Genomic DNA, 70,690 nt, shown 5'->3' with positions numbered 1-70,690 from the left:
GTCCTATATCCAAAGATTTACAAGGAATTTTAGATACATGCCCAAAAGATAGCTTATTTTAGTTGAAACATAGAAAGAAGAGTAATTATCCTATGCTTTGTAATCACCTCAACCAAACTAGGTCAAAAAGATTCACAAAACACAATAGACAATTAAACTTAGTCCTAAGAATCAACCACCGAGAAGATTAAAACAAGGGAGCAAAATCTGCTCTGATGTCCATGAGTGGACAGCAACCCTAACCGGGGTCCTTCGCTCAATCTTCAACCAATTCAATCCAAACTTTGGGCATTACTTCTAGATAGGTAATGTAGCATCTCTACCGAAGGAATTCCAAAACCATGCCCTAACCGCTTAGATCAGATGAGGTCCGGGATTAGGGTCCTTGTGAGAGTGAATGAAGATACGATTGGAAATCCAAGTCTTGGAGTCTTCAATCTTGATGCAAATCTCCTCTGATCCAATCTCCCTCTCTTCCTTTTCACAGTGGAATCACTCGATCGCAATATGGTGGAACAGAGGTGGCGGAGTCAGCTTGGAGGAGAGAAAAAAGAGATAGCGGATCAGGGCCAAAGGGGTACCGGCCATTTTTATAGCCCGCTCATACCGGACATGTCTGGTAAGCATACTGGACACGTCCGGTATTTGTGGGCTGACTGATCTTTTTCCAAATTTCATTTACTTAATTCTAATCCACTTGTATATCATTTCTTGATCCAAAAACATGTATGTCCTTGATCCAAACAAGGTGTAAATACTTTTCTTATCCAAATACCATGAGTAGCACTTCTCTTTTCCAAATATTTGGCATATAGATTTTTATCACTTGATAGAGATATTGTGAGACATAGTAGATTGTGGACTTAAGAAAGCTATGTCATGTGTAATTAGCCAATCAAACAATCAAGGAGAACTATAATTATCACATGACAAGGCTAGGTCACAAAGACCAATATTCAAATAGTTTTTTAAATTCACACCACCTACACATGCTAGTTATGGGTTTTGAAAAACATCTCTCCTATGTCACACAAATGCACATTCTAACATATAAAGGGCCTTAGATGCACTTACAATGCATGTATGTAAAGACATACCTTTGCATTGAGCCCATAAGAATACCACTAAGAAGATACATAGCATGATAATCTTTATGTTGACCTTAATTGCCAAATAATCATGCTAGATACATTTTCATTCAAAGGACTACAAATAATGCTAGATAAATGTAGTTAGTCCACAAAGGTACAAAATAGAAACTAAGCTCTCCCTAAATAAGTGCTTTTAAGTAATTTGAATGACTTTCAACTGGCACTTTATTCTATTAAGAATATGGGAGACAATTTTAGATTTTGAACCGCAACCAAATAATTTGCCATATTTAAATTTGAGTTCAAGAGATGCTCATAATTCACTTAGATTTGGTAAACCACAAGCTTCTGAGTAAATGATATATGAAAATATATGGATTAAAGACTCAGTTGTAATCCAATTAGTGTTCTAGGTTCCTACAATACCGGACACTGTCCGGTAGGTATACCGAACACGTCCAGAATACGCAGAACAGAAACACTTGCTTTCTATCCCTGTCCATACCGGACATGTCCGATAGTAATACCGAACATGTCCGATAGGTGCAGGACAGAAGCAAATAACACGCTGCTTGTGATTCTTTGTTTTAGCGATAGTATTTATTTTATGCCCTGCATCTCAACAAATAAATTGCTCCACTAGAGAGCCATTAAAAGCATCATATGGCAAAATAAAATACTTTTCAATTAAACTATTAGCCACTTTCAATTTTCACAAATAGACTATTGTGAGCCATTGTGCACAAAAATACAAAGTGGCTATGCTATAGGGTTTAGGTACTTGTTACCAATGGTGAGGATAAAGTAAATGATATATTCATTAAATTATCTTTGAGTCAACCATATAGGAGATTATGAGAATTGATTGATAGATTGAGTGAATATTTTCAATTTATTTGCTCAACCACCCCCGAGTCCTTCATCTTATCACCAAGTACCTATATCATTAACCTAAGCACACTTTGGTACCCAACTCTTGTTGGGTCCTTTTGAGTTAGTCAACAAGTGCTTAGGCACCCAAATGGCTTTAGCACAAGTTTGTGGTGAACATATCACCTTGCTAGTGCTAACTCCATTCGTGGTCTTCCTAAGCATATCATTATAAACAAATGTGTTCGGCTTAGATGTGTTACCATTTGGGCATTCATAGGTTAAATGCCCATTTCTTCTACAAGCATAGCATATACGACCTTTGTTTGCTCTATGCTTGCTTTGCTTGTATGGACATCTATCAACCTTGTGGCCCATCTCATTGCATCCATGGCATCTTCTTGTTGTAACTTGGGCTTCTTTTCTTGCCTCTTTGTACATTGGGTATTTCTTGGTAGGATGCCCTAATTTCTTGCTCATGAGACAAGTGCTTTGTCCATCACTTTTCTTTTGGTTGGCCAACTTGTTTGAGGCCTTTTGTTCGGACCACTTCACACTTGTCGGCCCAACTCTTATGTGGACACATGGCCCACTCATGTTCATATAATCCACAACCATAGCATAACCTTTTTTTCATGTTTCTTACTCTTGGTTGTGTTGGCCTTGCTTGAGATGTGATTCTTTTGTTGGGTTTTAGAGGAAGCAAGGTTTGAACCATTCTCAAGCTTCTTCACCATGTTATTACGGTTATCTTGAGAAGGTTGTGCTTTCTCCTTACCCTTCAACCTGAATCACATCTTTCTTTAATCTTTCCACCTCTTCTTTGAGCTCTACGTTTTCTATGAGATTTAGCTCAATCGAAGATTGGCTTGCTTGAGGAGCATATTCATTAGTATAAGAAATATTTAATTGAGATGGTGTACTAGTGAGTGAATGTGTGAGAGGTTGAGAAAATTTTATCAATGTGATCACAACCTCATGAGCCACCTCAAGCATGATGCTTGATTCTACTACTTCATCATGAGAGCACTTTAGATGAACATAGTTTGCTTGTAGCACATTATACTTGCTTGATAGTTCATCTAGCCTTGCTTTGAGCTCAAAGTTTTCCTTCTCTAGTTGTGAAACACTAGAAGAGGAGTTAGTAACTAAAGCATGCTCAATTGAACAATTTTTCATACATTTTACTTAGAGCCTTTAGTTCTTCCATCTTAGAGATGAGAAATAATTCTTGCTTTTGAAGCGATTGCTCTTGCTTCTCAATCTCTTCTTCAAGCTCATCATTCTTTTCAACTATCTTCATGATGATGAACTTGTCCTTGCGGTTGAGATGATCAAGGTTGTAGTTGTCTTCAACTTCAACATCACTCTTATCTTGATCATCTACTTGTGCTTTCTCCTTTTCTTGATCTTCCTTGTTACTCTTCTTCTTACTTTTCTTGGCCATGAGACACAAGTGATGAGTATCATGAGATACTGAGGTTGACTCATCACTTGGTCGCCACCGGGTTGAGCCTCATCATCATAGACAACTTGCTGTCCTGCTGCCACGGCCATATCAGACACATTCGGTAGGCATACCTGACACTGTCTGGTATGTGCAGGCAGACAACATGTCATGCGTTGCTTGCACTTCTTGCTCTGGCTCGGCGCTCTTGAGGTCTTGTGAGGCTTCTTCACTTCATAAAGGCACAATGGACATACTTTCCGTTGACTCGATCTCAAGTGCATCATCACATTTGGATTTTCCACATAAATCAAAAAGTCTAGTCCAAATGAGATGAGCACTCTCCGGAGGTGGTTATCCATTGAAGATTGCCTCATCTTGAACCTCTACACTTAATGTACTCAAAATGACATTAATAGCTTGAGCATTGAGTTGCACACATATCTCTTCCTCTTTTGATAAATTTTTGTACTTGCTCCAATCAACTACAGGAAGAGGTATGCTTACATCCACAATATGCTCAACAAGAGGACTAATATCCCTAAAAGCATTGAGTACATGAATTGACCAAAGTAGAAAGTTTGAACCATCATTTTGGAGAAGCAACGGCTTCAACTCGATAGGCGTCGATATCTTTTTCTCATGGCGGTGAAGCTTTAGGTGAGAACCTAGCTTCGATACCAATTGAAAGGACCTAGGATGCCTCGTAGAGGGGGGTGAATAGGCATTTATGAAAATTGACACCTTTAAATGCGGAAACAATTAGAAAAGGGAGTTTCCAAAATGGGAACTCTAAATTAAGAGTAATACCACACCTCACAAGTTAGCCACAGAGTAAACAAGATATAATGAATATATCTAGAAGCCACAACACTACAACATAAAGTTAGAACAGAGATCAAATAATATTCAGCCCTGAGCTTTAATACCGGATGTGTCCGGTATGAATACCGGACGTGTCCGGTATACACGATTTCTGCAGATCAGCCACAAACTTGCTCTTTTCGATTTCTATCTTCAAACCAAACTACAGGCACCTACAGACATGACAATATACATAGAGAACCAGCATAAGAGCTGGAGCAACACAAATATCAAATGAAATGCGAATTGAGACATGATATTTGTTTTACCGAAGTTCGGGCTCGTTCGAGTCCTACTCTCCATTGAGGGGGCTGCAGGTGACCCAGTGAAAGTCAGCCCTAGAGGGTACCACAAAGGTCACTCTAGCCAGAGTCTTTTCCAACTCATTTTCCTCTTTCCACTAGTTGATTCCGAGGACGGCGGAATCGACCGTTACAAACTTTCTGAGGCACACCACAATCTTTCGGGTGCTCTTCGGCGATGCCTAACCATCTAGGACCGAAGGGTCCAAGAGTAATAAATGTGAATCATGAGATTGACAATATGTACAAGTGTTCAAGTGGTTGGATTGCTCTCTTTTTGAATTTCACTCAACCCACAATTTGATTTGAAAATTTTGATCAAACACTCACTAAGAGAGGGTTGAGAGAGTTGGCAAAGCTCAAAAACGTGCTAGAAGATCAGCAGAATCAGCAGCCTCTAAAGGTAGAGGCTTGGGGGTATTTATAGCTCCCTTGGAAAAACTAGCCATTTTATAGTTGTTGCCATACCGGACACGTCAGGTATGACTTACACTGCACCAACGGTAACTAAGTTATAGTGACAATGTGAGGCGTCGAAACTCCTGACTCACATCGGAACTCCTGACCCTCAGCATATTTTGAAAACTAGGTAACTCAGTTGAAGTTTGTGAGGTGTCAGAACTACCGACGCATGCCAAAACTTCTGACCGTTGGAACTCCCGACTCACGTCGAAACTCCCGACCCTCAAGGCATTTTGAAAACTAGCCGTTGGCCTCTGGTCGTACCGGACACGTCCGGTATGACCAGGACAACGAACCTCTAAGTTAGTTAAGCGCGAAACGTTAGAACTCCTGACCTATGTCGGAACTCCTGACTGTCGAAACTTCTAGCCCACATCGGCACTCCCGACGAACCAACCCGAGAACAATAAAATTTTTATCCTGGCAGACCAGCAAAAACAGATTAGGTCTTTTGTCTCTCAAACACTCAAAACTCATATGTGTTGGCTTGAGCACTTATGAAATATTATCTATCAACATGATGCATCTCTCTTAATAGTACGACATTCCTATTAACTCAAATTTAAAAGTATAACGGATTTAAACCTTTTGACTTATCTCTTTCAATCGAAGCCGTGTATTCCAATCTTCATCAAGTGAGGGTGCCAACATATTAATATTGATCTTTTCACTTGAGCATAGCCATCTTGAGCACGTGACTTGATTCTATTCATCAAATTTGAGTAATCCCAAATGTATCAAGTCACTTCTATCAAACACTCCAATAGTGATTTGATCCTCCACATTAACATGACCATCATAGCTTGATTAGTACCTCAATTAAATGCAAGTACTTTCTTCTTCACCCTAGCTAGGTTCTTCAGCCACCAAGCCGTTGCTTGCCCTTCACCCTTGCTTAGTATCTTGAAGCCTTTCCTTGCTATCTTCACTATCTCAAGCCATCAAGTCACATCTTGTGTTGAATCAACCATTCATTTATATTGTTATCTTTTTTATTTCAATTTAGCAAGCTTTAAATATGAGACCATTCTATATGCAATCCCTCATGTCTCATTAACTAATTCTTACAAGCTTGCTTTCACACAGTACTTGGAAATCCCACAATAAATAAGCCTTTGCATGAATTCCATTTGCATTGTTGTCTTGTGCTTGAACTAGATTGTTTATACAACAACACATTATTTTGGCTTTCATTAAGTACCTATGAGATAACCTATTACCTGTCCATACTTAGAAAATGGGTTAGACCTTTAATCACGTTGTCATTCAATCATCCAAAACCCACTCAAGGGCTAGATGCACTTTCACACCTCCTAAATTTTAGTCCCTCGATCTAAACAGCTCCTTACAGTAAGCTCCATTCACACTATAGCTACACGAGATTCACAACTGTTGGTCTTGGCAGTATTTCTATATATCAAAGCAGGAAGGTTTAGCCGCCAACCAGGCCATCCACGTCGCCCCGAAATTTCCCCCATCGTCCGATCTCGCGTTCGAAGGCCCAGATCACTCGAAGCGGATTCTGTTACTTTGGCCGCCTCTCGCAGCATCCACGTCATCCACAATTGTTCTAAGCCGTCGGTTCCGCCATTGTGTGGCCCTGACTGCTTGTAGCCGCTTCCTTTAGAATCTGTTTCTTCTACCTCCTTGTCACTTTATATTGATTTTGCTAGCTTCTACGGCTTCTTATGAAAATTCGGTGGAGCAAATATATACTCCAGCTCCTGATTCTTCTTCAGGAAACTTCTCATCCCCTCCTCTCCCTCTCTCCTGTATGCTCCCTCCCTCGCTCCCGACTCGCGACGCGGCTCAGGCGACGGTGCGGGACGACCTCGGTGGTGGTCGGCCCTCCGCACGGCAGTGGCCTCCCTCCTCCTTCTCCTCCTCCACCACCACCACCATGCCACTTCCTCCTCGCAACGCAAGGCAGCGGGTCACGCGGCCTAGGGTTTCGCCCCTCCATCACCGGTCATCCCCACGGGTGCGCGGGCAGCCAGCGGAGGCCATGACGCGCCGAAGGGCTCTGGCAGCGTAGGAACCTTCGTGGTGGGCGTGGATGATGACGGGGAGGTCACGTCAGCAACCTCGGCGGTGGATCTGGAGCAGCCGCTCGTAGGGCCCCTCCCAGCGGCGGATCTAAAGCTGGAGCACGGCGTGGACCTCGCACAGGCAACGGAGGTGGTGGATCTACGGTGAGCAGGCGGATCCAGCGCGAGACCTCCTCGTCTCCACTAGATTCGGCTGCATGGGCTCCACCGATGGCTAGTGCGTGGGCGGCACGGTGGCACACGTGCATGAGCTGGCCCCCGCTGGCCCTCGCAAGTGGCCGGGATGCAGCTCCTTCGATCTCGCCTCGCACCCGGACCTCAAGCTCGCCCGCCACATCGGGAGCGGCCCGCCTGGGCCCACTGGGCAGGAGGTGTGGGCCGACACGCCATCTCGTGGCGACGGTGGCGGCGGGGTCAAGCGGTGCAAGCACCGGGTGGCAGTGAAGAGGGTGCCCCTGGCCATAGGGGACGGGCTCGAGGTTGTTCAAGAGGTGAAGTGGCTGAGGCGCGCCTCCACATGGTGTCGGAACATGTGCACATTCCATGGTGCTGTGAGGGGCGGCGGCCGCCTCTGTTTCGTCATGGATCGCTATGTCGGCTTTGTGCAGGCGGAGATGTGGCACAATGGTGGATGCTTCACGCTGGAGCAGATTCTCAGGTCTGGCATTGCATCTAAATGTCAGTACTTAGTAATATTGAGTAGCTATTCTTTATGCTTTTGTCGTGCCAATTATCGCTGCAAACATATCACATTACAACATAGCGCTCACTTTTATTGTTACTCAGTAGTCAGTAAGAACTAAGAAGCATGCCTAGCTAGAACCTTCACTAAATGTGGCAGATTGTGTAGTATGACAGCTTGCTTTGAGAGGTGTGAAGTGATTGCCTTGTTAATAGCGTTATGCATTTTGATTTTGTTGGTGCTGCTAGCTGTTTTGTTTGCTTATCTTCTATTGTTGTAAGGAAGGTAAAATTGGTCACAATTAATGCTCATCATGTCGCTTGCCATTTCGGCGCAATGCCGTGATATATTTTGTGAATATCATAACTTTGGCTTGCAGTTTACTCGCTGAGTGAATTACCATCAAGTTATCAAGCTGTGGAGCTTCATTTTTTTTTATCTATTATTAGCTCACAGTGTGGCTAACACTAATATACATATATGCTGAAATCATTAAAGTTCCTATGACATGCATATGTGTGAGTAAAATTTCTACGAGAATTAATATTACTGCAGGAAATTTATGAAGTGCTGTGATTTTCCTAGCAGTGTTAGGCACTAACACATTTAACATTTCTCTGTAAGACCCATGTGGTATTTAGAATATAGGTATCTTCTTTTCTATCTTACCGGCGTGCGCGAGAGCGCTTATGATGAACTAGTATAGTACACTCTTAAACCCATCCATGCTGCTGAATGCGTTCACTCTCCCGTATGAACAGAAGGAAAGAGTGTGGACAAGACAGTAGAGATGCACCTGTGCGTGGAAGCACGAGTGGGTTCCGTCAGATTCCATGTGCATGTGGCCCGTGTCGTGGCGTGTTGAGGAGTTCAAGTGTCATCCACTGCGCGTGCACGCGGGTAAGCACTCAGCAACGTCCCCGTAGAAGACACGGGCACCACACCACCGTCGCATCCGTTTCAGACCTCGTCGCCCGGGCAACGGGCACCCACCTTGCCACGATTCCACTCCTTTCCGGCGTCCTCCTTGTCCCGTGCACAGCGCGGCACCAACCTACTCCCTCCGTCCTATCTGTCTTGGTCGCTGGCTAAGAAACAACTTTAATTAAATATATATTAAAGAATATTAAAATTTATGATACATAATTACTATCGTTGATAGATATTTTAATCTAGTTTTTAATAAATTTATTTAAAGATAGAAATATTATATGTATTTTTTATAAATCGAGTTAAAATTATTAACACGTAATTCATGACGATAAATATTTAGGCACAGACAAAGTAGATAGCAGGGATAAAGACACGGAGTAGATAGCAGGGATAAAGAAACATTCCGCGCGAATCCAATTCTTGACCCCAGCACGTCCTACGAGCTAGTCCAGTTTCGCGTGGACTCTCTCGTCCTCTCGACGGTGTTGTTTGGTCACCGTGTACATTCCCTAGAGCTGAATCAGATCAAAGTGCAGCCGTTCACAACGGAACCCTCCTTTTTGTATGCACCGTTGCGTACCTATTAAGGGGAAAAAAACATTGTTAGGACTAGAGGATAACCAATCATTTGTCGGCAGAGCATGGTTCCAGACTCCTGGATGATTCCACCCAAATTTTAAATCATGCACGGCGTAAACTTTCAGTGTACCATATAAGCTAGCTTTAGACGATACATAAGTTATATGTATTCCTTGGTTTAGTTAGTTTTATCGATATATGCGAGCATATTTCTGGCCAAAGTATTCCTTCCATGTCAACACCGAATCCACGAAGTGTCTGCCCATCACATGCCCACACCAGCTAGCACCACTAAACATTGGTTTAATCAGTCGCGCGGTAGGGTGTAGAGTGTAGACTATCAGCCCGGCAGAAATCCACTTCATTTGAAGAATTCCTGATGATACTACTTGTTAAATCCAGTTACACCTATCCGTATATATGGCCATCGGGCCGGCCCGGCTCGCCACGGCCCGGGCACGGGCCAGGCACGGCCCGTTGGTGTCGGGCCGGCACGGCACGCCGTGCCTTATCGGGCCTCATGCCCCGTTGACAGCCCAAGCACGGCCCCTTGGGCTGAAATTCGGGCCGTGCCGCCCGCACAGCCCGGCCAAAACTTGCGGGCCGTGCCAGCCCACAACCCGAATTGTAGAAAACCGCTCATCAGATTCTTAATCAACAGCACATTCATAATTTTGACAAGTCATTCACAGAATCACAAAAACAACTTAACTATTTAACAACTTAACAGCAAGACTCAAACACAACAAAAGACAGAGATTTAAAGATAGAAATGAGCTGTGTGCAATGCTGCCTCATTAAAAACCTTTTTGGGTAAAACTCACCCTTGTGAGAAACCCCAGAAAGGGAAAAAGAGTGCAGCACAGCTCTTATAATGTTCACAATACAAATACCAGATACAAGCATCATGTCTCAACTCTCAAGCCTCACAGGTCTCAATCTCAACTCTCTCAAACTGAACTCTCAACTCTCAGCTCTTAGGTAGCAGCAGAAGCAGAAGCAACAGAAGCACTTGCAGATGTGCTAGCAGAAGGAGGCCCAGATCCATCTTTAGGAACATCAAGATACAGATTCTCAAATGACTTTGCCAGCTCTTGGTTGTCAGCAGAATATTGAAGTCTTCTATCACCTAGCTCTCAGTCCTTGATGTAAGCAAGCATCTCCACATGTTCAGGCAGAAGTTTTCGGCGCCGCTCCTCAATAATCCTTCCTGTTAAACTAAAACATGATTCTGAAGAGACAGTAGAAACAGGAACAACCATAATATCTCTTGCCATTATAGAAAGAATAGGATAGGTTAGTTTGTGGTCACGCCACCATAGAAGCAAATCACATAATGAGCAACTACACTAATGTAGTCCTCCTTAGTGTAGTCCTCCTTAGCATTTCCAATCTACACTAATACCCAATCTGCACTCACATAATGAGCAACTACACTAATGTAGTACTCCTTAGTATTTCCAGACCATATGTCAGATGTCAAAGCAACAGATGATGCACCAGACAAAACATGATTATTAAGCATATTACGATGTTCAGTAAATAGAGCACGAAGGTCTCTAGTGGTGGACTGTCTAGACACCCTACGAAACCTAGGGTTATGAGCACGTTGAATGTACTCCTCAAATGCATCTGTATCACCAATACCCAAAGGCAAATCAAGCCTAGCAATCAATCTGCAGAGTTCAGTTCTAGCTACCTCAGGTTTATAATCCCAGTTATGCACAGAACCATCAGGATTGTAAGATAGCCTAGATTGAACCCTATCACGTTGATCAGTTTTCTACCTACAAGAGTTCTGGTGCCTCTTCAAGTGACCAGTGCCAGCACTAGATCTAGCAGACAAGGTTGACTTACACATTTTACATTTAGCTTTAGTGCAAATCTGTACTCCATTCACAGTCTCAAATATCTCTTCAAAACCATCCCAGACAGGAGATTTGCGCTTACCAACCTTACCATTACCAGCAGCAGCAATAGATGGAACAGAGTCGTTGGAGTTGGAGCCGACCGGGTTCGCAGACGCCGTCGCCCCTTCACCACCGTCGCCGTCTCTAAGATCGACACCGAACAACGCAGCAGCGTCATCACGAATGTCGTCATCGTTCTCGCCCTCAGGGGCCATGCCAGGCGAAAGCTCGCCATCGTCTTCAGCCATGGCCGCCTCTCTAGCACCGTACCTCAACGGTGCAGGTGGCCGCCTTGCTCCTCGCTCTATGCCGCAGCTAGAGCTTGAAGCATCGGCTACCGACCTGCGAAGGAGGAAGGAATAGATCAGTTAGAGATCTCATCAAAAAAAGAAGAAAGATGGGGATTAGGGTTAGCCGGTTAGGGTTAGGGTTAGGTGCTTACCTTCGCAACCGGAGCCCGGTGCCGGAGAAGAAGACGACGATGGCCCCGCGGCCAGAGAAGATGACACAAGGTCAGCAAGGACGGCGAGCGGCGGAGGAGGGACAAACGGGGTCAACAAACTTACATAATCACCGAGATCTAGAGGGGAGAAAGGTAGAGGGAGAAGGGAGAGGTAGAGAGGGTGGGGAGCACGCCGGCGGCGGCGGTTCGAGGTCACCGGAGTCGGGGGCGACGACGGCACAGTAGATACGGCGAGGCGATGCGACTAGCTGTAGGCGAGAGTGCGAGCGGCGGCTGCGGAGCAGTGGACTGGAGAGTGGAGAGGAGTCAATCGAGTGATTTAGGTTAAGTGTTTGTGAGGGGCGCCGGCTGCCTCGCGCTTATATGGCAGGGGGAGGCCAAAGCGCCGTTGGCCGCTGGGCCGCTAGCAGGCCGCACAGGAGCTGCTGCCGGGCCGACCTCGGGCCGCCTGCTTATTACCGTGTCGGGCCGTGCCAGCCCGCGGGCTTGCGCGACGGCCCAAGCACGGCCTGTAGCTGCGTGTCGGGCCAGTCCCGGGCCCAGAGACCCTCGTGCCGGGCCGGACTCGTGTCGGGCCAAATTAGCGGGCCATGGGCTGGGCTACCGGGCCTCGGGCTGCATGGCCAAGTATACCTATCCGTAGGTAAGGAAGGAGACAACAACCGTCCGGTTCACTTGGGCTTATTTAGGTTATAAGTCGTATTTTTTTAAGCCAACGAATGATATTTTTTTCTTATACCAAATCAGCTAACAAGTACTTTCATACATAGCTTATCAGCCAAACAGGGCGGAACATCTATCAGCCTGTGTGACCTCATTTGACCTCCTCTGTTAGGAATCTGACCAACGCAGAAAAATACTTCCAAACCGAGTGGTTTTCTGACAGACAAATCTAGGCCTTGTTTAGATTGTAATTTTTTGCAATCCGGACACTGTAGCACGTTTCGTTTGTATTTGATAAACTTTGTCCGATTATGGACCCACTAGGCTCAAAAGATTCGTCTCGTGATTTACAACCAAACTGTACAATTAGTTATTTTTTTACCTACATTTAATGCTCTATGTATGCGTCCAAAAATTGATGTGATGGAGAGAGAGTGAAAAAACTTAGAATTTAGAGGTGATCTAAACCAGGCCCAGTGTGATCGTGTTTTACCGGTCAGCAGTAGTAGCATACTAGTATTACTCTTTGGAATGGTTGATGCCTAATCACATGACCCGTCTCTTTTGGTTTAATAAAAAAAAAGTAAACACATGACTGGAAAATATGGCTCTATAAGAAATTAAGAATTGTAAAGGGGACCCGCTTCAACAATAAAAAAGTAGATTCCTAAAATGGATCATTGCGATCTTTCAGAAGAAAGTTTCATGTTCAAAATAAAACAGGGTGTCCACTTTATATATATAATTATATAAATGGAATGGGTTTGCACGTTTGCGCAGAGATTTGTCTTCTGCGAGATTGCATCTTGGACTTTGATGCATCTGTTCTTTGAATGTTACAAGAGCAGCAACTAGGGTGTTTGGCCTTTTGAGGGTGTGAGGTGTAGTAGCTCCCAACCTTAACCTTCCACTAAACAGCACTATAATACTCGTAGCTAGTTGACGCATGCAGTTCTGGCCGACAGTTTGTTTGTTTTCGAGATCTTCTTGTGTTGACCGAGTTAGAGATAGATGTCAAATTTAAAAACAGTAATGGGCCGTTTGGATTCCTTCATTTTAAAAGAATTGAAATTTATATAATGGATTAGGCTATTTAGCTTAGAATTTGACATTCCATACCATTCCCAAGCTCACAAATAAGTGTATTTCAAATTTAATTCATAGGGTGGGAGATGAAAATGGATTCTATAGATCACTGTGTTATAGTTCTATTCTTCAACTTATAGCACACTCTTTAACTCACTTCTCTACAATAAAAAAACAAGTATGTCCCTGGTATGCATAATAATAAATATATAAATATATTCCATATATAACTATATTAGCTTAATTAATATATATATATATATATCTAAATTATAATTATTAGAATAAATTTAATTCTAATAATCTAAACGGATCCTAATGATTTTGGCAGTTCCACGTCAAATATCATGTCGAGTTTACTCGTACTCAGTGCACTAGTACTTTTTTGGACGGGGGGCAGTTGGGAAGTTGGCGATACGCCAATATACGAGTAGAGCAGAAGCTTGAATGCCACCAGCCCGTTGCCTGCTAAAGATGTTACAGCATCCACGTTCGCGGTGCAGAAACGGTGCCGAAATGTTCATTTTGCTTATAACGGATAATATTTTTTTCTCACAATAAATTAGTTAATAGTACTTTCAGTCAGTAAGTGGAGAGGACACATGGTCGTTTTGGCTGGACACAGTAGACGCAATTCTGCAGCAGTTGCACCTCTTTTGCTCGGTTCCTGGCCGGCGCTGCCTGCTCGAAATAGCTACAGCTCAGACTTCCGATTCTCAACATCAGCGGATGGGTCTGCTGCCTGGCTCAGATTCTAATTTGGATGTTTTTTTTTTTGAACGCCTTCTAATTTGGCGGAGACATTGGCCGCCCGTGAATGGACCGCGCGCTTTGGCTAAAAAAAATGAACGCAACGTGAGCACCGGAACCACTGAACCAGGGCAAATCTCGGCTCATATTGAAATGACATACTTGTCCACAGTCAACGACCAAAATTAGGCCGGGCTTCCTCGGGCAACAATCCAAACGAGCCCGGGGCATGCGTGGCGTCACCGATTTCCGGATACAACAAAAGAAGCCCAGAAAGGCAGCAGAAACTGGCGCCGCCGAGCCGACGCAGATCACTGCGTGCGCAGGCAGCATCGCCGCATGGGTGGCAGGCACTGGCACTTGGGCAGGCGCACGGGGACAAAGCGCTGCCGCTGCGCATGACGCGCGGTTTTTCCACGCCGAAATCAGTGAGCGCGCAACTGTATCTGTACCCCGCCGTGGACCGCCCGCCCGACCGAGGCCGTCCGCGTGTGGCGTGTGCAGCAGCACTGCAGCAGCCAGCACAGCAGCGCAGCGTCGCGGACGCGCCGGGCTTGGTTTGACTAGTTGGCCGCCGTTTACACGGCCCGGGCTCGGCCAGTCAGGCACCCGTCTCCCTCGCTCGCGTGCCGCACGGCGCGTCCCGTCCCCTTCACACCGCCGCGGCGCCCAGGCAGGCGGGGCGGGCGTGGGGGACGGAGACGCGGACTAGGATCCGTCGACCGTCTCGCCTCGTCACGGGCCCCGCCCGGCCGAGGAGAGGAGGCAGGCAGGCAGCACCCGGCCACCTGGCTCTGCTCGCCCTTCTTTTGCCGCGCCGCGAGAAAACAGAGGAGAAACGAGGAAAGCGACGGCGGCGGGGACCGTGAACCAGGTGGCGCAAAAGGAACGGGGAAACTGGGAAAACGGAGCGAGGAGCACGGGGCGTGTTCGAGACGCGAAGTGGGCTGGCTAACTCGCGCTGTCCCGGCGGCCCTCGACCGGCAGGAGGATCTGCTGTGCTGGTGGTACGCTTTTGGAAGGTCCACCACATCTTTAAGCGGCGCCATCCTCTTCGGTTTCAGCGGCTACGTGGTAGTAGTAGCAAATTTTGACATGAAATGAGAAACAGTTTGGTTTCAACGGAAATCGTGTGCGGGAGAGGCTGGCATTCAAACGGACAGGGCCCAGTCCGTATGGTGCTTGGTGCCTGTGTGGCCGCCCGGGAACCGCTACGTACCCACCAGGAGGTACAGGTACTGGATTATTACCAGTGCAGTGGCAACGCGAATTTGGCTGTACGCCCGGATACCTGGAAATTCCAGGGGGCCAACCTGAAAAGTTTCCGTATGAAATCAAAAGCTGGCAAGGAAGGGGTCCTACGCCCCCGCTAATCTCGCTACAAGAACAGCAGGGGCGCGGCGCCTTGCCTTGCCCGAGTCCCCACCGCTGCGCAAAGGCACTCGCGCTCATCAAAGGCTCAGCGGCGACTCCTCCCAAAAGAGAGAAGCGTGCGCGGAAAATCTCATCACTCCCGCGCCAGCGTCCCGTGGCGTGGACCTTTTAAGCCCCGCGCTCGATTCCCCACCCCACCTGCGACTGCGAGCGCGTCCACTCCCCTCTCCTGATCGAGCTCGCTCCCCACTTCCTGCCGTTTCTCCGGCCAATTTCGGCGCCTTCCTTTTTCAGTCCCGGCGGCGCGGCAGGGCGGTTTCGCCGTTCTTGGCTGCCGCGCCGTCGTTCTTGCCCCAAGTTCTGGGCTGGGCTTCGCCGCCGGTAATTCTGGCGGTTTCGTGATCCGTCCCCGCGCAGCGGCCGCGGTTGCGGAAACGGAAGGGCCGTGCCTTCTCCGCTCGCCGCAACGGGTGCTCCGTGCGTCCGTGCGCTCGATAACCCCTGCCTGCCTCTCCGCCCCGCCCGACCACGCCTCGCGATCACGAGGAAGCGTCGCCGTCGACGGACGACGGGGGTGCGCGGTCACCGGTCAGTGCTGTCAACAAAGTCTCGCCCTGCTTCTTTTTTTTTCGTGATGGCTCGCGTCGCGTCTTAATCGAATCATTAATTAGTCTTCCAGGTCAATCCCTCCGGGGCCTCCCGGCGTGTTCTTAGACTCGTGCCGTGTTCGACCCGTGACGCCTGTGGTTGGCGGGCGGAAGGGGTCAGTCAAGCTTTCTGTTCTTGATTCTTTACACCGCGGCCGCCGGCTCTCAGCCCAATACCGGCGTGAGGGAGAAGGACTTCTTTACACCGCGGCCGCCGGCTCTCAGCCCAATGCCGGTGTGAGGGAGAAGGACCTCGGGAGCGGAGAAGGAGCCAACTCGTGAAGATCACGCGCCGATCTTGGTCCGTGTCCGTGCGCGACCTCGGCGTATGGTTGGTGGTGCCTGGTGGTGCTCGTAGTGCGCCGCCGCCGCCGCCATGGGCTGCATCGCGTCCAAGAACGCCGTCTCGGTGACGCCAGCGGCCGACTCGTCCGGCGGGCTCAGGGACCGGAGCCAGCCGCGCGCCCAGGAGTCTGCTGCTCCGGTGCCGTTGCCGGTGCCCGTGTCTTCGCTGCGCAGGTCGTCGTCCGCGGCGAGGAGGTCGGAGAAGGTCAAGGACGAAGCGGAGGAGCCAGGGAAGGCCGTCGTGCCGGCCGCGTCCCGGAGCCTCCGGCTGCGGAGCCTGCGGAAGAGCCTTGAGGGTGAGCAGGTGGCTGCCGGGTGGCCGCCGTGGCTCAGCGCCGTCGCCGGGGAGGCCATCCAGGGGTGGATCCCGCTCAAGGCCGACTCCTTCGAGAAGCTGGAGAAGGTACTGTGGAGCTTTCGGCTGAGGTTTCGTTGGTGATTCATTTCGGTTCAGATTTCGTGACTGATTCAATTCAATAGCTCGTGGGTCATTTTCCATGACAAAATTTTGCTTGCATGTGGAATTTTAGAAGGATGGTGGTTGTTGGGACTGTAATTTGGTCTAACTGGTTGGTATCTTTCTGGTATCCTTTATCACGCGTTAGTTAGTAGTAATACTCTGTTGGGTGATGGATTATGACATGAAGAATAAACTAGTATAACAGCCACCTGTTGTGAAGGTAAAGGAGGTGACTTGGGTGATCTGGTGTTTCCTTCTATGAGGCATCACATGTTTTAGCCGTCTCCGTTGTTGGTATGCGCTGCTGATCGGGAATTTGATCTCTTACTGTTTCTTGTCTGTCGTCATACTCAAAAGGAAAAGTTGATTTTTTTTATTAAGAAGGGTAATCAAGCAAAGTAGTACTGCTATTGTGCTAGTTTTATGTCTGCAACAAGGGTAATGAAGCCCGTGCATTACTGCACATATGTTTGCTGCGTGACCCAGACTTGTTTCTTTGTTGCACCCTATATGTAGGTTGGGCAAGGCACATACAGCAGTGTATTCAGGGCAAGGGACCTTGAGACTGGAAAGATCGTTGCCTTGAAGAAGGTTCGATTTGACAATTTTGAGCCAGAGAGTATTAGATTCATGGCAAGGGAGATACAAATATTAAGAAGACTTGATCATCCAAATGTCATGAAACTGGAAGGCTTGATTACTTCCCGGTTATCATGCAGCCTTTATCTAGTATTTGAATACATGGAGCATGATCTTGCTGGACTTTGCTCCTCCCCGGACATCAAATTCACTGAAGCACAGGTATGTTCAACTACATTCGCTGCCTTCATTCAATTCAGCTTTGAATTTACACTGTGTCGGCCTGACTTTTTCCTCTGATTGTCACCTACTGCAGCTCAAGTGCTACATGAACCAGTTACTGTCAGGACTGGAGCATTGCCATTCGCGCCGTGTGGTTCATCGTGATATCAAGGGTGCTAATCTCCTCGTGAATAACGAGGGGGTTCTAAAGATAGCTGATTTTGGTCTTGCAAATTTCTTTGATCCCAGCAAAAACCATCCTCTGACCAGCCGTGTTGTTACTCTGTGGTACCGACCACCTGAACTGCTACTTGGTTCAACTCAATATGATGCAGCTGTTGATCTGTGGAGTGTTGGGTGTGTATTTGCCGAGATGTATCGTGGGAAACCTATCCTGCAGGGAAGAACCGAGGTAACTATTTGGTTACATCAATTAATAGTTAATTGCGGTGCATCTGCTGATCTGCCTGATTCTTCATATCTTTTGGGGTTCTGGTTAACAAACTGTTTAGATGCTGTGTTCCTCCAATCCCAATTCACTAGAAGCACACGTCTCATTTTCTTCTATTTTCTTTTGAACTTTCCCACTTTAGCCTGCCAGAAGGTCAAAATTCTCAAGGATTTGCTTGATGTATGTAATATGATATAGAATCCCTTTCATTTTTTCAGGTGGAACAACTACACAAGATTTTTAAGCTTTGTGGTTCACCAGCTGATGATTATTGGAAGAAGTCGAAGTTGCCTCATGCAACAATATTTAAACCACATCATCCATATCCTAGTACCCTACGAGATGTTTTTAAAGGGCTACCAGAAAATGCATTGAGTTTACTAGAAACTCTTCTGTCGGTGGAGTCCTACAAGCGTGGTACTCCATCAGGTGCTCTTTCTTCTGAGGTAAGATTGCATCATGTAATATCCTTTAATCCCATTTTGTATTGGATGGGGAGGTTTGGGAGAAAAAAATACTCTGTTCCAAATTATTAGTCGCTTTGGCTTTTGTAGGTACATTGTTTTCGCTATGCGTTTAGATATAGGTTAGATACGTAATAAAAGTTAAACTAGAAAAGCCAGAACGACTAATAATTTGGAATGGAGGGAGTAGTATATTTGACCTTTGGAAATTGGGATATTTAAGTTGTTAGTTTGTAAAAAATTGCTGATTCTGTTCTTCTGCCGCCCTTTCTTCTGTTTGCATCATTGAAATGATTATTCACTCATAGTTTGAAAAAAAATCAAGCACATGAACAGATATTCGAGCCATCAGGATATTGTAGATCGCTCGGATTGTATAATCATAAGCTAAATCTTCAAGGGCAGTGCAAAATATTAGTGTTAGTGCAACTTGTATTTAGCTTGGCGCTTCCGATTTTTTTTACATGGTATTAACATGGGGCAAGAAATCATTTGGTTTAGCACTGCCAAAATTAGTCCTCTTTGTCCATAGTGTAAATTATAAGAATCGCACCTGTCATGATAATGTGTGATCTATTCCCCTTTTTTGTGCAGTTTTTCAGGACAAAACCTTATGCGTGTGAACCTTCAAGCTTGCCTAAGTATGCGCCCAACAAGGAGATGGATGCAAAGTTACGAGAGGATGCACTCAGGTGGGAATTTTTAAATTTGGAGTCATTTTATTGCAGAAAAGGAAGCCAGAAACTTAGGTTCTGTCATTTATTCTTGCTTCTGAACGTGTGTTTCACAATTTGAAAAAACTCACCTTTTGCCGAGCAGCTCCCAGCACTGCTTAAGGCTTTAAACTGTTACCAGTACACAATTTGATGACTGGAAGTTGATTGTTTTTTTGTCCGACAACTGCCATAGTCAATAACAACGACATTAATTTCTCTCTTTTTCTTTTTTGTTTCAGAAGAAAAGCTAGTAGCAGAGGGCACGGGACAGAAGCATCCAAGAAGTCTTCAAGGCTCAGCAGAGCAGCAAGAGAACCTATTGCAGTCCGTAAGCAGATAATAAGTAGCACAGAGGTATCATTTTTTTAATAATGGCTGGATACCTTCACTGAATGTTATCAACAGAGAAATTTGGCCAAGCTATGTGATACTTGAGTTGATGATAACAATACTCACCAAATTTCTTATGCTTGTCTTCCGTCTTTCAGGAATCCAAAACTAATGTGAATGCAACCAAAGATGGTACAGTACAGGATCGTACGAAACTGAATGGTGATGCTAGGCTATTTGCGGACATACAACCAGTGTCAGCGGCTCAAGTTAAAGAGAGTGCTCGTCATGTTAAGAATGAATCACGAGAGGAAATACCTTTCTCCGGGCCATTGAGTGTTTCTTCATCTAGTGGCTTTGCATGGGCCAAAAGACCACAGGAGGATCGTTCTTTTGCTAGATCACGGACCAGATCTAGCTCAAGAGGCCAGTTCCCTGCTTTGGCCGATCAGGACTGTAAGACCCAAGCTAAAGAGAATGTTGGCCTTAGGGAGCTGCCTAGCAGAGACATACACATATCAATATCACACGTCAATTCCAAAGTCCGAGACCGGGAGCCTCATGATGCAGCAAAGCGTGCAGTCCTGAAGAAGTGGTCACAGCTAGAGCGTCCAGATTCATTTGATTCTTGCGACACTTACCACTCTCAGAACTTCTCAAACACCATGTTTCTTGGGGGTACTCTCTCATCAAAGAATAGCTTCAAGGTGCGTTGATGAGTCAATCATTTACTTGATAAGAGTTTCTACTTTTATATCAAAGTTGTTACTAATGTGCGATTCAAAACTCCAGGGCGATCATGGTCAAGAAGAGAAGGTTGAATACTCTGGCCCTTTGTTGTCCCAGTCGCACAAAGTTGATGAACTGTTACAGAAGAACGAGCGCCATATCCGGCAAGTTGTTCGAACATCATGGTTCAGGAGAGGTAATTGTGTTTCGGAATCAGTATATACCTTTCTTCCCTTTTCCATTGCTCCTGCTTGATCCATTAATCATGTGTGAATGTTTGTTTGATTGTATGGTCACAGGTAGAAAGGTGGACAAGTGAGGGGGTAGCATGTCATTAGCTTCTGATGGGCCTCTGCTGCCAGTCTGGGAAGTGGGCAATTGCTGCTGACGATTCCATTGTTGACTGAAAACGTCATGAACTTTGGTGATCCCAGCTTACAGCAAAGTTTTAGCTACTGTGCCACGCTGCTTCAGGCGTGTGTTGTAGATTCCCCGAAAACGCCAGAGCCATATCCATTTTTGGTGTACAAAGAAATATTAACGGCTGACGGGGCAGTGTGGTTGAATAGACGATTGTGTAGTTGGAACCAATAAGCAGCACAACATGGTGCGGTTGTAGTAAAGGTAGCCTCTGAAGAAAATGAAAACTAAAATTTAATAACTGTTTGTAGTTATCTTGCTCTTGCACTCTGCTGCAGATGCACAATCACGATGTGTTCTTGGTTTAGTTGGGCCTAAAGCCGAGCCTCCTCTGGCAGGCATCGCAGCTGCAAAGCCTCTTCTACTTTTTTTTTTTTTTTTTTTGAGCAAAAAGCCTCTTCTACGTTCTGCAACAGCCATGACGGCGTTGTGGCTCTGAGTTGAAAAGCGCGGACATGAGCCCGGGAACTGAAAAGGGCGCCGTATCAGGAGATGGGCTGATTCCTGCTGCAGGCGGCCCAGTCCCTCAGATCGATTCTGAGCGGAGCTGCTGAACGTCCAACAGACGGTGGACTTGAAACGACCCCGAAGGCCTGAACAGATGGGGGGAGCTTGGCCCAAAGGAGCGGGCGGGACCTCTAACCGGCCGAAGCCCAGGACGGAAGGAAGAATTGGTCACTCGCGGCTTGGATTGTCCAATTGTCCGGGCACCGGGAGGGAGAGCGGATGACGCTAACGAGCAGAGCAGGGGGCGTGCCGGCGGGCCGGCCGCGGTGGTTTGTGATGACTTTGTGACTGCGACAGCACGAGTTGCCGGGACGGACGGTCCCTGCCGCCTGCCGACCGCGGTAGAGGAGCAGAAAGCGACGGCCCTTTCTTTAGGTGAGTCGGGACTGCCGGACGGGAGCAGGCGGTCAGGCAGGTACCAGAGGGTTCTGAGTGCGCCGCGGTAGATCTCGGGCAACCGAACGTAACGAAAGTGATGGCGCTTCCCTTCCATCGCCGCGCCGCCCGCGGCGTACTTGCCGTCCTGGCAACTAGAGTCCGATGTCACGCAGATTTAACACCGGCCACCAATGCGCCGCCCCCGCACCGCATCGCAGTCAATAGCAAGGAACGGGGGGCCGGGGGGCCCGGGTGAGTGGTGACCGAAGGAAACACAAACACCCAGCAAGCAGAGGCGATGAAGAAGGGGAGCCCGGGCGCTGCACGGTGCGGCTGGGGCGTAAATGCGCTGCCGTGCCGATCCGGGGCGAGGAGAGGACGCGGCGCACATTCGCGCGCTGCCCCGCGGGGCATGGCATGGTCCTTGTCCTTGGGCACGAGCCATAGTTGGACAACATTCCGGTTGTCGCCTAGTAGCACTGAAAAGTGGGGCGACACTGGCATGTGCCGAGCGCCCTCTCGCGCCCCGCCCAGCCCCCGCTCGGCTCGCGTCTTCCGCGGCGGCTCGGCTTCGGGATGGACATGTGCTTCGAATTCGATCGTCTCCCATCCACAGTCTCACCCGTCCTTCGGTGTCGCTACGCCTGTACGCAGCTACGCTCCCCTGCGTGGTCCGCGCACGTCCTCTCCTCACGACGATCGGTCGATGGCCGCACCAGCCAACGGTCTCGCCAGAAGCTGGTCGACGGCTCGACGCTCTCGGGAAAGGCTGGCGGACCTGACACTGCCGCTTCTATGATTGCGCCCACGTTTCAGCGGGGCCGGGCGGCATGCATGCGCCCCGAGTGGACTGTGGGTGCCTGGATGCAGTGGCGAACTGACGGCCTTGGGATGCGCGCTGCGCTACCAAACTTTCTGCAGCCCGCAGGCAGGCGAAGGCGATCGATCGCCGCCGCTGGTTGCGAGCCTGCCGTCGCGCGTGACAGCCCGAGGAGGTAACGAGGCGGCCCGCGGGAGCTTCGTGTGTTTCCTCTACCCGTGGCTGTGGGCGGGCCTGTGGCGCACTGGTCGCCAGCTGCCCAGTTCTCCTGGTCCTATGGCTATCAGAGGACGGAATTGAGCTGATTAGTGGATGATGTTAATCAGCACAGAGAATTAGAAAGAGAGCGTCTTGTGCATGCATGTACGTGGAGTGACTATCACGTGGGTCCAGCCCAACAACAGTCGCTGTCCTCCGACACTCGAGAAAAGGCACGTGGGGCTCCCCTGTCAATCGCTACCGGTATCTCCATATTATCTAGGCAGCCAGTCGCGGTTGATTGTGCACCAAGGGACCTTCGTTTTTTAATTTATTATATACAATCTTTTTTATATAACTAATTTATTACAATCTTTATCAGCTTAGGGCATGTTCAACCCATAGACAGGGGTCGTCTATATGAGCCTCGAATCTGACGTACAGATAACTAAAAAGATATGTTATACAATAGACTGTCTGTAAATTGTTTAATGCTTTGTACGTAGTCAAGATTAATTATGAAGACTATTTTGTAACCATTGTGTTGCTATTTGATAAAAAAACGGATCAAACATAAATTAAATAAGGTATTCATACAAGGTATTCATACTATCAAAGTCAGAGATACTATCAAGATATATAAGTTTAACTCACGTAAAAATCAAAACCGGATAAAAGATAGCAAGGCTCTTGGCTGCTCCCTCGAAGCATCACTAAAGAAATATTCCCTCTTCTCTCTACTATTTCCTTCATAGCTCGGCGATGAGGAGCAATATGTGCGGCGAGGCGAAGCTTGGCCGGGCACAGTGAGTAGCAGCAGGGTTGACGGCTAGCTCGGTCTATGCGGCAAGAGGAGCTTTTTCCCCGTGTCCTGTGGACGATGACGGCGGCGACCTCGGGCCAATGCAATGGGTAGCTAGGTCGATCTCCTCCTCTCAGGCACTCCTACCTCCGCACGCCATGTACATCTCCTCCTGTGCCAGAGCTCGCGTGTTTCTTCTCCTGTGCTCGGGCCGCGCGGGATCTACCCGTTGCTACATCGACGGGATTGGTACAACCGGTAATCTGAGCGTCGATTCGGCATGGGAGCACGAGCCCACCTCGTCGTCTCGTGAGACGACGGCCTCGGCCTGTCTATTGCCTACGAGGGTGGTTTCTGCAAATCTTGTCTCATGGAGACGGCTCCTACAGACACGTTGTACTTGCCCTTATTATTCGCTCTCCCAGCAGGCTGCAAGCGGAAGTCGTACATTAATTGGTCTTACTAGTAATTGTACGTGTTTTTGTGTGTGTGTGTGGGGGGGGGGGGGGGTGTTACTATTTGGGGATCTGTGGTCACGTCTTCATCTTCTCTACCGTGGGAGACGCGTTGCTAGAGCTCAAATTAGTATATCGCCTCCTCTGTCAAGTCAGAGGCAGCGTCGCCGGTGCGAAGAAGGGGAGCTTGGTGACAACGTTACGGACCTGTTTGGAACGTAGGAATTTCACAGGAATCAGTTCAATTTCACAGGAAAAATGCAGGAATATGAAAAAAATCCCGCATTCCAAACAGGCCCTACGTGGGGGGCGTCGTCGACGTGAGTAGTGCCAAGCCTAGGGTATAATTGAATACATAATTCGAAACCCAACTGAGGTTGAGTGCAAGGGAGCATCAACCGAACAAAGGATAGTCTGGAGATAGAAGTACTTAATGATGTTGGATTTTTTTTTGTCTAGGCCTTAAAATTCTAACTAGTACTAATAATTTGGCCGAAAAAATATGATAGGCTTGGACCTATGTGGACTAAGGTTGGCTCAGCCCCTAGGCGTGAGGAGGGGGCTTGAGCGGCGGCACGGAGAGGAGGATGGTCGTTGGCACAAGGAGGGGGGCGACGTAGGCATGCAGGAGGGGGGCAGCGCACCGACGAGATGAGGGGCAGCAATTGCGAGGCAAATAGCAGGGGACAACGTCCGTAAGGCAGGTTAAGAAGGGTCGAAGAAGAATCGAGAAAAATTTCTCCCACAACTCCCTAGGAGCCAATTTTGCTTTCATGTTGAAATGGTGCAATAGGAAAATTGTGGGGGAAGAAATCTGTGCTAAAATCGTGACATTTTGTGGGGTCCAACAGAATTCTTCTACCAGAATATAGGCAAAATCTGCTCGAAAGAGATGGCTCAGATAGTGTCAATAATAATATTTAAATAGACTTGACTCAACCTTATGTCATCTAAATCAAATAAATTTCAAGTCCAACTATATGCAATAAAAAATATTTTCGTATGGAAAAATGACTAAAGATTGATTCGGCTGAAATAGGTGGCTATTGTGTATATCTGTTGTGAGTTAAAAAAAAAGTAGAAAGACGAGTCACATATTTGTCATTCGCGATATGATAGGGTATGGTCGCGATATATGTCGTGTAGTGCTGTTCAAAAATTTATAAACAATGAAATTATAAGTCGCTTTGACTTTTTTTTATATAGATTTTACTATATATCTAGAACCTACGTTATATCTATTAATGAATCAAGAAATCAAAACGAACGGTTATAAAACGGAGTGAGTAGTCAGTAATCAGTATTCATAATATAGCGTCACGGACGGGAGTGGAATGGCATGGACGGTTCATTGGGGTCTTATTCATTGATGACTTATCCGTATATCCAATTGATTGGCCTGTTCGTTTCGCTGAAATTTAGCTTATATTGATGCTTATGCTAATTTATTATAAGAGAAAAACATTGTTCGTTTGTTTCACTCATGCTGATGTTGTACATCGTACGCGCTTTCTAATATTATGGTAGTTCCTATTATGGAGAACTCGAAGACCCTTTCTTGTTTGGAAAAAAGACATGTCCATCAAAAGGAACACAGAGACGTGTCGGGCGTCCGCCGTTCTCGCGAGCCACAATGTGCTGACAGTAGGTAATGGTACTTGCTGCAACGATAATACTAGTGTGTTGGGCAACGGCAATAATTGTCGCACGCCCCACATGCTATTGGCGGATAGGCCAATAATGGACCTTTTAGCTCCCGAGACGGTAGCGGTAGTTGGAGTATGCAGTATGCTTGTATTTTCGGATGAATTTTTTAGAAGTGTTTTTATCAAAAGGACTAAGCACTTGTTTGGATGTAGTTGAATTCGTATCAATCCACATATGTTGGAGTGGATTGAAGTAAAAATTAAACTAAATTATATTCTAATTCACCCCAACATATGTGAATTAAGATGAATCTAACAACATCCAAATAAGACAGAAGAGGGACGAAACAAAAAGATATATTTTTCAAAGATATTTAAATTAGAGATACATAGGGATGGAGTGTCCAACTTCCTCTGCCGAAAGAGGATGAAACGGATCAACTGATTCAACTTAGCATTACCCGACTCGTAACTTCAAGCACAACCATCCATCTCAATCCAAAATTCGATCCCTCCTCCGATTTTGGATATATAGACGGTGCCTGCTCTCTAACCAACCAAGACAGCAGAAAGTTACCATCGAGAACAAAACGATAGATCAATATGACCAATTTCTCTAATATCTCGGGTGGATACTGAAAAAGTGTCTCTTAGCTCAGTGAAATGGAATAAGGAAGAGAAAGTGTAGTGTGGTAAGGGAAGATGCAAGTCACATGGGAACATTTCTATGAATATAATCAAGCCATCCCTGTAATTTTGACGGATAAGCTCATCTGGGCCGTAGGCAGTTCGATCTGGGCCGGAGACGCGGGTACCTCGCCAGACGCCAACGATAGCGGTGGTTGTCAAAGAGGAGATGAGGACTGGCATCTCTAGATCCGATACGCAGCAGCCTTGTAGGAGGTGGCCTTGCCGGATCTGGGGGCGTGCCACCGAGGTCGCCTAGCCTCCTTGGCGACGCCAGCGAAGGTGAGGCCATGGAGGGCCTCTCTGAATCAATCGGGCTTCGTGGGAGCCCCCTTACCGGATCTGGCGGCCGCTAGACTCACGAGCCACCATGCCTAGATCTCGGCCTCCGTGGAGCTGTCGTGGTTGGGGGATGGGGAGGGATGGTGGCGGCGGAGGAGGAAGATGGGAGGTGCGGCGGCGACGTAGGTGTAGGGGAGGAAGAGACGGCGGAGGTGGCGACGGCGGGGATGTGTGTGTGTGTGTGAGAGAGAGAGAGAGGGGAAAGGATCAGAGGGGAACGGGACCGGGGGGACTGGGGACTGGGTGGTAGCCGCGGCAACGGCTACCTGTGGGGGCTCGCTGGCGCCCGTGCGCCGCCGTCCCGCCCGCACCGTTCGCCGGCCGGTGCGCCGCGCCATCGCGAGAGAGAGGGGAAGGTGAAAGCAAAGACAGACGAGGGGACCAGCACGTCGCCATGTCGGGAGAGAGGGAGAAGAAGGGACGACGGGGGCGGAGGCGGCGGGAGCGGGACCGGTGGGGGCGGGGGTCGCGGGAGGCTCGGCCTGCACACCTCATGAGAGAGCGAGAGAGGGAGCGAATGGAAGAGGTTTTTTCCCGATGAGTAGGGGGAGAGGTGGGAGATATTTGTTGTACAAGTGATTTGTAGGGGCGACTCGTGATTGAGCCGCCCCTACAAATCGTAACACCGGGGGCGGCTGGTGAGTGAGCCGCCCCTACAAATCGACCCTATTTGTAGGGGCGGCTTGTATTATTAGCCGCCCCTACTGTGCCATTTGTAGATGCGGCTGGTCTAGTGGCTTCCGAGCACGTCACTGTAGGGGCGGCTCCATCACCGGCCGCCCCTATAAAAAATTTATGCCGTTGGTACAAACCGTTTTTCACGTAGCGAGTGCCATGGAGGGCGGTTGCAAGTGGAGTCATTTGGGTGCTACAATGTTGTGTGCGAATAGAGGGGACGTGGGGTGCGGGAGGTGGCAAGAAGACAATGGAGTAAAGAAAGGAGGAAGGATAAAAATGAAAAAAAAAGAATACGGTCGGTGGACCTCATATGACAACATATCATATCGCTTTTCAGTTTTCTCAAACCAAACATAAAATGCTGATGATTCGGTCTCCCTCGGCCAAACATGAGACGAAATAATTACACGGCTTAAACTAGGACTGAGCCATCCAATCTCGTCGAACCTCCAAACCAAACGGTCTAAGGAGCTGTTTGGTTGCATCCGGTAAACGTAAACGTGAACGGGGGAAGACGCCGCAAATGGAAACAAATTAAGCGAATACTGGCTTTGTTTGGTTTGTGTCCGTAAAGGAATTGGATAAACAGCGAGACGGAGATCTTCATGCTCGGCGCCGCTGCGTGCCTGCTTCGAGTGGGAACTCGAGATGCAGCGTTGTTGACGGCGTTGAGGATGCACGCCGCGGCCAGTTGCATCCACCTCGTGCTCGTCCATGGCGGGAGGCTGGTAAGTGAGTTGCTCATCATCTCGCAGTAAGTCGACGAGACGTTCGCTGGTGCCGGAGCAGGTGGCGGCGACGCTCGCCTAGCTCGATGAGGCCATCACGGTGTGCAGCAAGTGACATCGTTTCTTCGCCGGCGACGACATCGTCCATGGACGTCAGGAATTTCTGGGCAGCGGAGTGGATCACCGCGCAGACAGCCTCGACGAGATGAGAACACCTTGGGTTGCGGCGTTGGGGGCGCGGTTCTGCGGTGGAGAAGGCAGGAGAGGACGGGAAGGGGTGGAGTCACGCTAGGACGCGAAGAGGTAGTGGGGATGGGCGGCGCCGGCGCTGGGAAAGAACCGGATGAAGATGTCGAGGGGAAGATGAGGCGAACAGATTACGGGCTTACGACCAGGTATGAGAGGTATCGGATTTCTCTTGGCCCGTATCGCTTTACGGCATGATGCGTATACAGTAAGCAAAACAAAAAGAATCTAACGTTATCAGTTGCCACCGTAATCAGATGCCGTTACAAATCATCCAACCAAACAGTACGTAAATTCTCCCCTCGAAGAACCATTGGAGTGGAAGGCGATGAGAGCAGCTCCAATATGTATACTACAGAGGTGCAAGGAAGAGAACGAAGTAGAAGCTAGAAGATTGGAGCAAAGGTGCTAGCTTAGAATCTGCAAGCCTTGTAGCTTATTGAGGCACTCGGCGCAAAGAATGAATAAAGAATATTTTTGGTTTGGATGTTGGAAGAACAAGAAATGGATGGAGAAAGTTGTTGCTCATGATAATATTTTATTATTCAATAGAACCATACTTGCAGCATGACTAAACATTATATATTGGAGCAAATTTTGCTACCATAGAATTTGATGACATGGCTTCTTTGCATCTTGCCAGCAGAATAAACATCAAGCAGCCCTAAGAATGTCCCCGTAGCCTGTAGCCACAGTGTGCAGAAGTATGTTCTTGGTGGTTTCCTGATGATCCGTTTCCAAGATACTCCGTAGCGGATATAAAATGTCTTGGGGCCTCCAGCACATTCCGAGTATACCCATGACCGCTTGTGCTGGTCCGCACATGCTTGTTTTTTTTTTCCCCCTAATATCTTAATAAAAACATTAAGATGATCGTTTATAAACAAGAAAAAGACATTCAAAAGCTGGAGTGTTGCAAAATCTTATGTCAAGCGCATAATTTCTTCAGTGATCAATTGGCAGCTGATCGATTAGCCGGGGGCACTGGTGGATTCAGCGCACGATGACAAGCGTGACGCTTTTATGAGACGCGTGCGATGTGATGGGATGGGGTACCAGACTACCAGTCCGCAGTGCAGACGATCCCATCCACACAGGGGATTGAGATTTGAGAGCGCGAGCCCACTGTGAGGGCGCGCAACATCATACCGGTCGGCGGGGGCTGCCGCTGTGCCGCACGGCGAAGCTTGCCCCAGACGTGGCTGCCTGCCTCCATGCACAATCTCCTGCGAACGTTACATTCCTAGGCTGAAGCGACCGCAGACCAGCAGTGAAAACGACAGCGGATTAATCAAAAATTCAAAATCCTTTTTGAGTCCCAGTTTTCTGGAGGTGGATTTGGTATGTGAAAATATTACTGGGTTCCGGAACTCATCAGTTCCCATTCCCAACTCGTGCTCACACATTTCGTTGTCCCGGCCGCGGCACACACTGCACACTGCCCTTGTTACCTTGTTACGAGGCTGTTTGGTTGACGGCCACAGGCCGCCATGCCATAGTTGTGCCTCGCTACAAGAATCGAAGCGCTTGTTTGATTGGTGATTTAAATGAGTTCGTCATAGTTTTTTACATCATAAATCCTATCCTAGAGTGTGGCGCACAGAAACCACGCCACTGTTACAAACTCGCCGCATTTTTGGCGCGACCATCTATGGCCAAGGTCCATGACCCCGTACTTCGTTGCCAGCCGCAATTCGCCATATTGTATATGCGGCGGTGCCACACCCATGGCGTCAAAAATCGAAGGTGTGCCTGTGGCAAAAATCTACACTGCAAAAGCTGTGGTTGCTAAACTGAACGACTAACCAAACAACCATGGAGGTGGCGGTGGTAGGTGGTGGCGTGCAAACAAGTACACCCCAAAACTGAATGAAAACTACTCCCTCCATCAAAAAAAAAAAAAAGAATGCAATTCCGCTCGAGAGAAGTCAAAAGATTTAAACTTTTACTAAATTTATATAAAAAGTATTAACATTTATGATAACCATTAGATTAGTTATATAATATATTTGTACAATAAATTTATTTAGAGACATAAATATTAATATTATTTACTATCAATTTGATTAAAGTTGAGTTAATTTGACGGACGCCGGATCATATACTTATATTCTTTTTTCGGATGGAGCCACGGAGGAAGTATCTACCATGAGTCCACGACGTGACCGTTCCGGACGTCGCCAAGCCAAGAGGACGTTTGCATGTTGCATCGGGTGCCGTCTCGCCATCCGGCTCCCGTCCAAAACAGGTTCCCATCGGGCTGCCCCTGCCCGTCCGTCACCACAGGGCAAACGGAAACGGCGCAGGCACAGCAGCGTGGTAAAACCAATCAAATCGCGTGCTTTTTTCCGCTTTTCCCACGTCCGGCCAGGCCGGCGTGCGCTCCGCTCGCTTTCCCGTTGCCTTGCACGTGTTGGTTTCCCCTGTGTTGGTGATCGCAATTCTCTCGCCTGTTGCCTGTTGGTTTGGAGAGCGTAGCATAGCATAGCAGATCTTTCATGATTCCAGCATGTTCGTTTGTTTAGTTTCAGCCAGTCTAAATTAGCCAGTCAATAGTGTTTTTCTCTCATAATAAACTAGTATTCGCCAGCCCAAACTAGCTCAGAAACCGACCAGCGAACATGCCGTTCATCTCTGCGTGGCTGGAAGGCTGGTCCAGGACGTTTGGTGAATTCCTGTTGACGTTCAATTATTTTATTCTCGTGCTTTATTAATTCCACAAGTTGTGCTTTGCTAGATGGAATGGAAGCAGCACTAGCACGGGGTTGCATTGCACATCTACAAAACGATGGGCGGTGGGCTGCAAACGCATCACTGGAGAGGGATTCTTTTTTTTCTTTTTGGCGAAGAGAGAGATTCAATTGAATCTGGTCCACAGTGGTCGTGTTTTTTAATTACGCAGAATGCTTTGCAAAACGACGCAATCGTGCTCATCATTATTCTTCTCACGGAAAATTCAGTCCACAGTACCATGGCACCTTGGTTAAAAATGTTAAGCTCCTAAAATTAGTTATTTTCCGATAGGATAATAGCTGGCGACGAAAACTTCATAACAGCCCAGGATATAGACTTGAGAAGACTACTGTGCCTTCTCCATCCCACCAGAAGACGGTACAGTACTAGCTTGTGTTACGCAAATGGTACTCCTGCCTATAATGAATTGCATCATTAAGAAATAAGAACTGCGTTAATCAATGCATAATGCAGAGACAGCTCTCTCTCCACCGGACTTTTCCCTCTCTGAAAATGTAACCGTTGACATGCATGCCAACAACAACAGAAAAAAAATTGTCCGAGCTCATGACAGCCGTGGACAGACATGCCACTGCGCTTAAATTCCCCGAGAGCAGTGCAAAGGGGAAAACAAATTGACGGCCAGCACGTGACCGGTGACCCTCCCAAAACAGCAAGTAGCAGGGTGATTAAAAATGAATTTAACCAAACTTACCGCGAACATAGGGGCGGCCTCCCAGTCCCAGGTGAGATCCCGTTCCCGTCGCCCGGAAGGGAAAATCGGGAGACGCCCGTACCGACACAGTCGCCAAGGCATTACACTCCGCCTCCCGCACGCGATCCCATTCACACCCGCAGCAGCTGGCGTCACGGACATGTGGGACTAGTATGACGCGGGACCCGCGAGACAGTGGAACACGAGCGTCACGAAGCGCACGGCCTTCACCGCTGTCAAGGCAGCACCAAAAACGTTCACTGCAGCGGGCAAGTAAAAACCAGCAAGCGAAAATACAAAAACGGACTAGAAAAACCCAAGTCGTAGCGGTAAAAACTCGGGAAACGATAGCCAGAAGCAGCAGGTGGAAATGAAAGGAAGAGAGGGGAAGAGTTAAAGCTAAGCGAGGAGAAGAAGGCAGCAGTAAGTAGAGGAAGAGGCGTCCCAATCCCACGGTGCCTCGGCCTCGACCGCCTCCCGGGCTCCCACGCCCACCCATCATCCCCACCACCGCTCCTCGCTGCTGCTGCTGCGCTCCGCCGCGGAGCCCTAGGCGGAGCTGCGGATCCCGAGATCCCCGGCGGCGGCGGGCGCGTCCACCTCATGCCTTTGGCGCCCCGGTCGGAGCCGATCGGTGGCCGCCTAAGGAGACACAGCAGCTCGGCGGGCGCCGCCGGAGAGGCGGCGGAGGAGGGGGAGGGGGAGGGGGAGGGGGAGGGGGAAGGGGAGGATGGCGCTCTTCCGCAAGTTCTTCCTCAAAAAGACCCCCGATCGGCTGCTCGAGATCTCCGAGCGCGTCTACGGTATAATGCTCGCCAGTCTCCGTCGAGCTGGTTCGTGCGGGGTGTGAGATTCGCGGGGATGCTTCATGTTCTGCGGAGGATTTTGGGCTCCTGTTTGGTTTTGGGGGTTTGGAATTTTCGTGTTTTTTTAATATATGAGTTTAATTGAGCTGGAATTCGGCGCAGTTGGAAGCAGAAATGTTGACAATAAGCCGCTACTACATTTAGTAAATTTTGAATTGGATTGTGGGGTATCCATTTGGTGTGTGTGTGGGTTTGGAGCCGTGGAAACAGTCTTAGATTTAGCTGCATTTGGCTTTAATCGCTTTACTCCTTTGAATTTGATGGTGTTTCTGGATTGCTCTTTAGGAAGCTTCGGATTTAACTGCATTTGTCTTAAATTGGCATGTTCATCTCCACCCTACCCTGCCACAAATTCAATTGTTGAATCATGTTAGCTATAATGGTGCACTTATCCATTGAAATAAAGTGAACCAAATACTTGAATTGTGTGGAAATTTGCAACGAGGTGCAATTGTTGAAATGTGGTGGCACTAGCCTGATGTGCTTATATACCTTTTGATTTGGTTAATACTAGGTGACTAATGCAATGATATGTATCTGTTTTTTTTTATCTCGATTTGTGTCTGATTGTGCAAATGTCTACGGATGCCTTTTCAGTGTTTGACTGCTGCTTCTCGACTGATTCCATGGATGAGGATGAGTACCGGGATTACTTGAGTGGCATTGTTGCGCAGTTACAGGAATTTTTTCCGGATGCATCATTTATGGTATCCAATTTTTGGTCTGGGGACAAAAGAAGCCAGATTTCAGATATATTATCTGAGTATGACATGACAGTAATGGACTACCCACAACAGTATGAAGGATGTCCGTTGCTTCAGCTTGAGATGATCCACCATTTCTTGAAATCATGTGAAAATTGGCTATCAGTGGAAGGGCAGCATAACATGCTTTTGATGCATTGTGAGAGAGGGGGCTGGCCAGTGCTTGCATTCATGTTGGCTGGACTGCTTTTGTATCGCAAAACATACACTGGTGAGCAGAAGACATTAGATATGGTCTACAAGCAGGCTCGAAGGGACTTTATACAGCAGTTCTTTCCCTTGAATCCTCAGCCTTCACATTTGAGATATTTGCACTATATAACAAGACAAGGAGGTGGTTCAGAATGGCCTCCTATTAGCAGACCCCTCATCTTGGATTCAGTAGTTCTCCATGTTGTTCCACGGTTTGACGCAGATGGTGGTTGTAGACCATATTTGCGTGTACATGGGCAAGACTCAAGTCCTGGTAACAAGAGTGCAAAGGTCCTTTATGAGATGCCAAAAACAAAGAAGCATCTTCAGCGTTATGGACAGGTGACTATCTCCTAAATTACTTGTATGTTCATATCCAAATCCAAAATGTACTGACATATGGTTGTGATGCAGGCAGAAGTCCCTATAAAATTAAGTGCATTCTGCCGTGTCCATGGAGATGTGGTACTTGAATTCATCCATATTGGCGATAACATGGAGCACAAGGAAACAATGTTCCGGGTCATGTTCAACACTGCATTCATTCAATCAAACATCCTTGGACTGAATCGTGATGATATTGATGTCGCTTGGAATGTGAATAATCAGTTCCCAAGGGACTTCCGAGCTGAGGTACTAAACTCACTCTTCCTATATGCCTTTTATTTTCTTTCTCTTTATCTATGCACCATGAAATCTTAAATATAGCTTTTTCTAAAAAAAAATCTTAAATATAGCTCTATTTTTGATCCAGGTACACTTTTCGGACCCTGATTCATTCAAGCCTGCTGCTACCATTGAGGAGGTAGCTGATGATGGAGATGAGATCGATGTTGCTTCGGTAGGAGAGGAGTTTTATGAAGCAGAGGAGGATTGGCATGATGCAAGAAAAGACCCAGAAACTCAGTCAACTGATGGTGGAGTATCATTAGATGGCATTGCAGAATTTGATGGTGGGGTGGCAACTGAAGAAAGGAGCAGCCTAGAGAAGCACCGATCTGATGAGGGTGTGAAGATTGTTGTCTCCCAGAATTTAGGTAGCATGAATGAGAAAGGGGCAAGTGCACCTACCTCAAGTTTTGAGAACCAAGAAGGTTTGCAGCAGCCCCGTGAAGTTCTTGCAAATGCTAAACTAAACAACATTAATGGCCAAGAGAACAGTAATGTGCATGATATACAGGTGGTTGCTACATCTGTTGATTCAGAGGGACACAAGTTTGGATCTACCTGTCAGGAGGACACGAAAGGTGTAATTGCACAAACTTTAGTCACGACAGTTGATCCAAGTGGCAGTGATGAAATTCAATGCCAGGCTGATGAACAAACAAAAATCTCGGAATACCCTGATTTGGACTACACTGCTTTTGGCTCTTCTAGAAGTTTGACATGTACAGATGGGGATACCCACTTGAGAACTACGAAAAATGAAGGGTTGCAGAACGGTGATATCAAGATTATCACTGAGAAGACAATAAGTATGGACAGTGAGCTAGTGATCTATGAAGAGAAAACTATAGTTGTCAATGGTAATACTATACAGGAAGTAAAAAACGTTGTCAATGAAAAGAGCATTGCGGCGAAGATAGACAAACCTATTATTGAGAGTAGGAACTCACTGGACAACAACAGTGGCAAGATTCAAACCGCTAAACCTTCCAATACAGCCAATGGCAAATTGGATGGGTGTAGATTAGAATCTTGCCTTGAGGAAACCATACCTACAAAGAAAACCACTGTCCATGACAGAATTGTTGTCTTGCCAGCCACTGAAGTAGCAACTGAGATAAAAGCCAAGCAAGAGGGGCTTGGTGACAAACAGGATTTTGGTATAGCTCCTCCTCAAAGTCGAACAGTAGCCAGGGCAAGGAGTCCAAGGCTTGAAAGTGATGACCGAGGGCAAATCCCTGATAAAGCTGTGTCATCAATATTGAAGAAGATGGCGGTAGGCAATGTAAAGACGGAAGAGCAACCAAATCTTGCCAAACCAAAAACAATACGTAGATGGATCTCACCAAAGAAGGAATCTGATGCTACCTCTGTGCATAGGCCATCTCACCCTCCATCTAGATACGACAGTTCACCAGCTGCACTGGCTATTCGATCCATGTCTACAGATGGTAAAATCAGTGTTGCGAATGATGCGCCTTTATTATCACTGAAACAACCATATGGCAACAACTTGACACGAGAAGCAAAATCTGCACCGTCTGCTCCATCGTCTCCACAACAATCCTTGTTATCAGGTTCACAAAGTGCATCAAGAAGCCAGGTTTCTCCACCTCCTCCACCTCCACCTCCACCTCCACCTCCAACCAACTATTCTTCAAGTTCTATGCCTATGCACAGGGGGCTAGCTTCAACAGGTTTGTCAAATTTACCTCGAGATGCCTCTCCACCTAGGTTGTCAGGAGCACAGAAACAGGCCTTTGCCCCTCCCCCTCCTCCCCCACCCCCACCCCCACCTCCACCCCCGAGGTCAGGCGTAGGTGGAAATACTCCACCTCCACCTCCACCACCTCCTCCAAGGATAAATGGTAGTGGCATTACCATACCTCCACCTCCACCTCCAAGGCTAAATAACAATGCAATCGCTGCACCGCCACCACCACCACCACCACCACCAATGTCACGTTCTGTTCCTCCGCCGCCACCACCGCCGCCGCCACCACCACCACCACCACCTCCTCCTCCTATGGCACGTTCAGCAGCACCACCTCCCCCACCCCCTCCTCCTGGCCGAGGAGCACCCTCACCCCCACCCCCACCCCCTCCCCCTAGCCGAGGAGCACCCCCACCTCCTCCCCCTGGCCGAGGCGCACCCCCACCCCCACCCCCACCTCCTCCCCCTGGCAGAGGTGCACCCCCACCCCCACCTCCTCCTGTTTCACGTGCAGGTCCACCACCACCTCCGCCCCCTCCAGTTGCTCGCTCTGGACCTCCACCTCCTCCACCCCCTCCAGGTGCAAGTGCTCCACCTCCACCTCCACATCCTCCAGGTGCACAGCTAGGAGCTCCACCACCTCCTCCTCCTCCAGGTTCACGACCAGGAGCTCCACCACCACCGCCTCCTCCAGGAGCGCGACCAGGAGCTCCACCTCCCCCAACCCCGCCTGGAGGTGGTGGAAGAGGACCTCCGCCACCTCCTGCACCCGGAGGGCGTCTTGGTGGCCCTCCTCCACCTCCGCCACCAGGTGGACGTGCACCAGGTGCGCCAGCTCCACCTAGAGCACCAGGTGTACCGCCACCACCAGGAAGTAATCCATCCTTAGGCAGAGGACGTGGGGCTGTACGCCCTGTGGGATCGGCTTATGGGGCTGCTGCCTCACGCAAGTCAACGTTGAAGCCATTGCACTGGGTCAAAGTGACAAGGGCCCTTCAAGGTAGTCTGTGGGAAGAATTGCAGCGCAATGATGACTCGCAGAGGTATTTTTCTTTATCATACAGAGCATAGTCGTGTAGAACATTATGATCAGTGCAATTAACTGATACTGATGTTTGTTTATTGTTGCTTTCGACATACTTACTTAACAGTGTGAACTTTTTTCCTGCAGTGTTTCAGAGTTCGATATATCAGAACTTGAGAGCCTTTTTCCTGCAGCTGTTCCAAAGTCCGACAACAACTCAAAATCTGAACGTAGAAAATCGCTTGGATCAAAACCAGAAAAAGTGCACCTAGTAAGTATTGTTATCAAGTCACTCTTTTGAAGTATGAGTATGTTAAATGTGCTCTATTATTTCCTGAGCCAACCTTTTTTTTAGTTTTGGTCCTAAATATTCTGGTTGGATTTGGAATTCTGACTACTCAAGCTTTGGTTGTTATTTAGATCCGTAGACAAAGTTAATAAGCATTAATAGTTAACATCAAATTACATGCCTTATAATTTGAACATGGTGAACTACTAATACATCTCTAATTCAGACTTTTTGGTGACTCTACTTATACCCAAAATGTTTTTCTCCTTTCTAAATTATAAATACTATGGTGCAAAGTTTCAATTATTTAATATTTTCACCATTTTTCTTTGAGATCTTGTTTATTCTAACACTTAAAATGTGAATAGATTGAGTTGAGGAGGGCAAACAACACAGAGATCATGCTGACAAAAGTTAAGATGCCACTCTCGGATTTGGTGGTAAGAATGAGGACGGTACACAAGATAAGGTGTCTCATTATTTTATAATTTCTGACATGTTGCCAATAATTGATTTCTCCAGAGTGCAGCTCTCGCACTAGATCAATCTACCCTGGATGTTGATCAAGTGGAGAATCTCATAAAGTTCTGTCCTACGAAAGAAGAAATGGAGCTTCTAAAGGTGCACAATACGAGATTGTTGCTTTTACTAGCATGGTGACCTCATTTTCTAAAATTTACCTTCTTTTTTTTTGTCAGAATTATACCGGAGACAAACAAAATCTTGGGAAATGTGAACAGGTAATGGCTACATTTTGTTAACTACCTAACTGTATATGGTTTCTATGCTCGTTACAGTAGGAAAAAAAATAATGATATCAGTGTGTAAGATCACATTTAGCATTGGATGCACTGAAGTTATACATATCTTTATACTAGTTAGACATGACTATATGGTTAGATGTGTTCACAAGAAACTATTGTTCTCCTGGTGCAGTTTTTCTTAGAATTGATGAAAGTGCCTAGAATGGAGTCGAAATTACGAGTATTCTCCTTCAAGATCCAGTTTGGTTCACAAGTTGCTGATCTTAGAAAAAGCTTGAATATTATAGATTCTTCTTGTAATGAGGTATGCTAATAATCAGTCATAGTAAACTCCAATTGGTTTTGCATTTTATGTATTAAGTAGAATTCTCTTTTATCAGATCCGAACTTCTCTCAAGTTGAAAGAAATAATGAAGAAAATCCTTCTCCTTGGGAATACTCTGAACCAGGGAACTGCTAGAGGTAACAATAAATTGCTTCTATGCCAGACTCAAATAGGACTGTTCTTTTTTTTGCAAGGAACAAATAGGACTGTTCTGTGGTTTGAAAACTATAACTTTATCTCTTCTGAACTTAGGATGTCATGGCATAATGCTATGTTACATAGCCGGTGCATATTCTCCATCTTCTACTCGGTCAATAGGTGTACAATGTTTCAGTTTGAACCTGTATTCTTGTCACCATTGTCTTTAACCAATGTTCTTGTTTCTATGCATGCAACCATGAAAGTGAATAGATTCGAAACTCAATATGCAATGAACTGTATTTTGCATAAAGATCGCCAGATGTTCTGTAATCAGATTGCATTTCATTACTGAACAACATTTCAATGCATGCTTATTAATTTTTTCAAACTTTCCTTGAGTCTTACAAGGAATCTTGAGACCACTATCTGTGCTAGTTAGAGAATCCTTTGAATTTCTATGATTAAATACTATTTGTGCTATCAGGCTAGTTCTCAGCTTCGTGGCTATATTTGCTTACAGGTGCTGCGGTTGGCTTCCGGTTGGACAGTCTTCTAAAACTTACAGATACCCGGGCAACAAATAATAAGATGACATTAATGCACTACCTCTGTAAGGTATGATTCACCTTCTGTTGAAACTTGAGTACTCACATGTCCATGTACTATATAGTACATGTTGTTATGATGGTCATTCGGTTCCCAGTTAACTCTAAATGGAACCCATGTTCTGCATTCTGTTATTTGTTCAATTAGGATCACAAAATTGAAATTTGGGAACGTTTGGCGAGTGAGTGGGCCAGCAAGCAACATGTGTCCTGACTTCTGTGGGATCCTTGTCAGAGTGGATAAAACTTAATGAGAAGATGGGTTGGAAACAATTTTCTAATCTTAAACAAAGCCTTTTTGTTTATTAGTACCGTGAGACTATGGGGTTGTGCGTATACTGTGTTTGTGCACTGCTGGAGCCGGCCTATTTTACAATTGCACTCAATATCTGCCTTTTGTTTTCTTCTCAAACAACACAGAACCGTGTGTCATTTCATTAAGAATGAGAAAGAGACTGTACAAAATGTACGAAAAAACGGGGGGAGGCGTCAAGAGGTCTACAAAAACCCAACACACACCCTGCCTTACTAGCTTTTGAACAAGGGAGAGGAGTGCGACCTTCACAACCTACCTAGACCCTAAAGGTCAGGGGGGAGAGACCTTATGAGGAGCTCCTGGAGGGCCATAGCACCAGAGGGTCTGAACGTCTGGGCGAGCTCCCTCAAAAACACAAGCGTTCTTGTGCTTCTAGAGCTCCCAAGCAACAAGGATGATTAGGGAATTAAGTCCTTCGGAACACTTCTTAAAGTATGAGTGTATGACACCACCAGCCATAGAAGCGACTAGTAGATTCTGGAGCCTTACTGCATAAAGTTTTAATTTCTGGAAGATCAAGGTTCCAGACCTGCCTTGCAAACACACGAGGTGAGGATGTGTTGGTTATTTTCTTCGGCCTGGTCGCAGAAGGGGCAGGTTGCCGGGTGAGGGAGGCCTCTTTTGGTGAGGTGATCTGCAGTCCAGCATCCTGTTGTTGAGAGCACGAAACAAAAAAAAAATGCATTTTAGAGGAACCCAACATTTCCAATTTTTTCTCCAGGGAGCAAACTTGATGGTCCCCAGAAAAAAAGCAGCATATGCCGACTTGCTCCTGTAGGAACCCAAAGTGGTCAATTTCTACTAATATTGATTAGCAACCTCATGTTGCAAGGTCCCGTCCACCAGGTCCCAAATGAGTAGATATTCTGTCAACACTTGGTCAGAAAGAGCAGCTTTTAATCTTTTATATCAGCCACCCAGCTGCTGTTATTCAGCGCTTGAGCTATTGTGCGCCTCTTCACAGTTCTTTTAGGGATCAATTGAAATAAGTTGGGCACCAATTCAGCAACTGGCTTGCCCTGCAGCCACCAATCAGCCCAGAATTTGGTTGACATACCATTGCCGACGATTGTCTTGAGAGCAATATTGAACAGAGCTTGTGCATTCTTTGGGACATGGATTTGGCAGCCTAGACCAAGACCGAGAGGCATCATTTTTTCCAACCAAAGTCAACGGATTCGGAGGGCCCACAACCCAAAATTTTAGGGTTGTGTATTCCCAAACTCCCAAGTGGCCGTTGTACACGCGCCCAAGAAATCATACAGTTCCTGCCATTGGCCTGTTCCTGCTGTTATCTTATAGTGGTATACTGTATTGATCGCATGCCAACCTTCTCATTGGATGGACAGAGTCACAGATGTAAAACCAGATCATATTGATTTGATGGGATAGACTGGGCATTAGAGTCACAGATGCAAATCCAAATGGTTGATAGTTGATAAATTTCAAAACATAGGAATGGGTGCGTGTTTGAGGGCACTTCTACAGTCTCCCATTCCATTTTATGGAACATTAAAGATGAATCCAAATTTTGGTATACGGCTGGAGTGAAAGGGCTTAGCAACTTATGTCCTTGACGTCTTCACCAACATAGTGTGGTAGTCGCCAACATAGTGTGGTAGTCGCTTCGTAAATTGCAAAACAGCTAGTGACATTTGGTATGAGAATTAGGACTGGAACTGCAACTTGGCAATAAGCACTGCTGTTTGATCCCTTATTGTGATACATATAAAATGCTTAACAATTTCTACCACTCCAGAATCAAATTAGATTCATGAATTCATCCAATAGTTTAACAGCATTGGAAATTGCATAGCTTTGACAAGTACTGTCTGACACACTGACTTTACCTGAGTATCTAATAGATGTTCTTGCTATGTTCTTGAACTGCTATAGCTTACAATTTGATTGTGTCTGATTTACTGTAATATGAAGTGATTTTCACATTATTTTTCACACACATATATACTGACAATTTCTTGGTATCAGGTACTTGCTGCAAGATCTCCACAGCTTTTAAACTTCTATGTGGATCTTGTTAGCTTAGATGCTGCATCAAAGGTTTGGTTGTCCCCTTGATATACTATTAGATCGTGTAAAATGTAACAGGTCTTTGCAATGTGTACTTTCTTCTAACTGTTTATGTTTAACAGATACAACTAAAAATGTTGGCTGAGGAAATGCAAGCAGTTAGTAAAGGGCTGGAAAAGGTTCAGCTTGAGTATGATGCTTCAGAAAGGGATGGTCCAGTATCCGAAATTTTTCGTGAGGTCAGGACACAATAATCTCGATTTTCAATTCCTAGTTTTGTAGAAGCATTGATATCTGTTCAAAGTCCTAGTAAGTTTTAGTGAAAAACACAACATGGCATTTGCGCAAATGAAAGCCTTTTTTCTTGAAAATTGTGTCCTTTTTGACCTAGTTGTTTGAAGAATTCCCTCTGCTGCATGGACTGCTCAGAGCCTCAGATAGGCTTTCACTAATTTTAACTGGGCAAGCCAACAAGTTCAAAACACAACAAACAACCTAAAATACATTCTCATCCATGTGACTAGTCCATGCAGATAACCTTTTCTTTTTTTGTGCTTGTTCCAAAGAAAGGTATACGCAGTTTAATCTATCTTAGATGCTGAAACTGACATTATAAAGTCGCATTGTGTTCCTAGGAAACTGTAGGATAATTGAGTGTCTCAGTATCTCAATTGCTTCTAAACTGACATTATCTGCATTGTGTAGAAACTGAAAGAGTTCACCAACAATGCTGGAGCTGATGTGCAGTCGTTATCTTCATTGTTTTCTGAAGTGGTATGCTTTCTCTCTCTCTCTTTTTTGGGCTCATAGTACACATGCAATGTGCCATTCATTTGTCGTTGGTTGAATTTTAAACTTGGTTCCAGGGTAAAAAGGCTGACGAACTGATTAAGTATTTTGGTGAGGATCCTGTTCGTTGCCCCTTTGAACAAGGTAAGCAGATGTGTTTTATTTGAACAAGCTCAATCTAAATTATTATCTGTAGGATTTAGCTGGTTCAAGTAAATATTTGATCGCTGCATCTCCTTACCCTGTGGTTACTATTTTTCTGCAGTAATCTCTACCCTCTTAACATTTGTAACAACATTTCGAAAAGCACATGAGGAGAACCTGAAGCAAGCTGAGCTTGAGAAGAAAAAAGCTGAAAAAGAGGCAGAAGCAGAGAAGTCCAAAAACACACAATTAACTAGCAAAAATGTATTGTCTTTCATATATTTTTTCAGTTTTGGTAAACTTCATAAGCTCATTATATTTATGGTTATAAAATACTGTCTGCAGGACTCTAAACCATCAAATCCAAGCCGGCAAGCTAAACAAACCTTAGAGAGGACAAGGTCTGCAAGCAGACGAGGAAGAGACGTTGGGTGATATCCCGAATGACAGCTATTGTGCTGTGCTTGTGATCTGCTCGCTAGGCAAATGGACGACCGTTAGATCCATTTCTGGGCATGGGAAGTTTCGTTGATGGACGCTGGCATCCGTCGGGTGCAGCGTGATCGCATCAAAGAAACTTTACAGGACACCCTCTGCGGTATTTTGTGCTTACATCTCTTCTCGTCACCAATACATCGAAATCGCTTTCTCCAAATTACTAACTAGTTTCTTTTTAATTACAGGTCTCACTGGAGAATGCCGACTTCTTTTTTTATCCATGTCGGCCCCAGGGTCCAGTGCTAACTTCTGACTGCTGTAAAGAGTTGCTAACGCTGACGCTAACTCCATTCTTTCTTTTGTTTTTTCATGGTACTTTTCCATTCTTTCTAACAACGGTGGCCAAGTACAGCCATGGCTTCGAAAAAGTACAGCCTGGTCCTTAGGTGGAAATTGTGAAGATTAGGCATTAGGGTAAAAGGGTATGGAGATAATTAGGGGGCAAAGAGTATCAGGAGTAAATATGAGATGTAAACTCAGCCCTTAGTTTAGCTGTAAGTTTTGTAGTGAGTGTATCGTCACTTTCTATGATCATGATGCAGTGAATGCGTCTTCTTTACGATCCGTTGTCAGATAGCCTTCGGCTACGTGTCGCCTGTGTACGTGTGACATGTGCTGTCAATTGTTATTAGCTTCAACCTTGATAAAATTAGGCATTATTGCAGGATGGGAATTCTTGTGCGAGAAACTGCATTATAAACTGCATCCCTTTAGTAAAAGCGCTACGCGTTGTACAAATGCAACTAATCTGAAGACTATCTGTGATGACTATCTGAAGGTTTTTGGGAACTTAAAAATAGCTTGCACACACAACCAAAGATTCAAGACTATTCATTTTCTAACGATTACCTAAACACCTTAAGAATTTGTGAACCATGTTATACGAATTTAGTATCGTTGAATTCATGTTTAAAAGTACTTTTATATTTCATGGGATGTTTATTTTATAGTTAGAGCTAGTTTGGTGGAGCTCTTCTCGTAGGCCCTGTTTGGCATGACTCTAACTCTGGGTGGAGCTGCTCCACTCCAGAACTTCAGGTGGAGCCAGTTCTGGGTGGAGTTGGAGCTGTCTGATGAGGATGTTTGGCTAGGAGGGTGTCCCCAGCTCCAAAAAAGATGAGTTTGAGGGTAGATTGCTATTCTTGCCTCTGGTTTGACTTGAACTACTTCTCACAAATATAAAATGAAAGTACATGCAGATGAGTCCAAAATAATAATAAATTACATGTCATTTGCCTAGAATCGAAATTACAAAATAAGTTCATAGTTCCCAAATAAGGTCGTTACAATAATTATTGCACTAATTTCATGCTAGGGTGATGGATGCAGCCATATTATCACGAAAGGTGTCCATGGTCACAAAGCTTGATTCCGAAGTTGATCCATCGGAGGCATGTTGAGACACGACATACTTGTTGTACTTTTCTGGAATAGTAGGCATGTAGGTAGGATCTCTATCAAAATTAGCAAAGTCCACATCAACACTAGCATGTTCAGGCATCTATCGAACTCACAAATTTCATATTAGAAGGCAAGTTACCTAATTTCTGTTACCAAGACTCTAATCTATCCAACAGGCTAATTTCAGCAAACAAGACTCTAATGTTACAGAAGCTAGTGCACACTTCAATTGCTACAATAATGCATCGATCATGTAATTGCATATGACAAATCTGTAGCATTGAACAACAATAATTTCAGCAAACAGAGCATCGAACGGAAGTTAAAAGGCACCGATAGAAAAAACAGCAAGTGAGGAGATGCGGCCGGCGGGGCTAGGAGACCAGCAGGCACCATACCTTGTGAACAGCGGCGGGGGATCTCCGGACGACTGTTGGCGGGCCTCTACGTCCGTCGGTGGGGAGCTGCGGCCGGCGGGGGATCTCCGGTGGCGGGAGGATGCGGCCGGCGTCGGGGCTTCTGCGGCAGGCGGCGGGCCTCGTGCAGACGTGGCGGGAGGCGGAGCTAGGCGGCCGGGCGGGGCTAGGAGACCAGCGACGGGCCTCTGCGGCCGTCGGTGGGGAGCTGCGGCCGGCGGGGGATCTCCGGCGGCGGGAGGCTGCGGCCGACGTCGGGGCTTCTGCGGCAGGCGGCGGGCCTCGTGCAAACGTGGCGGGAGCCGGAGCTAGGCGGCCGGGCGGGGCTAGGAGACTAGCGGCGAGCCTAGGGCGTCCGGGTGTGGGGCTCGGCCGGCCCACAGTGGGGGTGGACAGCGGCCGCTGGTCGGCGGCGGCGGAAACCCTAACTGCGCCGGTCTCGCGAGAAGAGTCCGGACGGAGAGAGGCGCGGGACTAGGAAAATGGGATGCGCGGGGGAGACTCGGAGAATAGAAGCGAAACGTTTTTTCATGTAACCAGTGGCATTGGTGGGTAATTACCCATCTAACTCCACGAGGAGGTTCAAAAGAGAGGGTTATAGAGCAACAAAAGAGGTACTCCAAAACTCCACCTCCATTTGCACTACAGCTCCATGGAGTTTTGGAGTTGGGGTGTTTGGCTGGATTTTTTGATGGAGTTGCTGGAGTTTAGGAGTGGAGCCATGTCAAACAGGGCCTTAAGAGGGCCCTAGCTCCGTCTTCTCTTGTGGAGCAGCTTTGTTTTAGTGGAGCTAAAGCCGATTTGGGAAACGTTTTGCAAAAATGGTTCTAGTGGCAGAAGTTTATGAGGAGCCAGGAGAGACCATATTTTCTTGCTCTGGCTTCTTTGTAAAAATTAAAATAACAAACAAACAAACAAAAACAATTGGCTTCTTTGTAAGAAAACAACTCTAACTGCTCCGAACTCTTTATAAGAACCGTTTTTAATGTCCGTTTGGCAGGCCTCTTTGAAAGCAGGCACAAGAAGTTGCAACCGTGCCAAAGGGATCTTATATATAATAAACAACAATAATAAACAACAATAATAAACATATGAAGCTAGCCATGGACCCGTAAAATAGCATGGGTAATTAGTTTTTCTGTTTTAGTTTTGATCTTTTTTGTTTGAAAATATTTTTTAAAGTTTATTTATTTATTATTGGGTTGGAACTATGCGTCCTCTGTTTTTACTGTATCAATTGGCACGAGTTCCATATACATTAATTTCTTGGCTTAATGTTATCTTTTGTTCCTTCCTTTTGTCCCACACCTACTCCATGAGAGTGCAATTTTTGTCCTTGTGAAATCAAGTTAGCGTTTAGTTTTCTCTTGGTGAGGTAAATTCCTCAATAAAACCGTAGTTCAAGTTTTATTTATTTATATAGGTTCCTCTTAGCTCTTATTTAGAGTCTGTCTACTCTACACACGTGTGTTTTAATATAAGCCAACACATGGTGGTTGGCGGTATGTAAAACACACAGATTTCAACATAAGAAAAATCACGTGTTTTTAAACTAGTTAGCACATGGTTGTTAGATGCCTAAGAAACACACAAATTGAAACACCAGAAAAAATGTGTTTTAAGAGAATGCAACACACAAATTTCATCAGGCAAACAAGACCCATAAGAAAATTATCAGGTTTTATATCACGGTGAAGAAACCCTTTTTGATGCATGTACTCAACCCGATTAATCTGAAAGATAAACAAGGAATGTGTTAACACTAGCAATTCAGAGAGTTAGGACAAAGAGGACAGCCCTATGCACAACGAACTGAGATTAAAGTTAAAGTTAAGAAACAAAATGGAACAGTTTGAAAAATCTGGGATTAAGTGTTCACCATTTGGTCAGCAAGCATGAGCAGAGTTTTCAGAGAGAACTTCCTACTGCAATAGTTGAACAAATCCTCAAGGCTAGGGCCAAAAAGATCAATCACCATCACATTATACTCCCCCTCAACGTGGTACCACTTCAGGTGTGGAATGCCAGCTGTAACGAAACAAAAGGGGGGGGGGGCGAAAAGGTCAGCCCAACTCGCGCATCATACTAGCAACTAACTAACCAGAGAGTACCGTCCCATAACTAAAACTAGATGGGTGGATAGGCTCTATGTCATTAACTTACTTCCTCCTTGGAGAAGCATGTATAGCTTCGACTCATAATGAAGCTGCGGGTGCTTTGTCTTGACATTTTCCTGTGCAATAAAAGCGGCAACACCAATGACAATCGGTTCCACCAACCCAAACATCTAACAGTGTTGACAAACAGTACTGAAATGGACCATCATCATTTCATTTCGCTAGATTTTTGCATCTCAGTGATCTTATCGCGAAATAGACCGACATGGCAAATTCTATGGTATGGTGACAAATAAATAGCAATCGGAGAGAATCCGATACCAGCTTGACAGCGACCTCCTCTCCAGTCTGCACATTCATAGCTGCGAACAACAACAGCAAACAAATATCATAAATATGTACAACCCACTACACAAAACCCAGATCAAAAAAGTTGGAAGGATTCTCGTGGAAGAATGATTTCCTTACTAATAGTCAACCCCTGAAAGTAAAAAGGGACATATTGCATATCCTCAACACTAAAATTGCAGTGCTCAATAATTGCAATTTACAGCATTGCTGGTTGCAATTATTAAGTAACTAAATGTTTTATTTGTTTTTCGTGAATAGAATAGATTAATAGGAACAGAGCACTGCGACTATTATGGACAAGAACAATAAACGCCACTCAAAAGAACTATTATGGACAAGAACTATTATGGATTATATAGGAGTATGTCTAAGAGTTGAGCCTGCAGACTGTTATTGGATACAAGTTCTGGTTTTAGTCTACTAATTTTGACTAAGAGTTCCGCTCGCTGCAGCATTCTAGTACAAGGGCTACAATGGAGTACAGCCTGGTGCCCTCCTATAGATTTGTTATGGTTTGACAGGGCAGAAGGCCACAGGGGTGGTGACCAGGGCGACAGCTCCACACCATGCTCAACACAACACTGTGTGCAGCAAAGGAAGCGAAGGCAGTCAGGACCGCAGGAGGAAGGCTAGAAATACCGAAAGATCGACTACTCCTGCTACAAGGCATCGTCCAATCGTAGGAGTAGCAGCACTAGCCACTGGGACAGCCGCCGTGATAGACAAGTGCATAGGCAGCGACTTTGTTATGCGCTAGCTGAATCGGACTAGGTTACTCTACTCCACTGGACACCGGTCCACCCCACCCTCCTCCTATGGCTAGAGGCAACAGGGCCACAGAGGCGGTGACCGGACCGCGAGATGATGGATGTGACAACGACTGCTCCACCAAGCGAAGGCAGGACCCCACAAAACAACAACAAAAACAACAACAACAACAACCAACACGGAATCAAAAAAATGATCAAAAACCTAAGACAAGGGAGCTCGGATCTCACATCACCTAACCTACAACATCAAATCTGAGATTGAGCCTGAATATGAGTTAACTAAACTCCACCCTAGATCTGCGCAAAAAAAACAACATCGATGGGGGTGTCGAATGCCCTATCTAAGCAAACACAGATCCACACATCGCCAGAACACAAAGAATATCACAGAAAAAGGGCGCACAAAAAGAGATACCTATACTCTCAGGGCCAACTGATGCTGCCATGAGATCTTCCTCTTCCCAGATCGCCCTGCTAGGTTCTGGACATCCTAAAACACAGGCATTCTCACCTGGCTTGGGCCGGCAGTAGCATCACCTTCCATCAGATACCTCTTTGACTTGTTGAAGCCTAGAGGGGCCCTGTAACCATGGTGCTCTTCGATTTCCATCTCCTCATAACCCTGAAATGAGAGAAACCGGTTGAGATAACTGACAAACTTGAGAGCTATTGCAGCAAGTGAAATGAGGTTTATCGCAATTTTGTACCGGCTCACAGGCCTCGTTGAGGTCAATCACTGGAGATGCCCTTGGAGAACCACCATGCCTTCGGTGCACCAACTGGCTTCTACTGGAGCTCCCGGTAGCATGAACCGACTGGTGCACCAACATGTCTGCCAGGACATTTCTTATTTCAGAACAGAGTTGCTTTAGTGTGGGGTTATGAATGCAGGACATTTCTCATTTCAGGGCAAACTAACTGACTGCAGACTAACAAATACTGACCTTATTGTTGAAGTTCCATCTGCCATTTTGTGTAAAAATGTCTTCACCATTCCCAGCTTTAAGTTAAAAAAAAAGACAGTTATAAGTTTACGCCTTCAAAATTCCATGACAATTATCATAGGCTGACAGGCCTTCAGAAAATTATTGCAATTTTTGTAATGGTGACAAGAGAGATAAACAAGGATTGCAGGTATTGACACATTGAAAACTACCTACGTGTCAGTGTACTAAGAACAATGCATTCCAAACTAACAAGAAATGGACAGGCATCTTACTCTGTTATCATTGCCACCTGATGCAAGCTGACGATTGTTATAAGACCACTTGAGTCCACAAACTGGAAAATATGTGAGATTAGGGACCATACGTTACCAGAAAAGAAAATTGAAGCTTCAGTAGGATAATGTTTATACTTGAGAATGGGACATAACCTGAACTTTTCTTTGATTTGTACCTACAGATAGGTGAGTGCCACACTGTGCCCAACCCATAGAACAAACATTGTCATCCACCCCCAAATCACAAAGCTTGGTGACCTAGACAATGATAAACTTATTAACAATCCATCTTCAATTCTCAGTGACGATATACCTTAAGGATGACTAGGTTGCTTACCTTGCTACTGCATGCATTCCACAAAATAAACATAATTGCCCAGCCCAAACAGCGAAGGCTTCATGAGTTCCTGCTGCTGCTATCTGAAAACCAAGGAATGCTATAAGTTAATTGCTTACTGCTGCTACTGAACTTAATAGGAACAACTAGATCCTGCACAGACAGAAACACAAATGACAAAAATAAGATGTGTGTTGGCACATCTTTGTTCGTCTCTTACAAAGAACTCTGGTTAGTTTACATACTACAAGCAGTCAACATTGGTTATCACTCATCAGAGAGTGGGTGGGCGGTCGGGGAAGAAGAGAGCCGGACAATAATATAGGTCCAGGCAATGGCAAAAATCATAAAGAACAGAAATACAAGGACAAAATGTGGTCTATATTGGCACAAATATAGACAGAGAGAGGCTGAGAAAGAGAGTGTGGGGTCTATATTGGCACAAATCACAACAAACAGGGGTGTTCTAACTGCATCAGAACACAACTGTCAGCCCACTATGCCTTTGTTACTGCATGTAGTTACCACAAATCACAATCAACAGAATTCAAGATGTGTTAGCACAAATCACAAGTGACAATTTTTTTTCTATGAAAGGACAAGGACAAATAAGACGTGTGTGCTAGCACAAATCACAATCGACAGAATTCAAGATGTGTTAGCACAAATCACAAGTGACAATTTTTTTCTATGAAAGGACAAGGACAAAATAAGAGGTGTGTACTAGCACAAATCACAATTAATAAAATTCAAGATGTGTTACCACAAATCACAAGAGACAATTTTTTTCTATGAAAGGATAAGGACAAAATAAGAGGTGTGTGCTAGCACAAATCATAATAAACAAAGTTTAAGATGTGTTACCACAAATCACAAGAGACAATGCTATGAATCAAGAACATGAATCAAGACTATGCTATGAATCAAGAACATGCAACATTTTATAAAAAAGGCAGGGGGGTAAAAGGCCATTTTTCAACCCCCATAACTCCTGGTTTCAGGAAAGCAGAAGAAAATCAAGTGGATCCTGTATCATGCCAAAACATATGCTCTTAAGAATCTCAAGAGGACTATCCCACATGTACACAAAAATTATTAAATTGCTAATGCGGTCAGATCTTGCTAAGAGTGTCATATAGTGATAATGAATGATACTAACTCCAGTCATATACAGTTGACATTACAGACAAAAAAAACAAGCTCAAACGAACTTGGTTTCCCTGTCTGAGCATCAAGTACAAACGACCGGAGGGAATATAAGCCATAAGAGTAGACCTCAAGTGACTGGAAGGAGTATAAGGCACAAGGGTGAAGACCTCAAAACAAAGGTTAACGCAGACATACTTAATATTACTAACCCCTTCATATACTTTGCACTTAAAAACGGATGAAAACAAGTTTATACAATGTTCTAAAGGAGTTCATTTAAAAGGTACAACTGAACCCAATAAAACATGCCCAAAAAGGACAAGGACAAAAATATCATGAAACCAGCTGATATCTACACTACCTTTCGGCTACCAACGAGTGTCAAAGCAAGCAAAACCAGCATTTTCACTACAGTTAAGGAAACAATTGTTGTATCAAGCCAAATTAGATCTATTCCTTAAAGAGAAGACTTATATTAAAATAGAAATGAGATGCACTCCTTCAAAATGTACTGTCTAGTGCTTACACTGAAACAAAAGACTCGTTTCCAGTCCCAAATAGCCCATCCAGAAGAATATCGATGCCCTAAAGCAAGAACAATTGCATGCTCCAAGTTAACTAAAATAGTGACAAAGTTATTTATAAAGAACAGATATTGCACATGTTACACACCATAATTACAGTAGTTGAAGTGTGCAATTTACTACTAATAAATGTGGAATCAAGAAAATGGTGCTTCTAAATAAAGTAATAGAATAAAATCACAGTTCAGTAGAATTCTAATGCAGTTTGCAGTAGAAATTCATCATTCTCCATGGCTACATGCAGGTCAAAAAATTGTCCAGCTCAAAAAACTTATGATGTACATAAAACTACAGTCTATATATCATCAGCAAGCACACTGGTTCATCAATAAAAAGCCAAAGTGCCCATGAACAAAATGGAGCGCAAACTTTACACCCCTGGGAACTCACCCAAGAGCACACGCATGCTGCACAACACAAGAACAGATCACACACGAGAGCCCAACTCTAAGCACTATAGCAGAAACAACAACGCAAAAAGACAGGCATATGATTGGTGCATCTCAAAGTCCAACCTAGTTCCTTTGGATGTTCTAGCAAGCACAACTTATTTTTAGGTTTCTTTGGATGTTTTATGGGCATGAAACCTCTCTCCTCCCACATTAAGAATGACATCAACACCCTCCTGACTGTCCAACAGTGAACCAAAATCATAGCCGATGTCTGAGTCTGGAACATGGATAGAGTGTGGTCTGGAGTAATCAATAGTTGACACAACAACTCCCACAGTGCAATTTATCTTCAGACAATCGTCTTTGAGAAAGTCTGATGCTTCAAGGGAAGTTCGCCGAAACAATCGTTTGTAACCCCTGAAACAAAGAAGGATAGACGTAAATTTAATTATCTGAGGCCAGTTAGATGTCCTTATTTTATGGATTGGCATACTATTGCAAGAGCAATGATTCCCACAAATACAGGTTCCACATGTAAAGAAACATTAAGAAAGCTTCATCCATCTCTCCTCTCAATTTACATAATAAATGCATCAAAGAGAGTTTCATTTCTGTCATTAGACTGGTTCAATAAACAATACACATCCAAAATAAATGGGCAGATTAAAAAAAACTGATGTTTACACTGAATAAAATCGTTCAGTGAGCCCATGTAATGAGATGGTTGTCTAACAAACAATACAGAACTCAAATTGTACAAATTAAAATAGAACCACTTGTTCTAATAACAGTTTGCCTACCATAAAAATAACAGAAAGCAGACAAAAATAGAATGAACAAACAAAAATTATCAAATCCAGGGATCTAAAAAAACAATGTATCTAATGCCAGATTTCTATCACATGCATACCAGCATCCCCCCATATTCAACCACAAACAAGTTAGGATTGTAACTGCTTCTAGGCAAGATTCAAGACTTGATTCACTGATCGAGAAGGACCACAAAATCAAAGAACTCAACTTATTCAAACAAGAACCAGAAGAAATGTCAGTATGCTTTAGCACAAATGCACTAAAAAGTTACAGAACCAGTTCACCATTACACAATTACATTGCAAAAATTGACAAACAAACATAAAAACAGAAAACAAACATTCAACACTAGCATTAACATGTTGGGGTGCTGAACTAACAAAAATCAAACTGCATGAGGCAATCAGAGAGATGTGCACTTTCATCAAGGACTCAACAACCCCATAACAAGTATATACAATCTAATTTCAACAGCGGAAACTAGAACTCGTCAGTGCACAAGTATAGTTAACGATGAAGCATACGTAAGAATTCTTGGATGAGAACAAATTGCAACTGAAAATTCATAACCACACACATATGAAAATGGATAAACAATTAGAACATAGCCACACACATCAATTATTGGGGAATTCATGACTACCTGAACACCAATATGACAACCACCAAATAGACCCTTAATAAGCACACTAAACTCACATATCAAACCTGCTCCATTCACTGATAGGACAGAAAAACAGATCACAAGAAACAATTTTATTCTATAGAAGGACAAGACACAATTTTAATCTATTCAAGCACAATCACAAATCATAAAAAATAATTTTTTCTATGGAAGGATAGATAAAAAAATTTCCTATGGAAGCACAATCATAGAAAGGTGTGTTAGCATAAATCACAATTGACAACTTTTTTCTACGAAAGGACAAGGACAAAAAAATTGGTCAATTTTAATCTATTCAAGCACAATTACAAATCACAAAAAACAATTTTTTCTATGGAAGGACGGATAAAAAATTTTTCCTATGGAAGCACAATCACAGAAAGGTGCGTTAGCACAAATCACAATTAACATTTTTTCTACGAAAGGACAATGACAAAAAAATTTGGTATGGGCTGGCACAAATGACAATAAACAAAGGACTTTTTCCCTTCTGACTTTAAATTGAACAGATCCGAAGGAATGGGTGCAACACCCCAACTGCTCCTTATAACAGGTGCTTTGGCAGCTTGACACAGATAAGCACATAGCATGACAAATTTACTAATTATAATCATCTTAGGTGCATCTTAATGAAGTTTGTCTAGCTCTGAACATTACAAATCACAAATATGTGGGTTTGGTCAAACTGATAACCTACATACAGGAGGTTTCTGGACAAAATCTGGTCCAATAGTTATGCAACCTCACATAATCTACATAAGTAGAAGGTAAGACTTGAGTTATAATTAGAAAATCCGGTGCCAGCAGACTTGACAAATATACACAATAACAAACTAGCTCTAGCTGCAAACAAGGATTCTCTAAGTATGGAAAATTAGTAGGGACAATGACAAGCTACAAATCAGTTGCGACACAAAAACTAAGGCCTACAATCAGTTGCGACAACAGATATGTGTGTGGGGACTGAAAGTCCTTCTGCCAGTTGCATAATCAATTGTTCTACTTTTTATACCATGTCAATAATTTCAGACAGTACAAAAGAAAATTTCATGTTTCAATTAGTGTAACTATTACTTTTTGAGAATGCAATTTCTATTATATATGCATGCAATTAGGGACAGTGCTAATCCAAAACCAGTGTTAATCATTTCACACAGGGTCTCACCGTGGGCACGCAAGCATTATCCATGTCACAGTCGCTGCTGGAGCTAGTACTATCAAGCAAGGCAACCCTCAGCTTGACTAATGCCATCTTCTGCTCCAATTTGCTCATCTAACTACGCGCTAGGTGGCCTCTCCTATTCCTCTACAGGCCAGCACAACAAACCAGATGAAATCAGGAACATATTCTATGAATCCATTTCTATGAATCAAACTTGAGTGGCAACACATCGACCAAGAAACAATTTTTTTGTGTGAAAGGACAAGGACAAATAAGAGGCGTGTGTTGGCCATCAAAGTACAAAATAGGTTACTTCCAGTTATAAGATTGTGCCATCAATGCTAAATTTGGAAGTAACTTATAACTATCACGGAATAAGTTTCAATCCGTTGATATCAGAGCAAGAAGTCTTTCAGGAAACAAAACTATATAATTAACCGGCATCCTAGTTATGTACCAAATTTACCAAACTTTGAACTTCTATATCTCCTAAACCATTGCAGATTCGACTGTGGTGTTTAAATAGAATTGATACAGCAGTGAACCTTGAACAATAGTTATGAAGGATGATCAAGTTATTTATACGGGAAATTCACAGAAATCCCCAAATCCCCAAATCCCTACCCAAATACCCAGCAGACAATAGACAATGACCACGAAAATTTAAGCACAGTATAGAACCTTTTAGATGCCATAGGTAAACAGAAGAGACTTCTGAATGATTTACAATGTACTTCCTCTGCATTGAGACCTAAAGACCGTTCAATGTATTTCTGAACGATTGCAATGATCTTCATTTCCTGCTGCATTGAGAGCCGAAGATCGAGTGAGCACTCTGCCTACAGGCAGTGCTACTGCTCTCTCAAAGTTCCTGCAACAAAAATGCATCACACAGCCCCAGCAGACAATAGAGTTCATAACGTATTTCCATGCAGAGACAGCAGCCAAATCAATGAAGCCAGACATGCACTGCATTCGATTCCGAAAAAATCAGGCTGCGGACTGCAGAACTACCTAGATCGAGACTGCAGCAGCTAGCTTAGCCTCGCCTCCTTGAGAAAAATGGAAACAAGTTACTATTAAGGATAATGCACATAAATGTTGCATCATATCATACTTACTCTGTACAATTGCTCTCTTTTCCTTGCTTCTTTTTTCTCTTTTTTTTGCCCCTTTAATTTAACTTAATAAGGACGGCAATCTTCCATCCATTTTAACCAAAAGAAGAAGAAGAAAAACAACTAGAATCTTCTTGTCTTAGAATCGAAAGAACCAAGGAAATGTCAGGTCTAGATCGATGATCACCTCCTCATCACAATATCAGTTCACTCCTAGTAGATCGATTAAGCCGACGACTGGGACTGCAGGACGGCATGGCAACGAACAGAGCAGCCTACGGCCGACCACTCACTCACTCCCTGTGCTTCAGGTCAACGACGATGATGCTGATGTTGTCCTGGTTGTCCCTCCCGATGGCGAGCCTGGCCAGGAGCGAGGCGGCGCGGAGGCACCGGGGCTCCTCCCGGTGGCCAGCAGCGACCAGAGCTCGTGGTGCAGCTGCAGCTGCAGCGGCGACGAAGGCGGCAGGGTCGGCGCGAGGATGGATCCCGTCCTCCAAATCCCCAAATCCCTACCCGAATCTCCAGATCCATGAAACAAACGAACCTCCAGAAATCAGAGCGATGCACGACGAGCCAACAAATTGCCGCGACGACGAGAAAATCGCAGGCGAAAACCTCCGACACCTCCATCTCTCCGCCCCACCCACTGCCTGCTCGTGGTGGCGAACTAGCGCAACCCAAAAAACCACAAATACGATGCAAAATCCCTCGAAACACAACACAGAGACGAGATGCACTACAAACCTAGGACACGAGTCGGAGACGAAGAAGAACGAGTTCCCCGGAACTCAACCCACAGCCGCCGATGAATCCCTCTGGCGCGCGCCAGGAGAGAGACGGTCACCGACGACGGGGAGAGGATCTCAAGCCGCTGCCGCCGCCGAATCGCCTCGCGCGTGCCGGGTGGAAGACCGTCGCCGACGGCGGGGAGCGAAATGATGAGGAGAAGCGTCCGAAAAAAATGAGGGAGAGAGATGTCTTCTCCCCTCCGGGCGTGTGTTCCCAAAAACTTGGACAGTTTCGACAGAAGTGGACCTCACACGTCAGCCAAAGAACGAAGGGGCACCTCGGTGAGAACAGACCCCACCGCTTTCAGCCCTCGATCCTTTGTCGCATGGAGCAGATATCTGTGTGCTGCCAACGAAAGAAATACACGAGTGACAGATAGCAATTCCCCTTATTTAAATTGTCGGTTATCTTGTTCCTTCGCCTGTGAATCCGCAGTTGCCTCCTCCCTGACCCTGGCCCCCTAAAGCATCATTGAATTCATCACCTCGTTGCTCATGTCTGCAGTTTGCTAGAGGTATTGATGCCTTAAGAAGCTGGTAGCTGGCCCGTGCAATTTTCTACTGAGGCCAAATCAAGATGTCCTTTAGTTTCTCTTTGTGAGCTCCATTCCTCGATAAAACTACTATCCAAGTCTCTAACAAATTATTCAATTCCTTGGACCTTTTACATATTTAGATTTAGATTATTCAATCGTCTTTTGCCTCATCTTTTAAATCCATAGTTGCCTTTTTTTTTTACCCTAAACTATCATCAAATTTATCATAATCCTACATATGTCTGTTGGACGTACTTCTACCTCAACCAACTACCGGCCAACTCCGTCATTGTACCAACATTCATTGGCACCTCAAGCCCTTTTCAAACAAACTACGGAACCAATGGGTTAATCATCTCAAGCATGCTAGCCATGTCACTATTATCCTGATATCGATCATGTTGTGATTTTTTGCTTGTGATCAGCTTCTTGCAAAGAAAGAGTGAAAGACTGTATGTACTGCTTGTCAACCTCTCACGCATGAGCATCGAGTAATCGAAGGACCTGTTGCACGTAATATATCAAAAGCTGATATGTTTTTTTTACTTTGTTGTAATGTCGGTTGTTGGAACATGTTTCTCCCCTAAGTTATCGCCATGAAAGCTATCAAATGTAAGTCACGATCATTGAAGTCGACACATGTTTGTCTGCTTCCCCTTCTTTGACGTCGTCAGTTATGCTAAGACTCTCCAACCAAAAATACAAGGGTCGAAAGAGCAAGTCATCAAGCCTAGGTCTACGGTGAGATAGGTTGAGATGGCGAGGCATAGAGCACAGAAGCAGCGTGTGGATGAGAAGTTGTTCAATAACTTTTTAGATTGCCAAGGTATTGTTGTCCAACTTAAACACCTCCAGTGCATTCGATTAAGGAAAATACCTCCCATAGTTGTAACATTGATTGAACTCTGTAATTTACTTTTACCTGTTCTACCTTCTTTTTATTTAATTTTTACTATATCTTTTTATAGTGACCGTTATACTAGAATCAACAGGCAGTCTTAGCCCCTTGAGAGAAAAAAGAGCATTTTCTAACTTCATTCATAGTAGTAATGTCTAATATGTATGGAAATCAAACAAATACTTTTTAAGTTCAATCTTAAATTTAGAAAAATTGAAGAGAACGAATAATTTTAAATTAAAGGATTACATAAATTGATACAATTACCTCTAAATTATTCTTCAAAACATAGTTTAATTGCTTTTCATTGTAATTTTTCATTGTATTTTTTCTAATTGAACTCTGTTGACCTCGATGTGTTTTGCACTTTTCTTGAAGACGTGTTTGTTGAAATAGTAGAAGAATTTCAAATTTATAGTGGTTAGTCTTATAAAAATCCTAGTAAATCTAGATCCTTCGATCATCATATAATTCAAGGGTGTGATATAAATTTTTTCTTTAAATCTAGTCCATTATATCATCATAAAAATCTTGGCGATTTTTTCTTTTTTTGAAAAATCTTGTAATATATTTCTAGTAAACCGAACGCTAGACTAGTTGGTCTGGCTGTGTGCTTTGCACCCTGCAGGCCAGAGTTCGAACCCTCTCGGGGGTGGATTTGTTGGCCGGAGGAGACGTAGTTTATCCGCGCGATGAAAAAAATCCCCTCGTCTACCCCATGCCAAAGCACAGGTCTAAGACCAGCTCAGTCTCACAAGAGCTGTGGTGTCACTGTGTATGACTGAGACAGAGGCTCGGAGGTTTTCTCGACCTGCGTGAGAAGGTCTTCTTCTCAAACACAATGCCCGGGGGGGGGGGGGGCGTCTTACTCTCACGGGTCGAGTTTTTTTACTCATTAGATCATCATAACATCTAATAGAACATATATTTTAATTAATCTCGTAACTTTTAGGTCCTCTTGACGAATATATGTAAATCTAGATCATTAGATCATCCTAAAACCATATATTCGTCCCGTTCGCTGGTCTGAAACTTAGCTGAAACTGGCTGAAAAATACTATTCTGGCTAAATTGTTGTAAGAGAAAAACACTGTTTTGACTAAAAAAAGAAGCTAAACAAGCCGAATATGGAGTAAGCCGAACAGGGCCATTATAAATACGATGGATAGACAGATATTAACGGTCATGACATAACGTTGGACAGCACGTAATGTCAAACTGCAAGTTGCCGAGGGAGTACTTGTACATATTTTCTTCCGCATATTTGGTTTTCCTTGCTCGAGTGGATCTGCTAACATTTGGCCTGCAATCTACAGTACCCAGCAGCAAGAGATTTTGCAGCGGCGTGGCTAGCGCCCGGACCCCGGACGCCCGCACGAGTCCGGACGCCCGCACAGCCCACCTCAGTCCACCATCGCCCCACCCTGGTTCAGATTTGCCCCGCCTGGCCCACGCGCGTACTCTGCTTCCGTATCTGCCCCTGCCGGTCATTCTCCAGACCAGCTCCTCTCTCTCCACGCGGGCGGCACTCGAGAGCCAGGACCGAGCGTGCCCCCGACCGGAGCACCCGTCCGCCCACCTCAGCGCCCCCGTCTGCCGCCCCTCGGTCGCCCGGTTCGTCTCAGGCCAAACAACATAAAACACGTGTAACATGAATTTTTTTTGAATGCAACATACATCTGAAAACAGATAAAATACTTAAAACATGCACTTTCAACATGTGTGTGGAACACATGAAACATCCAAAAAATAACACTCGAAACTTGCAACATGAAACAACTTGCTGCAATATAAGACTGAAATAGTTGCAACATCTTGGAACATACTGTTTGTAACATATGTGTTAAACATATGCAACATTCAGATAAAAAACGATTGCAACATACGTCTGAAAATAGATGAAACATTTTAAACAAACGCTTGCAACATACATCCGAAACACTTGCAACATATGCAACATGTGCAGCATCCCACGATCTACTTATGCAACATTAAAATGCGACAACTGCAACATACATCTGAAGTGCCTAAAACAATTAAAAAATATATATGCAACATAGGGGAGGAGAAGGCCGGGGTCGGTCGATTCCAACCGCCAAGGTCGGTGCCGACAGCGAGCGGCGGCGCGCGAGCACCACCGCCACCGGCAGCGGCCTTGGCTCAGTCAGGCGGGCGCACTAGCACCGGCGGCGCACTTGGCTCAGTCAGGCGGGCGCACTAGCACCGGCGGCGCACGCGCGCACCACTGCCACCAGCACCGGTCTTGGCTCAGCCGGGCGGGCGGCGCGTGTGATGGGCGGAGCGAGCACCACCAGCACCAACGCACGCGATGAGAGGGGGCGAGGAGCGCTCGCGACAGGAGGGGGCGAGAAGCGCTTGCAACGGGGGCAAGCGAGCGGCGCCGGATGGGGCGCGTGGTAGCAGCTAGGCAGAGCGACATCCGCGTTCGAAATAGGAGAGTTAAGTGGCAGCCGCAAGGCGGTGTAGTGGAGATAAGAAGGATTTTTCTTTTTTATACGGTTGGGGGTAAGGACAAATGATGGAGAGAAAATTGCATTTTTAGTAGCCTAAACAATACGCTTCACAAAACTAGCATACGAAACATTGCTTTCGTAAAAATAGCAGTCCAAACAATTTCTTCTTGTTTTCTTTACCATTGTTCCTTTTTTCTTCTTTCTCTTTATCTCTTCTAAAATCTGGACCAATCTGTCCCTGTGCTAATTGAGATGCTAATTGACGTGAGATCCTGCTGTGCTTATTTCACGTAACCAGTCACGCCGCCGCTGGTTCTCGTTCGTATCGTCTTCCTGCTGCACGCGAGCCCTAGCTCGCTCTCTATGGACGACGTGCCACCACCGCTCGAGATGACCCCGCCGGACGACGTGGCGCCGCTGTCCGACGTGGCCCTGCCACGTGACGTGCCTCCGTGGCTCGACATGCCGCCTCCGCATGATGCCGCGGCACACCCCATCGCTGAGGGTACGCGATCGCTATGGTAAGAACCCTGCTGCCCGTTGCCGCGACTCCGGTCTTGCCGAACGATGCCGAACGACGCACCGTGGCCGACCCGATCATGCCGTACACAGGTACGTGATGAACGACTGTACTCCCCATTTCTGTCAGAAGTGTAGTTTGATGAAGTTAATATGGTTTGTCAGGTCTAATTTAGAATTTGCGGAAACTATGCCACGAGTGGATTGGGATAGCTTGCAGATCATAAAAACACATGACGAAGAATGAAGAATTGAACTTTTTTAGTCCGTATCACATCAGATGTTTAACACTAATTTGAAGTATTAAATATAGACTAATTACGAAACTAAATGCATAGGTTGAGACTAATTTGCGAGACGAATTTATTAAGCTTAATTAGTCTATGATTTGACAATGTGGTGTTACAGTAAATATGTGCTAATGACGGAATAATTAGGCTTAATAAATTCGTCTCGTGGATTACTGACGATTTCTGTAATTTGTTTTATTATTACTGTCCAAACACTCGATGTGATACCCGATATGACACCTCTTAAATTTTAGTCCATGATCAAACACCCCCGACGAGGAGTCAGGAAAGGTAGCTGCATCACATGATCATGTAATGGTTGAGCAGGGTAGTCATGATGATGATGATGCCATTCCTAATAGTGATGACATAGTAACATACCAACTGAATTGGTTATTTCATATGATAAGGACCACCCACAAATGGATCTTGGCACGATGTAGCCATCAATGGACGAGTTCAGGTTGGCAGTGCGGATAAGGTGAATAATGTAGCAAAGGTTTTTAATAATTGGATAAGAGACATCAAGGACTTATCTGTTGCTGAGCTTACGGATAAGGTGAATATGGCTACCTATCTTTTTCATAGATGTGTTTTTTAAAATATATATATATATATATATATATATATATATATATATATATATATATATATATATGTTTGACATTACTTATGTAATTTGCAGGTCAGAGAGATGATCATAAAATTGTAGAACAAGAGAAGAAATATTTTAGATAGACTACCAGTCGGCAGGATACTTCCAAGTTTTTTTTTGACGTTTACGTCCAAGTATTATGGTTCAGCTAAAGGCAAATACTAGAGAGTTGGGACACTTCTGCTAATTGGAGTGCAGAGGTCTAGGACAATAGCAAGAAGGTTAAAAGGCACATTGTGAAATTAAATCAAAGGAAATGACTTGTACTTGTCTTGAATGGCAGCACACTGGTAAGACATGTCAGCATGCATCGGCCTTTATAACCACACAGCGGGGAGTTGACCTTGAACAATTTATGCATGAGTATTACTCGGTGGATATATTCAAAGCTGTTTATGGTATAGAGATTGAGTCAATAACTGACAAAACACAATAGCCTCAAGTGGAGTCGCTATTTGTTGTTGGTGCTCCTCTTGCTAAAGGAAATATGGGAAGATGAAGAAAACTCAGGTTGAAAGGATGTCTTGAAGGTGGCCATAAGAAAAAAGGAAGATGTAGAAGGTGGCAATGCTGCTGCTCCAATTGATGATACTGCACCAACCAATTCTAAAGGGAAGAAAATGACTAGAGGCCCAATAACTAGCAAGAAATGCGGTGAAAAAGATCACAGATAAGCTAGTTCCAAATGTCCACTCAACGTGACAAAGAAAAAGAGGCAAGTATTTTTTTTTTGTTGCAACCCTTGAATCACCATATCATTACAAATATTTTTTTACTCGTAGAAAGAGGCAGCAGCCTAGAAAGAATGTTACAAAAGATAATCCAGATAGGCTTAGCACCCCACAAAGGTCAACAAGAGAAGAAATACTACGGGATAGTCCATGAATGATAACGAGAAGGTACGAAATAGTAACACATTTAACCTATGTCATTTTATTCCAAACAAATAAAAAGATTTATCTAATTCTCGTTACACACATTTGTGCAGCCGTCTTGCTTTTTTACTCGGAGAGGGCAGTTCTTCACAGACCTCCACCACTACTCCTATGAGGATACCTACTGCATCTGCACCAAAGAAGATGACTCTAAAGAGAAAGTTATATATTGGATGAATGATATTTTGCAAGATGTGATCACTTTTATTTGATATGAGACGAACTCATTTAGTCTAAACTTATGGATGTGTGAGATGAACCCGTTTTCCCTTGATATGTGAGATGAACTCATTTAGTCTAAATTTATGGACTTGTGAGATGAACTCGTTTTCCCTTGATCCGTGGGATAAACTCATTTAGTCTAAATTTATAGATTTGTAAGATGAACTTGTTTTTCCTTGGTATGTGAGATGAACTCCTTTAGTCTCAAATTATGAACATGTGATACGCATAAATTTATTTATTCTATTATATGGGTCTGTGGCCATCTTGGGTACGTATCCAGGCACATTCAGGCCTGCAGAGGTATCCAGCCCAGCGACCAGCAGATGTGGATCTCACGTCAATTAGCATCTCAATTAGAACAGGGGCAGATTGCTCCAGATTTTAGAAGAAATAAAGAGAGAGAAAAAAAGGAACAATGGTAAAGAAAATAAGAAGAAATTGCTAAGGGCTGCTATTTTTACGAAAGCAATGTTTCGAATGCTAGTTTTGCGAAGCGTATTGTTTGGGCTACTAAAAATGCAATTTTCTCGTGGATGAGCGATGTTGAGCTAGGTCGTGACCCAGACGGACTCCCTATACCGCATCATTATCGATTTTGCAGGCCTGCCTGGTGTGCTGCCTGGGCTACAACAATGTTAAGATCGCCAAGCGGTACACAATTCCCGCTGGTTCCAGCCTTTGACCTCAGAGCTGTTGTATTTCCTAGAGCAAAACTACCATTGGTCGGCATCGGGCGTGACCTCGCCGCCGTGCGGAGGACCACGTGGGCATGTGTGGCAACTGGCAAGGCAGCCATGAGCCAAACAGCCAAACCTTAATCTATCGCCCGGTGTTTGTATGGCAGGGGCATCGCATCCGCATGATCGAGGCGGCGGCGACCGGCGAGATAAGGGTCAGGGGAGGTCGCCGTTAAATTGCACCTGCACCGGACGGTCCTTGTTCCGAACTTCCGATCCGTTTCCACCACCTTCGGTCGGCGACGTGCACTGTGAGTCTGTGATTCCGAAATCCAAACCATTCACCTCGGGCGCTCACGCCGTCGCCACGGCCCACGGCGACCCCTCTGCCGCTGGCCGCTCCCCCACCTCTCAACCCTCCAAAAACCTATCAAAATCGCGTTATCAGACAAAAAGACCCTGGGCCTGGGCAGAGACCAACAAATATGACGCGACCTCGTGGTTGATCGGGCTCCAGACCAAAAGGTGCCGCGCGCGCGACCTCCCAGGCGCGGTGGTCTCAGGAGACGAACGTATGCCATGTCAGAAGGTCTGTCGTCCGTGTCCATGGCCCTAGCTACGGCTAACACTGACAGGTCAAGAGAGGACAAGGTGAGGCGAGCCCTGTGTCTCCTAGCCCAAGGGCCAAGGGCCAAGGGCCAAGGCCACCACTCGGCCACTCCACTCCACTGTGCTGTCCCATGCGTTGCGCCAAACCAAGGTCCGAATCACATGCTGGCTAAGTCCAGTGGCATCCTGTTGTTACTTTTTGGGAAGGACTATATTGGTGGTGATTAAATTTAGAGGCTAAAGTTTAGGGATGTCATATCGGGTATCACATGGGAGTGTCACGTGGAAGTGTTCGGATAGTAATAATAAAACCAATTACAAAAGTCCTCAGGAATCCGCGAGACGAATTTATTATGCCCAATTAATCCGCCATTAACACATGTTACGGTAGGTTTACTGTAGCACCACATTGTCAAATCATGGACTAATTAGGTTTAAATAATTATCTCGCAAAGTAGTCGTAATCTGTACAATTAGTTATTTTTTAGTCTATATTTAACATATGATGTGACACGAACTAAACTTTAGGGAGATGAACTAAACAAGGCGTTAATTCTTGAGGTGCCGCTTTTATCAATTATACTCCTATCATCCAAACTCCAAAAAGTCCAAAGTGATTAGAAGCTAGTACTACCAAATTAGTACTGGTAGACTAGCCCTAGCCAAGAACTTGCTCGTCATAAAAAGTCAGAACGCAGCTTTTTTAAAACTGGATTTGAGGCTTTGACAGCGCACCCATCATCAGTCTCTCGACTCAAAGTCACAAGGGGGCATCTTGCCGAATGCCAACAACACCTACAGGACATGGGGGAGATGCCAGTCAGCAGTAGAGAACTCGGGCGTGAGGTTACAAGTGCATGTGCCCGTGGTACATGGAAATGCATGGTACCCGTCTGATTGTTTCATTGAAAAGCCCAGTGATAGTGTGAGCCAGCATGGTACAAAGTACAAACAAGTCAAGTACTATTCTGCATGTTTGTTCCAATATATAATGGAGCAGTACCTTCATGGGTTACAAGTTTTTGCTTCAGACTAGTAATTTCTAATAATCAACGATTAGTAGCTAAGCTACCTTGCTTTTTACAGCTATATCTAGTACTGAATAAAACATGATTCTTACCATGGCTATATAGAGTTGGTCACTGAGGATCCAGAAAAGCACGCAACTATGCAGAATCGTCGACACATGGAAATAGGATAAGCTTTGCTTAAGTTAGGGGTCAACTGTTCCTGGCGACGGCATCATGAGAAACCTAAGCAGAGCGCACTGTCCAAAAGGGCAGGCAAAATGAGTGCGTGAAATGAGGCCACCCGAATGGGTTGGGGTTCATAAACCCGAAGTCCTCAATGGACCCGCTTCTCTACAAAATTCGGCCCAGTAGGCGGCGTAGCGACAGCACACGCCTAGGCCGGCCCAGATACACAATGACAGGCCAAGACCATGATCCAGTCCCCGACCGGCACCTCTAGCCAGGAGATCTGGTTGGAGCCCCGCCCGGAAGGCCTGGCCGTGGTGGGACTGCAGTCCGACTCCGACCCCCTTTCTCCGACTGAGGATACATCGGACCTCTGCTCGCTGCTCTTTTCCGACCGACACGGTCGAGGCCGACTGGGAACGACCGATCAGGGACGCCCGCTCGGTGTGGGCCCGGGGAGTAGGCAGAGCAGATAAGGTAAGGCGCTCAAATCAACCGTAATACCGAAGACCGTACCCTGTCATGCCTTGCGCACCTGTAGGACGGTGCCGTCGGGCCATGTCAGACAGACATTGTACAGTCTTCCAGACGCGTCAAAGCATAAACAATATTGTGGGTGCCATCGTTTGCCGCACCAGGCGAACACTGTGCAGCCTGCCAAATACAACAGAGCATGAACAGTAAGGTGGCGATGGCGACGTAAACAGTATGGCGGGCGACGGTGTCCATCCCATACCCGATGGTGTGGGCAACAAGACTAGGCAGCACTCATATACACTCTCTTTCTCTCTGACTTGTAAGGCCACCCCCTTCAACTATAAAAGGGGATGCGCGACGATCCGAGGACTCGAGGACTCGACGACTCAACGACTCAACGACTCGACAACTACACAGTCTACACGTTCTCAATAGCTGATAAGCTCGGATACACAGAGCATACGCTCTAATACTTAGCATACGTTTGAGCTCCCGTCACTCTCTTCCACCCGGACTAGAGTCCGACCAGGCCTTTTACACCCCCACTTCGTTCCTCACTCGTTTGTAACCCCACAGCAAACTTTGAGCACCTGACTCAGGAATAAAGTCACCAACCGACCTCAACTAGATGTAGGACCCATTGCCTGAACTAGTATAAATCATGTGTCATTGATTGCTAGGCCACATCCGATCACAACGCACGACAAAACTACAGATATTTACTTGTTGGCCACATTTCGCACCGATAGTTGGCGTTGTCCGTGGGGAGGACGCCGTACGTTTTTTGGTCATTGGATGGCCCACCTTTCCACCATCTTCGACATGGTGGGCTCGAGCGATACGATTCGCTTCGGCTCGCTGGAGTTTCCCACGCTCTCACTTGTTGGGATGTGGGTTCCTCCCGTCTTCAAGCCGCTTCAGACCTTCCTCTTCGGAAGTCTGGACTTCATCGTCGACCAGCTCAGTGTACTCCGCCTCCATGAGGAGGCGCTTGTCCCAGCATCCACTGTGGAAGGATCAAGATGCCTAAGGGGGGTGAATTGAGCTAATTCTAATTTTTTGCAATAATTAAGCCCTATACTTAGCCCATTTCACCCCTTGTGACTAGAATATGTTTCTATTATTCTGCCGTATAAAAGTTTTACATCCTAGGTTCAAATCCTACTCTAACATGATAATTCTAGGAATGTACATACATGAAATGAATTGTTTAAATGTAAATGTTCAAAATAAAGAGAGGGAAAGGAACGCGGTGATGTTTTTCTAAGGTATCGGAGAGTCGCCACTCCCAACTAGTCCTCGTTGGAGCACCTGCGCAAGGGTGTAGCTCTCCCTTGATCCACGCAAGGATCAAGTGCTCTCTATGGACTGATTCTTTGACACTCCATCACGGCGAATCGCCCACAACCGCTCACAACATGACTTGGGTCATCCACAAGCTCTACCGGATGATCACCAAGCTCTCACCACCAAGCCGTCTAGGTGATGGCGATCACAAAGAGTAACAAGCACAAACTCTCACTTGACCAAGACAAGCCTAATGAGAAAGGTGGATGCACACTTGCTACTCCCTATGCACTAATGAGGTCCTTAATCCTGGATTATCAAATCTCAATCACCCCACTAGGCTCTTACTCTCCCTTGCACTCCAAAGATGTTTCTCAGCTGAACAAATGGGCACGAGGCCTCAAATGAACGAGTGGGATATGTATTTATACCCCCATTCAAAACATAACGGTTGAGGTCTAACCCAACAAGTATCAGGGTGATCGGACGCTCCGGTCAAGGTGACCGGACGCACCTGTCAGTGTAATATGTCAGCGTGTCAGAAAGAGCCGTTTGCTTTGACCAAACTCTGGCCTGCGTCCGGTCAGCACCCATTGGACACATCCAGTCATAAAAAACCCTCTCTGGAACTTTACTGTTGTTGACTGGATGTTGGCACCCAGAGTCTAGTCATTTCTTTGTTCAGCGTCTGATCCGTGGTCAACAACCTGTCCACACGGGTATAGATACGGCTAGCAACGTGTCCGGTGAGCACTAGTGTCCAGCGTTCGATCACACTCTGACTGCTACTGCCGATCAAATGAACTGACCGGACTCTCCAAGCTGTGTTCGGTCACAACCAAACCAACGTTCGATTAGTCATTTGACTCTCCATTTACTTCTAATTTGAAATTCTTTGTGAATGAAGTTGACTTCCATCGATATTAGGGCTATTCCTAAGCTACCTAGTGCAAAGTCTGACAAGTGTGCACCACACCTAATCCATTAGACTCACCTAGGTTATGCTACTAGTCTATACCCCCCATAATAGTATGACCAAAAGATAAACAAAGTCCTATACTACTCTAAGTGTCTCTCCAACACCAAACGACACTTATAACTAGTCCATCCTTAACCTTGTCGTCCATCCTTTAAAAACCAAAATGATTTCCATTGACAGGGGCATGACAACCATGATTGCCCAATCAATTTCCATTACCATGACATAACTCAAATTGCCTCTGCAAAACACATGTTAGTCATAGTAATCTCATGTCATCATTAATCACTGAAACCCAACTGGGGGCCTAGATGCTTTCAATCTTCCCCTTTTTGGTGATTGATGACAACACAACCTCGAGTATGTAAAAGAGACGAGTGAGGTTTTCAACATGCTTGATTCATATAAGCTTTTGACAATAGAAACAAAAGGATTAGGCATGCTTATATGACCTAAGCCAACATGGTGTACTCAAAAGATATGAATTAAGTATGAGTACATGAAGTAAAGCTCATTTGAATCGGAGTCAAACACGGAACCAAAGCCAATGAGCATAACCAAGTGACATGATATATATAAAACAATGTAGAGAGCACACATGTCACATAAGTCTTACCATCACATGTATATAATACAATGCATGAAAGTAAACATGAATGCATGAAGTATCACGCACGAAAGACCAAAAGAATCAAGTCCATCTCACACGCTCCTGCTAAATCTAACATACTCGGTCCCTAACATACTCGATCCCTCTACCCCTTTGGCGTCAAGCACCAAAACCTAAAGGTCAGACAGTGGGACAGGAGCAATCAAGTTAGGCACTGAGGTGCGGTGAGAGACCTAGAAATGAGCTGCATCATCCTCTCACCCTAAACTCAGAGGGGACTGACTCTCTATAGCTGGAAGTGAAGGTGAAGCGGTCTGGATCTGGTCAGTAACTAGCATGTCCTATAACTCTATAGGTGTCACTGTAGGAAGGGGAGCCACATCTACTGTTGTCGCTGTCGGTGAAGCCTCAAGTGTAGGAGTGACTGTCTGAGGTGGCTCGGATGATACAACAGACAACAAAATTATCTTGGTAGTCCTAATAACTAGAGCAACTATGGTAGGGATAGAGACTCAGAACACTGGAGGTGTAGGCTACCCTATAAGCTCACTGAAGGTAGTGCCGAGACTCCTAAAGACTGGGGTGTCCGTCACTTACGCTGAAGAAGTTTGAGTCGAAGTGAAGCCCATAACAATAGGAGTAAAGTGCGGACCCTGAGCTATCCCTGGTGAAGCAAACCACTAAGACACCTGCTCTGTAGATAAGGCAAACTAAGGATCTGGTTGTCTCTGACTCGGAAGCCCTCTGGGCTATACTGCTGGAGTCACTGGAGTGGTGGTGGTAGGCTGACCTATCTAAAATGTAGACTGCTGAGGATCAACTCTAATAGTAGTGAATACATGCAGCATGAAGCCGAGTAACTGCTGCTGAATCATAAGCTGCTGCTGCTGCATGGCCTACTGTTGCCGCTAAAACTCATCCTGTCATGCCTGAACCTGAGCAAGTGCAGATGTGGTCTCCTATGCCTAGCGTGACTAGTCCTACCTCATCTGCTCAAGTATAGCTTGGAGTGTCGAGTCTGTCTACGATGGCTATGGTGGAGCTGACCTAGAGCCACTAGCCTCTTTGTCGTGTGGATGAGGTGCCATCTATAGAATTGGTTGATAGTCATCGTCTGAGCTATCACTCGGGTCGCTCTTGACCTCACTTTCTATTGTGCATCAAGCTACTCCTCTGTCTCTGCAATGCCCCTAATGATCTCATCCTACTGAGCTACTGTCTCTAGTACCTCTAGGCGATGACTTAGCTGGCGAGGTGTCCTCGCACGACTGTGATGTAGCATCTGGCTCATGTCATACTATGGAAACTCAGTACTAGCACCTGTCCACTCTGCCATTATCTCTAGGGACTTGTGTGGAACTACCTTTTAGAGTAAGAAAGTGATCCAATGAGCATAAGGTAGCAGACGGTGACCTCTAAAGCCCTCTGCTAGTGTGCCTCCATCTCTAAAAGTATCACATCCCAAATATCAAAGACAGTCTAAGACACTAGGTAATGCACTAGCTATAGCTAAATTCGAGTCAGGCCCTCACGGTAGCCCATCCTTAGAAGCAGAGTCCTCATAATAGCATCAAGGAGCCGAGCTATAGGTGTAAGGTCACATGGTGTCCTACTTGACCCCTCGACAAATGGCTCTATAAAGCACGATCTGACAAGATCTATAGGTGTCACAAGTCCGCCATGAGGGCATCTCGAAGGCCCTGTCTATCCATAGCATGCCTCGTGAAGACGAATAGGTGACTCTAGAATCCTCAGTATCTCTCTAACCCTCATGCTCTAGAGCCTATAGTTACGCCCTCAAAAAGCAAAATGAATAAACCTATGTCTCAGGTCAATCCACAGGGAGGAGTAGAACTCATGGACCCAAGATGGTAGATACCGACCAGTCCGTCCAAGGAGATCTAACAAGCTTGGCAGATAAGTGAGGTGAGGACGGATCTGCTCGCCTGTAGCTACAACTAGAGACTCTAAGGAGTAGACCTATTGAGATATGAAGGCAACATAGCTGTTGAGATATGCACTATAGAAGTCCTCTTGCAACACGGTGTAGAAGTGCTCTGAGGCATGCTCATCCCACCTCAGCGAA

The 70,690-nt window shown here is 45.4% G+C and overlaps 4 protein-coding genes across 30 annotated transcripts; 2 read left to right on the top strand and 2 right to left on the bottom strand.

Annotated features, from left to right (window-relative positions):
- Positions 1 to 10,671: 10,671 nt before the first annotated feature.
- On the bottom strand, positions 10,672 to 11,436 carry LOC136549097 (zinc finger BED domain-containing protein RICESLEEPER 4-like). The gene is made up of 2 exons (XM_066540395.1): positions 11,070 to 11,436; positions 10,672 to 10,973 (listed from the first exon to the last, which is right to left on the bottom strand). Exons 1-2 carry the CDS (start codon positions 11,434 to 11,436, stop codon positions 10,672 to 10,674), a joined length of 669 nt encoding a protein of 222 aa, XP_066396492.1.
- Positions 11,437 to 15,324: 3,888 nt separating this feature from the next.
- LOC136550354 (protein IMPAIRED IN BABA-INDUCED STERILITY 1-like) lies at positions 15,325 to 21,128 on the top strand. 2 transcript variants are annotated; one of them, XM_066541903.1, is made up of 10 exons: positions 15,325 to 16,112; positions 16,204 to 16,919; positions 17,493 to 17,777; positions 17,872 to 18,189; positions 18,447 to 18,674; positions 19,287 to 19,384; positions 19,648 to 19,762; positions 19,897 to 20,445; positions 20,531 to 20,663; positions 20,767 to 21,128. In XM_066541903.1, the coding sequence occupies exons 2-10, from the start codon at positions 16,548 to 16,550 to the stop codon at positions 20,784 to 20,786; spliced, it is 2,118 nt and encodes a 705-aa protein (XP_066398000.1). In that variant the 5' UTR covers positions 15,325 to 16,112; positions 16,204 to 16,547; the 3' UTR covers positions 20,787 to 21,128. The 2 variants fall into 2 exon arrangements, with proteins under 2 accessions (XP_066398000.1, XP_066397999.1); XM_066541902.1 differs by having other exon boundaries at positions 16,196 to 16,919.
- An 11,042-nt stretch (positions 21,129 to 32,170) lies between these two features.
- Positions 32,171 to 43,675, top strand: LOC136550353 (formin-like protein 5). Its single transcript, XM_066541901.1, has 18 exons — positions 32,171 to 32,625; positions 33,286 to 33,986; positions 34,059 to 34,277; positions 34,399 to 37,067; positions 37,196 to 37,319; positions 37,706 to 37,777; positions 37,860 to 37,958; positions 38,036 to 38,077; positions 38,274 to 38,405; positions 38,482 to 38,563; positions 39,088 to 39,182; positions 41,478 to 41,549; positions 41,642 to 41,758; positions 42,225 to 42,293; positions 42,386 to 42,452; positions 42,574 to 42,716; positions 42,798 to 43,050; positions 43,136 to 43,675. Exons 1-17 carry the CDS (start codon positions 32,553 to 32,555, stop codon positions 42,885 to 42,887), a joined length of 4,866 nt encoding a protein of 1,621 aa, XP_066397998.1. The 5' UTR covers positions 32,171 to 32,552; the 3' UTR covers positions 42,888 to 43,050; positions 43,136 to 43,675.
- A 461-nt stretch (positions 43,676 to 44,136) lies between these two features.
- Positions 44,137 to 56,525, bottom strand: LOC136550351 (uncharacterized). Of its 26 annotated transcripts, none has more exons than XR_010782255.1 (13): positions 55,010 to 56,523; positions 51,240 to 52,106; positions 49,565 to 49,647; positions 49,317 to 49,485; positions 49,225 to 49,241; positions 48,950 to 49,005; positions 48,713 to 48,837; positions 48,421 to 48,627; positions 47,206 to 47,246; positions 46,931 to 47,000; positions 46,647 to 46,795; positions 44,750 to 46,500; positions 44,137 to 44,404 (listed from the first exon to the last, which is right to left on the bottom strand). XR_010782255.1 is itself a non-coding variant. In XM_066541900.1 (12 exons), exons 8-12 carry the CDS (start codon positions 48,449 to 48,451, stop codon positions 44,288 to 44,290), a joined length of 408 nt encoding a protein of 135 aa, XP_066397997.1. In that variant the 5' UTR covers positions 48,452 to 48,627; positions 48,713 to 48,837; positions 48,950 to 49,005; positions 49,225 to 49,286; positions 49,381 to 49,485; positions 49,565 to 49,647; positions 51,240 to 52,106; positions 55,010 to 56,524; the 3' UTR covers positions 44,160 to 44,287. The 26 variants fall into 26 exon arrangements, 3 of the variants coding, with proteins under 3 accessions (XP_066397997.1, XP_066397995.1, XP_066397994.1); XR_010782254.1 differs by having other exon boundaries at positions 48,713 to 48,851; positions 49,225 to 49,251; positions 49,322 to 49,485; XR_010782253.1 differs by having other exon boundaries at positions 49,225 to 49,251; positions 49,322 to 49,485.
- Between the last annotated feature and the right edge of the window lie 14,165 nt (positions 56,526 to 70,690).

The sequence above is a fragment of the Miscanthus floridulus genome, chromosome 4, assembly GCF_019320115.1.
Source record: "Miscanthus floridulus cultivar M001 chromosome 4, ASM1932011v1, whole genome shotgun sequence".
Classification (NCBI taxonomy): Eukaryota; Viridiplantae; Streptophyta; class Magnoliopsida; order Poales; family Poaceae; genus Miscanthus; species Miscanthus floridulus.
The sequence above is the reverse complement of the archived record's forward strand: the minus strand, read 5'-3'. Positions and strand labels throughout refer to the sequence as shown.

Excerpts from the sequence above, each read along its gene's own strand:
- LOC136549097 (XM_066540395.1), bottom strand. The coding sequence starts at position 11,436 with ATGGCTGAAGACGATGGCGAGCTTTCGCCTGGCATGGCCCCTGAGGGC. Across the intron at positions 10,974-11,069 it reads GAAGAGGCACCAGAACTCTT|CTAGAACTGAACTCTGCAGA; the intron begins GTAGGTAGAAAA and ends AACCTGAGGTAG.
- LOC136550354 (XM_066541903.1), top strand. The coding sequence starts at position 16,548 with ATGGGCTGCATCGCGTCCAAGAACGCCGTCTCGGTGACGCCAGCGGCC. Across the intron at positions 18,675-19,286 it reads CAGGTGCTCTTTCTTCTGAG|TTTTTCAGGACAAAACCTTA; the intron begins GTAAGATTGCAT and ends TTTTTTGTGCAG. Across the intron at positions 19,385-19,647 it reads TTACGAGAGGATGCACTCAG|AAGAAAAGCTAGTAGCAGAG; the intron begins GTGGGAATTTTT and ends TTTTTGTTTCAG.
- LOC136550353 (XM_066541901.1), top strand. The coding sequence starts at position 32,553 with ATGGCGCTCTTCCGCAAGTTCTTCCTCAAAAAGACCCCCGATCGGCTG. Across the intron at positions 38,564-39,087 it reads GAACCAGGGAACTGCTAGAG|GTGCTGCGGTTGGCTTCCGG; the intron begins GTAACAATAAAT and ends ATTTGCTTACAG. Across the intron at positions 42,717-42,797 it reads CACAATTAACTAGCAAAAAT|GACTCTAAACCATCAAATCC; the intron begins GTATTGTCTTTC and ends TACTGTCTGCAG.
- LOC136550351 (XM_066541897.1), bottom strand. The coding sequence starts at position 49,597 with ATGTTTATTTTGTGGAATGCATGCAGTAGCAAG. Across the intron at positions 49,486-49,564 it reads GGAATGCATGCAGTAGCAAG|GTCACCAAGCTTTGTGATTT; the intron begins GTAAGCAACCTA and ends ATCATTGTCTAG. Across the intron at positions 48,628-48,712 it reads TCAACGAGGCCTGTGAGCCG|GGTTATGAGGAGATGGAAAT; the intron begins GTACAAAATTGC and ends CTCTCATTTCAG.